This window comes from Felis catus, chromosome D3 (assembly GCF_018350175.1).
Source record: "Felis catus isolate Fca126 chromosome D3, F.catus_Fca126_mat1.0, whole genome shotgun sequence".
Classification (NCBI taxonomy): domain Eukaryota; kingdom Metazoa; phylum Chordata; class Mammalia; order Carnivora; family Felidae; genus Felis; species Felis catus.
In genome coordinates, this window is record NC_058379.1 from 87,197,047 (window position 1) to 87,269,135 (window position 72,089).

The 72,089-nt window shown below is 39.0% G+C and overlaps 1 long non-coding RNA gene across 1 annotated transcript; it reads right to left on the bottom strand.

The window, feature by feature from the left end:
• Positions 1–30,836: 30,836 nt before the first annotated feature.
• LOC111557246 lies at positions 30,837–46,767 on the bottom strand. The gene is made up of 4 exons (XR_002737101.2): positions 46,660–46,767; positions 46,299–46,410; positions 34,147–34,425; positions 30,837–33,206 (listed from the first exon to the last, which is right to left on the bottom strand). It is a non-coding gene; the product is annotated as an uncharacterized LOC111557246 (long non-coding RNA).
• Between the last annotated feature and the right edge of the window lie 25,322 nt (positions 46,768–72,089).

The window sequence follows — 72,089 nt, forward strand, 5'->3', positions numbered from 1 at the left end:
ATATTTTATAGTTTGCAAAGTACAAGTCTTTCACCTCCTTGGTAAAGTTTGTTTCTAGATATTATATTTGATATAATTGTAAATGGAGCTGTTTTCTTAATTTCTCTTTCTGCTCCTTATGAGTGCATAGACATGCAACAGATTTCTGTATATTGATTTTTGTATCCTGTGACCTTACTGAACTTACCAGTTCTAGTAGTTTTTGGTGGAGTTTTTAGGGTTTTTTTATTTATAGTATCATGGCATCTACAAATAGGGAAAATTTTACTTCTTCCCAACGAATTTGGATGCCTTTTACTCCTTTTTCTGATATAATTTCTGTGACTTGGAATTCTGGTACTGTGTTGAATAAAAGTGGTGAGAGTGGACATCTCTGTCTTGTTTTTGATCTTAGGGGAAAGCTCTCAGTGTTTCACCACTGAGTATGATGTTAGCTGTGAGTTTTTCATGTATGACCTTTATCTTGTTGAGGTATGTTCCCTCTAAACCTACTGTGTTGAGGGTTTTTATCATGAATGAGGTTGTATTTTGTCAAATGCTTTTCCTGCATCTGTTGAAGTGATCATGTGGTTTTTATGCTCTTATTGACGTGATGTGTCACACTGGTTGATTTGCAAATATTGAACCACTGATGCATGTCAGGAACACTTGATCGTGGTGAAGGATTTTTTTAAATGTATTACTCAATTTGCTAATATTTTTTTTGCAGATTTTTGCATCTATGTTCGTCAGAGATTTTGGCCTGCAGTTCTTTGTTTTTTTTTATTTTTTTGGGTAGTGTTCTTACCTTGTTTTGGTGTCAGGATAATGCTGGCCTCATAGAATCCATTTGGAAGCTTTCTGCCTTCTTCTGTATTTTGGAATAGTTTTAGAAGAATATTAAGTCTTCTTTAAATGTTTGGTAGAATTAACCTCTTTATTGGTTAACCTATTTATTGTTTTGATTGCTGATTCAATTTCAATGGTGGTAATTGACCTGTTCAAATTTTCTGTTTCTAGCCATTTATCCATTTTCTAGGTTGTCAAGTTTGTTTTTATATCATTTTTCATAATGTTCTCTTAGAATCCTTTCTATGGTGTTGGTTATTCTTTCATTTATGGCTTTGTTTGATTAGTCCTCTTTTTTTTAATGAGCGTGGCTAAAGGCTTACCAGTTTTGTTGATCTTCTCAAACAACCAGTCACTGGTATTGTTGATCTGTTCTATTGTTTTCTTAGTTTCTGTTTCATTTATTTCTGCTCTAATTGTTATTTCCTTCCTTTCATTGGTTTTGGGTTTTGTTCTTCTTTTTCTAACTCCGATAGGTATAAGATGAGGTTGTTTGATTCTTCTTCTAGAGGCAGGCCTGAATTGCTGTAAACTTCCCTTTTAGAACCACTTTTGCTGCACTGCATTGATTTTAGAGTGTTGTGTTTCATTTCTATTGGTCTCCAGGTATTCTTTGATTTTCTCTTTGATTTATTGGTTGACTCACTCACCCCTTAGTAGCATGTTATTTAACTTCATTTATTTGTTGTCTTTCCAGATTTTTTTCTTGTGGTCAGTTGCTAGTTTCATATTGTAGTCTGAAAGATGTATGGTATGACTTTGGTCTTTTTAAATTCAAGACTTATGGTGTGGCTTAATGTGTGTTCTATTCTGGGTAATATTTCAAGGACATAGAAAAGAATGTGTATTCTGTTGTTTTAGGATGGAGTGTTCTAAATATATCCGTTAGAGCCATCTGGTCCAATGTATCATTCAAAATCACTGTTTCCTTGTTGATTGTCTGTTTGGATGACCTATCCATTAATTTAAGTGGGGGCATTTAAGTCTGCTACTATTACCATATTACTATCAATTTCTTCCTTTATGTCTATTAATAGTTGCCTGAATTATTTGAGTTTTCCAATGTTGGGTGCATAAATATTTATAATTGTTACATCTTCTTGCTGGATTTTTCTCATATGATTATATAGTGTCCTGTTTTGTCTCTTGTTATATTTCTTGGTTTAAAGTCCATTTTGTCTGCCATAAGCATTGCTACCCTGGCTTTTTTTTTTTTTTCTTTCCACTTCCATTTGTGTGATAAATGTCTTTCCATCCTTTCACTGTATGTGTCTGTAGGTCTGAAATGAGTCTCCTATATGGAGTATATAAATGGGTCTTGTTATTTTGTTTGTTAGAGAAAGAGAGCATGTGAGTGAGGGAGAGGAAAGAGAGAGAGATAGAATCTTAAGCAGGATCCACACCCAACATGGCCTTGATCTCAGGATCATGAGATCATGACCTGAGCCAAAATCAAGAGTTGTATGCTTAACTAACTAAGCCACCTTAGGTGCCCCTGGGTCTTGTTTTTTTTAATCCATTCCATCATCCTTTGTCATTTGATTGGAGCATTTAGTCCATTTCTATTTATAGTAATTATTGATAAGTGTGTACTTATGCCATTTTGTTACATGTTTTATTTTATTTTTTTTTATTATAGTTCCTTTCTTCTCTTACTCTCTTCTTTCATGGTTTTGGCCTTTTTTAGTGTTATGTTTGGATTCCTTCCTCTTTATTTTTTAGATATATATTGTTGGTTTTTGATTTCTTGTTAGCATTAGGTTTGTATATAATATCTCATGCATGTAGCAGTCTCTATTAAGTTGATGGTTACTTAAGTTTGAACCCGTTCTTTACTTCTCTCCACTCATGTTTTAGATATATGGTGTCCTACTTTACATCCTTTCATTTTGTGAGTCCCGTGACCGATTTTCATAGATATGCTGTTTTTTCCCCCACTTCTTTTGTGCTTACTACTTTTTTTATTCCTGCTTATAGTCTTTCTGTTCCACTGAAAGATTCCCCTTTAACATTTCTTGTAGAGCTGGTTTAGTAGTGATGAATTCCTTTAATTTTTGTGTGGGAAAGTCTTTATTTGTCTTTCTATTCTGAATGATAACTTTGCTGGGTGAAGTGTTTTGGCTGCATTTTTTTTTTTTGTCTTTAAGCACTTTTATTTTTTATTTTATTTTTAAATCTAGAGGGATTTTCCCAATGTTATTTCTAAAATCTCCCTCTTTGTACTGCTGTCATTCATTTTTCTATGAAAAAGAGCACAGCATAATACTCATGTAAGGCATTCATTCCTAATAATCTAGTGGTATAAATTATCTTTAAATAGTTCTTTAGTGAAAACTTACACTGTTTTATGTGTTTGTGTTATAAAAATGCTAAATTATTTTTAAGGGACTGTCTCAGAACCTTCTGAGGCTCACTTATTTGCTCACTTTATAATGAAAATATATTATACCACTCTCTTCTGGCTTATAAAGTTTCTGCTGAAAAATCAGCTGATAGCTTTGTGAGGTTTCCCTTGTACACAACTTTTTTATTTATTTTTTATCTTGCTGCTTTTTAGAATTCTCTCTTTATCACTACTTTTTGCTGCTTTAATTATTGTTCTTGGTGTGGATCTTCTTTGGTTGATTTTGTTGGGGGCTCCTTCTGCCTCCTGGATTTGGATGTCTATTTCCTTCTTCACATTTGGGAAGTTTTCAGCTATTACTTCAAATAAATTGTTTGCCCCTTTTCTTTCTCTCCTTCTTTGGGATCCCTATAATGCAAATGTTACTCTGTTTGATGATGTCACTGAGTTTCCTAAGTCAGTTTTCATTTTGTATAACTTTTCCCCCCCTCACCTTTTTTGGGTGATTGCATTCCATTCCTCTGTCATCAAGGACCCTGATCTGTTCTTCTGCTTCCCTTAGCTTGCTATTCATTCCATTAGTGTGTTTTTAATGTCATTTATTGGGTTCTTCACCTCTGATCGGTTCTTTTTTTGTAATATCTTTGCTGAGGGTTTTACTGAGGTCCTCTAGTCTTTATTTCTAGTCCAGTGAGTATCTTTATGATTATTACTTTAAATTGTCTGTTAGACATATACATATCTCCATTTTGTTTAGATCTCTTGCGGTGATTTTGTCCTCTTTCATTTGGGACATATTCCTCTAGGTTCTCATTTTGTCTAATCTATATGTTTCTATGTGTTAAGTCCGCTACATCTACTGCTTTTGAAAGTAGTGGCTCTGTGAAGAAGAGTTCCTGTAGTGCCCTGCAGGACAGTGGTCCCTGTTAATTAGAATTTGGCCCTTCAGGGATGTCTCCCATGTGTGTTGTGTGGCCCTGGTTTGTGGCTGAGCTGTTTTTTATTTCAGTCCTCAGCAGTGGCTTTCTTTGCCTGTCGTGGGCCAGTCTGGGGTCACCTTGGGTTTTATTTGGGTCAGAACAGGCATTTGCCAGAGATGCAGCAGCATAGAACTGCATGGTGCTTTCCCTTTGTTGTCCCCCTACAAGTTTTTTGTTGGTGGGTGGAGCCTGCAGCCAGATTGGCTGTCTGCTCCCAGCCCACCGCTGGGGCTGCTATTGGACTGTTGCCTGATTACCTTTCCTTCTCCCTGGGACAAAAGTCCCTTCCGACTGGTGCTGGCCCCTGTTGGGGCTGCTTGCACACTGCTAGGCTTGTGGCACAGCTTCGGATGGGCTCTGTCCAAGCACGTGTTAGAGAGGGCAGATCTGCAGAACATGGCACTGGGGGGAGACGAGGTGTTAGTCAGGTTTGCACTATTCTTCTGTGGGAGAAGACCACAAAGTGAGGCCTGGCAGGACGGGGTGGCTTGGTAGAAGCGTGGGGTTAGAAATGTTTGTGCAGGTCTGCTGTGGAACCTGGAGTGGAGGCCTGGCTGGAGGGGGCATGTCTGCAGGGGAACGTGGGTGTGGAGTGCACTGTTAGCCAGTTAGGTGGTAAGTGTTGGCACGCACTGGTTCCTGCAGGTGGACAAGTGTTTAGTCGGGGGGCTGTGGGAGGGAAATAGCACCTGCCAACTCCTTTGTTCCTGGAAGAGTCTCCCAAAGATCCCTGAAGACTGGCATTTCTTACTGGAAGCCACATTAGGAGATATAAATGCGTAGAATATTTATGCAACATAATGGAAGCAAGTTAAGTGTGAAAAATTGTTTAAATCCAAATTACTATGTAGGAATTTATATGCCCTATATAAAACATTGAACTCTGGATCTTTTCATTACCCCAGTCATTTGGTGAGTTTGCAGGTTCCTTGAACCACAAGAATATTTTATTTTATATATGCTGTGGGGTATCAAAGAGCTGGAAAGGTTTATCACTAGAATTGCAGTGACATAAAATTTATCACATGGTACGTATAGCTGTTTGGCCACAGAACTAAGTGAAAATGTCACCCAACATTAATCAAATCTTAATCTCAGAGTAAAAAATTAAAGGTAACTAAGTTATTTCATTTGAAAGCATTTTATATTAATTGCTAACCTATATGTTATTTGATCAATTATTAGTATTTTATTTTTAAATCTAGAGGGATTTTCCCAATGTTATTTCTAAAATCTCCCTCTTTGTACTGCTGTCATTCATTTTTCTATGAAAAAGAGCACAGCATAATACTCATGTAAGGCATTCATTCTTAATGATCTAGTGGTATAAATTATCTTTAAATAGTTCTTTAGTGAAAACTTACACTGTTTTATGTGTTTGTGTTATAAAAATGCTAAATTATTTTTAACGGACTGTCTCAGAACCTTCTGAGGTTCACTTATTTGCTCACTTTATAATGAAAAGACAAAGTGATTATTAAGCTGTTATTTTTCCCTAATAAAACTTTGCAGAGATTTATTAACATGTTCCTCCAACTTTAATCTATATGTAGTCATCCCATCTGCAATAAATGTTGAGTTAGCACCCATTTGCACTACAATATAGCAGGTAGTGAATGGAAAAAAAAATGTAAAAACATTATATAGAAGCCGGGTGGGCAAACTATGGTTTGTGGGCCAAATCCAGTTTGCTAACTAGTTTTGTAAATAAAACTTTGTTGGAACTCATCCATGATCATTAATTTGTGTGATATATAAAATCTCCCATAAAAACTAGAATTATCTGCCCTTTACAGAAAAAGTTCACTGACCTCTAATAGAGCATGGATTTCAGTAGCAAAAATATAAAAGCCTAATAATATAGATCTCAATCACATGAGATTTATCAGACTAGGGAAACTACTTTTAATGTTTTGGATATTAAAATGGTCTTTTTAAAAATACCTCATAGGCTTATAAAAGGAATAAAAAGGCATGTAATGGAGAGCTTTGTCCTGAGAAATGTTTTAGTCATTTCTTATTAGTCCATCCACTGGCTGCTTCCTATTAATTCAGTGGCAGCTATCCAAGCCAGCCCTTTTCTGCCACGTGGGATGTCTCTAACATCTGGTGAATTCCGGGCAGGGTGATAATGAAAACAATCACCTGTGCTTAGTCTGCTCTCCAGGAGGAGCAGGTAATAGGGAGCTTGTGCTTGCACTTAAATTCATAACTGTGCATTGGATGGTTATGAGATCCAAAACCTTTACAGTTTCATTTTTACTTATAATTTACATTTCAATTACTTTCCCTTGGCCTTTTCCCAGCATTAAAAAAGTCTAAAACTCATTAATTCCCATTATGACGTTAAAACAACAACCCCATGGACTCTGTGTATCATTCTCTGCTGAGTTTCCCATTGAGGGGTTAACCAAGCAATGAAGTCCTGCCAGTTGGAGGATTCCATCTCCATTGGTTGTAGCTCTTACAGGAAGACATTCCAGTTCTAGACTCATTGTAACCTACGCAGACAAGGCAGCCACTAGTTAAGTGTGAGTTTAGTGGGACCCAGAGTCCCACATGCCTCCCAAATTGTTCTTCCATTTTTCCTGCAGTCCATGAAAGCCTTACAGTGTTCATTACATGGGGTGCAGCTAATACATCCCCAGTGAGCCTGAACTTGGTAATTGGCAGGGATAATACTTTTTTTTTTTTTTTTAACATGAATACCTTGGTTAAATCAATTACTCAGGAGCGCCTGGGTGGATCAGTCAGTTAAGTATCCAGCTTCAGCTCAGGTCATGATCTCACAGTTGGTGAGTTCGAGCCCCACATCGGGCTCTGCCCTGACTGTGTGGAGCCTGCTCGAGATTTTTCTCTCTCCCTCTCTCTCTGCCCCTCCCTCACTTCTCTCTCTCTCTCCAAATAAATTTAAAACAATCAGATTGACTAGCAGTGTCCTTAGATCAAAGATAAATCCTGATCGAAGAGATGAGACATTTGGGTTATGAGAATATGGGTAGATTCAGCCTGTGTTCGGCCTCACCTTGAGAAACCATGAAAACAGAATGACCTCCTAGGAAGTCAGACTTGGACAGGAGTACAGAGGCGTTGGCATCTACATAGGAGAGAGTATATGGGCAAAAGGGAGCCCTGATTCAGTATTTTGTATACAGGTTATCCATAACAAATGCTGAAGAGTGATTTCACCAGCAGCTCAAACGTTTGGAATTGGGCTGGCAGGAACAGAAGTGATAACAGTGGGTTCCCAAAGACCCAATTGTAAATTGTAATCGTGTTACAATTCTCTGAAGTTTTGAGCACCTGCATCTATGCATTTATGGGTTTGGGGTTGCTTCTGGCATTGGCTGTTCCTTCTGGTATGCCAGCATATTTGCTGGTATATTTAATTTTATAAAAATTATTTTTTTTTTAGTATTCAAATTCATTCACTGTGAGGTATCCCTCTCAAAGATTTATGGACCTTAATATCTAGTGTGAACGTTGGACCTTAGGTCAGATGTCTCTGTCCTTATCTGGGCATGGAGTCTAACAGCACCTAGCTCTGATTTGTGAAAGAACTGTGTTGGCTATGATGAACCACATTATTGAGGCCGAACTAAATGGCTCTGATGTTCAGCGATGGACATTTTCAGTTTACAAAATTCAAAAATCTAATTGAGATACCAGTTCAGTTATTTTTTTTCAACAGAGAATTAGCCATGCGAAATGCTGTTAATACTACTTACTGCTATTGCCACGAATATGCTTTGTTGCTTTCCTCATAAAAGTTTTCAGTTATTTCCATTTCACATATGAAAGTGAGTTTCTGATACTTTCTTGTTACTTGCTCACTAAAATTTTTTTTTCAAACTTAAATCTATTTTTTCCCTTGGGTTTTTTTTCTTTCTGTTTGAAACCTAGAATTCCTTTAAATTCAAGTTCTTCTATTTGAAAATCCTCGGTTCTGCTGCATTGCTGTAACCTTGGCTCCATTGTGGCCTTGTAGGAGATGAAAGGAAAGTCTTTTCCTATATGCAGCTTATATGTCCTGTTCACTATTTTCTTTTTTGTATTATGCAAGTCCTCTCTAGCTTTGAGAATGCAATGAAAAATTTCTACAACTGCAGACAAAAGTGACACTATGGTTAGTACTGGTAAACTAAGGGAAGACATTGAAGGGTGTATTTGAGATTTATTTACTGTATGGTTGAGCCAGGTTTTTTTTAAATATCTTTATTCTTTCTCAGTGAAGTGGTCTGAGGGATATTTGGAGTTGAAATGATTGTTTAATGCTTTGAATCTTCCCTACCATGGACTCCGTGAAATGAGGAGTAACCTGGGTGATGTGAAATTTATGACTGCAAAATAAAGTTATGGAACATCCAGAATTTTACTACATCAGTGTCAAGAAGTAACTAGCTTCACAGAATATCTGTTAAGTTACTTAGGAAACCACTGTTACTAGATTTTAAACTAGGTTGGGCGTTTCTTCTTACCTTCCATGTCCCCCCTTCAGGCTCGGACACATCAAGAAACTCTGTGTTAATGGGGAAAAAAAAAGTATGGATCCTTTTCCTTTACATGTCTTAGTTTTCAGGGCTGTGTGAAAAAGCATGCTCACCTTGACTAGTACTCCTGCTGTTACATCATTGATGGATGATGTGATTAGTTCTCTTGTAGTTCTGGTTCTAGCCATGACTACGGGTTATGACCATGATCCTCATGTCAGGGTCTGAAGAGAGCTAGATGATCAGGCAGAGAAGCACAATTCTGAAGGAGTTGGGAGAAGAGTTCATGCCACTCTCCAAAGCTGTCCTTCCTGAGTGTGGACGGTGGTGAACGTAGCTGCCTAGGTATGCAATGATGGCTCTTTTTGAGCCAAAATAGAAGCTTGAAGGAGGAGTAAGATAATGGAATGGGGTCTAAAATCTTTGGGAGCAAGCCACATTTAGTTTTATGTTACTCTTGACCTTGATTGCCATAGTAAAGTCTTAGGTAATGTTTCAGATTTGTTTCATTTCAAGATAATATGGAGTATCAAGGAAACGCCCTTGGGTCATAGTTTTAAAGGAAGTGAGTACATGGTGTCAGCAGCCGTAAAAACTAAGTTCTCTGGATGGTGGCAAAATTCAAGAGAAAAGTCATAGTTTTGAGCTCTGGCTTCATTCTTCCTGTGGGGGCTCATTTTGTTGTTGTTGTTGGCAATCTCAGTAAATCTGGTTCTATTTTATTACAGTTTTTTTTTTCCTTTTAAACTCTGAGCCTTGGATGTTTGTAAAGTGAGTGTACCCCATACAACCATAGAGGTATTCTTTCATTCAGCATATATTCAGGAAAAATTGTGTATGAGCAGCTGGGAATTCCAAATCAAAACCATGTGGTTTTTGCAGTGAGGAGGGATAGTTGATTGAAATTAGCCGAGATTCTTTACAGATTTCTCCATAGAGATGCAGTCGATTTCCCAATCTCTGGACACTCTATTAGCCTCGTGACTTGTTTTGACCAACAGAAGTTAGCAAAGATTATGTGAGAGTTTGGAACCGCGGCCTTCAGAGATCTTCAGTTTCCATTCCCCCTCTTGGAATCAGACTGCCATGTAAGGAAGGTGGCGCTTGCCTTTTGGAGACACAAGTCCGCGACCACAACCAACCTCAGTTGCCTGCACTGTAGATGAAGCCACCTCAACCCTCACAGCCTCAATTGAGTTGCTAGATGATGGAAGCATGTATACAGTGGAATATTATTCAGCCCTAAAAAATAAGGAAATCCTGATACTGGCAATAACATGGCTGAACCTGGAGGACATTAGGAGAAGTTAAGAGGCCAAACAGAGAAGGACAAATACTGCATAATCTCATTTACATGTGGAATCTAATATAGTCGGACTCACAGGATCAAAGAGCAGGATGGGGGTTGCCATGGGTGGGGAGGGTAGGGGAGATGATGGTCAAAGAGTATAGAGTTTTAGTTGTGCAAGATGAACAAGTTAAGGAGATCTAATATACAACAATGTGATAATCGTTAACAAGACTGTATTTTGTATACTTGACATTTGCTGAGAGAGGGTAGATGTTAAGCGTTTTCCTACATGCACACATACCATCTCAGGAGAGACCAGCAGAACTGCTCAGCTGAGCCCAGCGTAAAATGTGATATGTGTTATTTGTAAGTAAATACAATTTTTATTGTTTTCAGATGCTAAGTTTTGGGATGATTTGTTATGATAAATAATGGTATAGAAGGTTATGTCTTTTTAGAATGGACTTCTTAAAAGACTTACTAAAAAGAAAACTATGACTTAACACTATTATGTGCATTATAATAGAGCCACTTGTTTGAATGTCAGAATGCTAGTTGAAACAAGGTATTAGATGTCTTTCTCTTCACGGGGACTAGATATTTGTTCTTTGAGTCCAGTCTACTGAGTATATCTTACATTGCCTGGTTGCTGCATTCAGTCTGTTCGTAGATTCGTAGATTCTCACCCGTGTTCTTTTTGTGGGCTTTACCTTCTCTGTCCTCCCCTTAATTGTTGGCCCTTTGCACAACTGCTGGCTCACCTGTTCCAGTTTTGTTCTGGAAATTTCTAGAGTTGTCTGTGAGTGTAATCTATCAACTTTATGCTGAAAACCGTAAATTCTCTAGTCTATTTATCCAGTAATAAATGTTTCAAGTTAATTGCCTCAAAGTTATGGGAAGTTCAAGATGTCTGTGAAATAGGGGCTCCTGGGTGGCTCATTCGGTTGAGTGTCTGACTCTTGGTTTTGGCTCAGGTCCTGATCCTAGGATTGTGGGATCAAGCCCCATGTCAAACCTGACCCTCTCCCCAAACACACTCTCTTCCCAACCCTCTCAAATTACAAAGATGTCTGTAAAATAGTAATATTTTAGAGCTTACTCTGAGCCCATGCAGTGTAATTAACATGTGGGTCTTAATTCCTTTAATTCTGACATCATCAGATGCCAGTATTCCCTCCATGTAGAAAGGAGTTTTAAGGGTCAGGTAACATGCTCAACGTGGCATCGTCTCTAGGTAATGGAGTGTTCTTTTGAGCTTCTGCACTGGAGACCTCCCTTCTTCCTGCACTCCTTCAAGTCCAAAAATGGGCTAAACCAGTCATATTTATCAGTCACCAAGCACTTCTGTCACTTCCCTTCTAATTATGTCTTGTGTATTTTTCCACCTCCACCTTTCCACAGCCATCGTCCAATGCCAGGTCCTCATGTCTGGTGTTGTGGACTCTCCGTGGATGTCTTCCACTGTCTCTACTCCCCTTACTACTGGCAGAATAATATTACCAGTGCATGTCTGGTCACTTCTGCTTCCCATGGTGCTCTGTCATCTATAGGGTAAAATTGTCAGTGTCTTTTTTGGCATCTGGGCCAAGACTGGCAGTTTCTGCCTTAGTAGTGGAGCAATGAAGTTTTGATTCATTCCCTAATTGGATGTCCAGATTGATCTTCTCTCTCTCCTCTTCTCCCAGTCCAGTCTGACATACAGGATCATGATAGGTTACGAGCATGCGCTCTTTTGGTCTGCGTGTTTCTACTTATTTGAAATCCCCTGTCACTACCACTCCCACCCCCACCCCTCCACACACACAGACACACACCTACATGCTTGTCTGTCCAGAAATCTATTTAAGTGTCCAATCTCAGGGCAGAAGTTCCCTCTTCTCTGAGGTCTTCCTGGGGTCTCCAAGCAGATAGAGATGCTTCTCTGTTACCGCCGCTCTGTGTCTATGTACTTCCACTTATGTAATACTGTATCTGGTGATATTAACGCTTTTAAGTCTTTCTTTTCTGTTCTTTGTCTTGCAGACAGGGACAACTTACAGTGTATCATATTTTTGTCCACAACACAAATTACACTGCTGATCACAGAGTGGACACTTGCTAAGTATACACGGAATGAGGGAAGAATGAAAATGCCTTGCTACAATTATGTGGCAAGAAAGAGTCCCTGGATCCTTTGTGTCTTAGCTCATTGCCTACTCAGATGTTAATTCTCATTCCAACAATTTCTGTGGCTCCATAGGAGGTGTGTGCCTATGTGATGTGGGGACCCACAAGTGCATGGTGCAGCAAGTACTGGAATTCACTGAGGAAATAGCTGTAACATTATAATGAAACGTAAGCCTAACAGTTTTATGCAGGGCAAAAGGCAATTTGCAAGCTTTCGATGATACATTTCTAATGAAAGGACTGTGATCATTTCTACAAGATGATGAGACTTTCTCTCTAGGCCTTTTTACTTTGACCTGAGGGTTCAGTACATCTGATAAAAGGCAATAAAAGGGCAGACTTTGAAATAATCCCAACCAAGGGATGTTAGGAGATGAATAGCAGGCCATGTCCCGACCAGGAGGTTAATTGCTGAAACACAAAATATCCTGCGGGAATATGCTGCTTGGAGGTGTGATCTTTCAACCCTGGGGTGCTAAAATCCTGGTTCTTGTCATCAGATATTTTAATTACATGCTCTGTACAAGAATTTCTGTATCATGATGAATTTGAAATCCTCTAATTACCTAGGATTTAAAAAGCAAACAGAAAATGGAAACGTCAGAGGTCAATACAAATAAAAGCAAGAATCCGCAAAGCCTGCCTGAAGAGGAAGCAGGAATCAGAGGACGAGAGTTCGAAAAGAGCTAATTGGCAAAGTCCAGTCTTTAACTTAGGCAGCGATTAGAAATAATTATAATGAATAGAGCTTCATGATTGTGATGGATTAAAAATGCAACTTTTTATTTCAGCAAGTAATTTCAACACACTTGAAATGTTTACATTATAAAGAAATTATAAAGCTGAATCATGACATTTTTATCCCTAAACATGATTTTTGTACTGAAATAGTTGTATTTAAAAAAAATAGCCTTAATGTTTATTTGCAAGTTTTGCAATATGGCCCAGTACGTTCTTTTTTATGATATAAAACACTATAGATTTGAAACCTTTATGCTCCTCAGTTCTCTGGGTTACCGGGCAAGCTTGCTGTTTTCAGCCATTCCCACTTGACTTTCTTTCTGTCTTCCCAATATAGGTCTCTGCTTGGCCTCTGTCATGAATATGAATTAATTCTCATCCTACTTTAGAGGGTTGTTTAAAAAGGAAAATAGAACATTTCCAAATTTATATAATTTCCTAACTAGACTCCTTAAATTCAAATTCATGCTTGTTCTCTTGGAACCAGAGTTTTTATGAAAATCTTCACATAAAATGCTTCGAGATCTCTGCACCTGTCTTCCGCATAAACACCAGCGATCTGAGAATGCCGGCATGGTTCAGGCACCAGTGTCCTTTGCCTGCACGATCTCATTAGGCTTCTAACTGGTCTTTGAGCTTTCTTACTTTGCCCTGCCAATATCAATGCCTCACAGCAGCCAGAGTGATTCTCTGGTCGAAGCCTTCGCTGCTGTCCTGTCTCACCATGACCTTGTTTATTATCTCTCTGCTGTTACTCCAGCCACAGTGCGTCTTTGCTTCGCTAAAAATGCCCAGCTCCTTGGGCCTCAGGTCTTTTGCACTGACCATTCATCAACTTCGGAATAGCTTTTCACAAGCATCCTCCTGACTTCTTCCTTTACCTTCTTCTCTGCTTAAATATCCCCTTTTAAGTGAGGACCTCACTCTCCCACCCTGTATAAAATAATCACCCCTCCCATCTTGAAACTGGCTCTTTCTGTATCTGTACCTGCTTTAATTTTCTTCTGTGCATTCATTCTCCCCTAATAAACTACATATATATATATATATATTTTTGTTCCTTCCATGACAGCAGGAATACTTTGTTCCTAGTAAACAGTCAGGTGCTCAGTAAATAGTTGCTGAAATCTTTGAGTACATGAAAACTGTGAAAATTGGTTTCTCTTTTTTTCCCTTTGGCTTTGCTACTCCTAACATTTATTTTCACCGTTCAAGAACTAGGGTGCTTTTTTGGGTCTTTCTCAGTATAATGAAAATGCACAGCTTCTGGGGTCTGAAACAGGCATGATGTTCCCTCATCTGCCTTACATTCCTGGAAGAGCGTCAGGGGCCATAGCTGCCCCATTCCACATTCTGTCATCGGTGCTGATCAGAGCCTGGCACATTTTAGATTCTCAACATTCAGTAAATGGCTGAATTTTGCAGAAATATGGTGGAATAATTTATGATACATAGTTAGGCAAATTCAAAGAGTTACAGAATGGTATGCATGATATGATAAACATTTGTAGGATAAAATTAGAAACCAAAAAGCATCGTGTATATAGGAATACTTCATTTTGTTGTGTCTGGCTTTATTGTGTTTCTAAGATTGTGTACTTTTTATGAATTGAAGGTTTGTGGTAGCCCTACCTCTAGGGTCTGTCAGCACCATTTTTCCAAAAGCATTTGCTCACTTTGTGTCTCTGTGTCCTATTTGGGTAATTCTTGAAATATTTCAGACTTTCTCACTATGATGTTGTGGTCGTTGGTGATCAGTGATTATGACTTGCTAAAAAGCCCAGACGACGGCTAGCATTTTTTAGCAGTAAAGTATTGTTTAAGGTAGGTACGTTGTTCTTTTAGTCATAATGCTATTGCACACTTAATAGACTACAGTGCAGTATAAACATAACTTTTATATGCACTGGGAAACTGCATAATTACTAGACTCACTGTATTGCAATATTTGTTTTATTGTGGTGGTCTAGAATGAAATCTGCAGTATCTCTGAGGCATGCTTGTATTTACATTTCTTTAATATGTTTGTGTAGGTAAAGTAAGGGTGTATTACTCAGTAGTTACTAGTTCCCAGTGTTTAAAAAAAGAAAGCAAATTAAAGAGGGCAATGGGGAGACCATTAGTTATATTTTAGACTCTCCTGAATTTAAATGGCTGGAAAAAATCTCTAGATGTAATTGTAACAGAGAGCTTGAAATACTGGTACTGGTTTATTTTTATCCCATTGCTTTATACAGAGTGTTTAAAAGACACAATAGAATTATAATATCAGTAGTGTAATCAATAACCAGCAATACCAAACGGTAATCAATATTCCTATCTACAAGAAGCCAGTAACAATAAAGTGGAAAATAAAAACATTTTGTTAGGTTTAAGTATCAAGTGTGGTTTTCCTGTCGGTATAAAATGAGAAGCTTGCTCAGTTTCTTGGTTATTTGGGCTTTGAAGACTTTCCAGTCTGAGCTCAAGTGATTTGTTTCTGGGGTGGGGTGGGCAGGTATTTTCCTTGCTCTATTAGAGATAAGTAATTATGCATTCTTATGTATTCCCACTTAATATCTGTATAACACCATTAAATATGTTCTGTATACAGATGATGCTCCGCAATTATAACAGGAACATATGGTGTTCCTGCCTGTTACTGCGGGAGTTTAACTCCTTGAGGTCAAGGGCCTTGTCATTTTATTTCTGTATGCCCAAATTCTAATATAATGCTTGGCAGCAGTAAATGGTTCGTATCTATTAAATTATAGTATGCATTATGTGGTCTGTGTTGCCGTGGAGGTGAATCATTGAGTAACACTGAGCACGCTCAGTTTTTACTTAGGTGACTGGAGAAAACTTAGAACCTTCTACATATTCTAACTGCAGCAGGAAAGTAGGGCTAAGGAACAAATTTAGAGGTTGTTCTTCATGCTGGAACCAGCTCTCCTTGCAGTCCTGCTAACTGCCTGTTCTAGGTGCTTCTCTCTGGCACTGTGGCCCATTTTCTGTGTTCATCCCACTTCACCAAATTTAGTGCCAAAATTTCTCAACAAGGCAGAAAAATGATCAGTGGGAATGTCATCCTCATGAATTTTCTTCGTAAGAATTCTGAGGTTATAAAAAGATTTTCTTCCCTACTTCACAAACTTCAGGTACAAACAAGGAAATGATTTTGTGGGTATGTGAGAGAGGCTTTATGTCGCCCCTAGTCTGGGTCGCATACTTCCTGGATGTCCAGAACTGACTGTGAGCTCTTAAATCCCCTGTAGCAAAATTGCATAACAGAGTTATAGATAGAATGTTTTCATAAGATATAAAAATAAAACCACTATTTAAGCATATACCAACATCGTAGAGAACATTCATGATTCATGTATTCAACCAGTCAGTGGTAATTGACTACTTATTACATCCCAGGTACTGTTTGAGTCTCAGATAAAACATTAAATGAGACAGACCTAGTCTCACGATGTTTAAATTCTGGAGTGGGAAAGTAAAAGAGAAATAGGCAGGGTTCCCATGGGGTAAGTTTAATCAAAGAAGACTAAATCAAGATTAGAGATAGAGAGTGGTGGCAGAAGATATTATTGACCGTAACATAAGAGCAAAAGACCGTTCAGATTTGGAGGTATTGTTTTGGTGGGGCAAGGAATGAGGTTATTTGGAGAAGCTGTGGGAAGCCTCCTCTGGTTCAAGAGTCTAGAGAGTTGATATATTTATAAATCATGTGTGCCACTTACTTGACAAACATAATTGTAGTATACTTTTAGGTGTTAATGTGTTATGCCGACATTCCCCAGGGATCAGGACACAATATTTGACTTTGATAATTAGGAAAAGTTAGAAATCTGTTATTTTAGGTCACAAAGAACCATACTCATCCTTGTAATCCTATCACTTTTTGCTACATTTATTTTGATGCTATGTTATTAGGCCCATGCATAGTTAGAATTGTTATTTCTTCTTGGAAAATTGATTTCTCTTTCCTTCTGTAATTTTTGTTCGGGTGTTGAAATTCTAACCCCCAGGACCTCAGAAAGTTACTATATTATCCAAGTGGGCTTTTTAAGAGATGAGTAATTTCAAGGGAAGCCATCAGGGTGGACTTCAATAGGATTTGACTAGTGTCCTCAGACAAAGAAGAAATTTGGACACGCAGAGGACAGACCATATGAGGACACAACAGGAAGGTGGCCTTCTGCAAGCCAGGGAGAGGAGCCTCAGGAAAAAGTAAAATTGCCAACACCTTGATCTTTGACTTCCAGCCTTTAGAAGTTAAATGCTAACTAACACTTTAGAAGTGTTAAAAAAATTCCTCTTGTTTGAGCCACCCAGTCTGGTATTTTGTTATGGCAGCTTGAGCAGACATACATAGTCCTAGCAAACTAATACAATAATGTCCTCTTTCTTCCTGATTTTATATATTTATGTCTATACACATACAGATGGGGTGTATGTGTGTGTATACATACATATATATATATATGTATGTATACACACACATGTACATATATATCCACATATATGTGCTTTGTTCTTCCTGATTATATATATATACATACATATATATATATATATATATATATATACACATATATATATATGGTGTGTGTGTATATATTTATATGGTGTGTGTGTATATATATGTATAGTGTGTGTGTGTATATATATATATGTACTGTGTATATGCATATATGTGGTGTGTGTGTATATATGTATTTTTGTTTGTTTTGAAGTCTACCTGGCTCATACTAATGTGAGTACTCCAGCTTTCTTTTCATTGTTAGCATGGATATCTTTCTTCATACCTTAATTTCTAACCTGTTGGAGTCTTTTTATAAAGTAAGTTTCTTATAGATAACATATAGTTGGGTCTTGGTGGTATTTTTTTTTTTTTTTTTTTTTTTTTTTTTTTTTTTGCGAGGGGGGTTCCTTTTTGAATCTCTGTCTTTTAATTGGTATATTTAGGCCATTCACATTTAAAGTGGTCATTGAGGGGCACCTGCCTGTGTGGCTCAGTTTGTTGAATGTCCAACTCTTGATTTCACCAGCTCAGGCTATGATCTCATGGTTTGTGAATTCAAGCCCCACATCAGATTGAGATTCTCTGTCTCTGGCCTTCCCCTACTGGAGCTCCCTTCCCCTCTCTGTCTCAAAAGTAAACACTAAAAAAGTAAAGTGGTTATTGAAATAGTTGATTTAATGTCTGTTTGTAATACTGCTTATACATTTGTTCTTTGTCTCTCTCTTAGTCCTCATATTCTGCCTTATCTGTTTTTAATGAAGCACATATGTGATCCCTTTTATTTCCTCTTTTACTGTATTAATTATACCTATCTTGTAAAATTTAGTGATTGCCTTAGAGTTGACAACATAGATTTTAAACTACTATAAATCAGTATTTAAACATACTGCTTCACATGTAGTACAAGAATCTTAGTGTATTTCTGATTCTTCTTTCCTGTTCCTTGGTAACGTTTCTGATCTTTCTTCAGCTGTGTCCAGCCCCCTGATAAGCCTATCAAAGGCATTCTTCAATTTTATTATAGTGCTTTGATTTCAAGAATTTTCTTTTGAGTCTTTTATATAATTTCCATTACTATGCTTGTGTTACCATCTGTTCTTGCTTGTTCTTTCTTTTTCCATGAGCATCTTTTTACATATTAATTATGTTTATCCCTGACAGATAATTCCAAGACAATTGTCATATCTGAATCTGGTTCTGATGATTGTTTTGTCTCTTCAGACTGTGTATTTTCTAGTCTTTTGGCATGGCTTGTAATTCTTTTAATGAAAGCTGGACATCTTGTATTGGGTAATGTCAGCTTAGATAAATTGTTCTTTAGTGTGAGGATTTATTTGAATCTGTCTAGAAGTTGGTCTGTTTCATGTTTCTGTGGTATGGATGACAGAACCTTCAAATTCTTTTAGTGTTTTTGTTTGTTTCCCTAACTGCTCCTCTTCAGAGAGTCCCTGTGATGAGCTCTTCAGCTGTAATCCACTTTTACCGTATGGAACCCTGTTGGTATGTGGTAAGGTGTATGAGGAGCACAAGTGTTCTAAATTCTTCAATCATCAGGCTTTTAGAAGGCCTTTGTTTTGGGTTCTATAGTCCTAAGAAATGTTTCTAGCATGGTTGAGTTCTTTCCCACTTTGCCCCCTACTCCTTTCCCCAGCTGCAGGATTTCTAACCTATTTTCTTGAAGAACTGACCTCTGTTGACTTTGTCTTCCCCCACCTTCTCCCTTAGGTTAGACAAGAAGGGTAGAGAGGGCTGGATTGGGAGACTGAGCCAGCTTCCCCTAACTAGATAAGGCTCTGGAAGAGTCCTTTCTGCTGAAGAGTAAACCTTTGTTGCAAAGAAGGTTCTCGTGTATTTAACAATGATAACTGCTTCCATCCTATCAGAGCCTTTCTTGAATCCTCATCATGAGAACCTGGAGGTAAAGCCCATGCAAGTATGGGAGCTCCCCCAAATGTGGACCACAGGAATTTTTTACCTTCATGCTGGTACATGTTCAGCCTTTAGTAATTAGTCAAAAACATCATTTAAGTGTTCCTACTGGTATTTGGTTCCAGTGGCTTCAAGTATGAGTAAATAGATTTCAGCAATGTATCTCTGAATATGCCTTTCTCTTCAGATTTTAGAGAGACCTATCACACTGCAACTTTCTTAATAGGGTTCAAAAACAGTCGATGATTACCAGTTGTCCAACTGTTTTCTTGTAAGGACAGATATGAGTTCCTTGGAAATGACCTTTTGGATCTGAAGCCATAAATTCAAACATATCTTTTTCCTGTCTAACAAATATCATGTAATTTCTTATCCATAAGATTGTAAAATTAGGGGGAAAACTTCATAACAATGGGTTGATCACTTTAAGATTTTCCAATAAGGCAACATTTGAGCCCAGATCTGAAAGCAAGTCAAGGAGGAAACCACGTGGACATTTTGGGGGACATATGATGAGAAGGAGAATAGATACAACACTGGATAGATTTTGAATGTAGATTACAGAGAATATTTTTTGATGGATTAGAAATGAGTCTCGAATGATTCCAACTGTTTTCTTCTGTGATCCTACACATCTTGCCCTCATCCTGCTGCTATATGTGGTCAATTACTCTGAGAGGTAATATTCAGGAAAGAGAGGGTAGATTCTAAAAAAAGAAATTTGCAAGGGAGATGCCTCTCCTAGATCAGAGTTAGCATAGCATACTGATGCAAGGACTGTTGAAGTAGACTGCCTGGATTCAAATGCTAGCTCTGATAATTAGTAATCGCATGATACTGGGCAAATTTCTTAACCTCATGGAGCCTCGGATTTTTGTTTGTTTCTTTTTAAATGGTAACGCAAGTCCTATATACCTCACAGAATTGTTGCAGAAATTACATGCATTACCTTAGTGTAGTGTTGTTTCCGTAGTGACTAAAACCATTAAGACTTGTCCTATTATTAGAGATGGTAGAAAAACTATTGTTTGTTGCTTACATGCCAGATACTTCACAAATATCATTTCCTTAAGAGATGTCATTAGGTGGTGGTGGTCTTGTTTTGTTTTGTTTTGTTTTTACTGGGGGAAGTGTGAGCCCCAGGTAATATAAAGGGACAGGATTCTTGTCACTGTTCTCTGCCCTCACCACTTCAGGCGCAGGGCTGTAAGGCACTTGACAGTATTACCCATTGTCAGTTTGCTGCTGCTCGCTTGTACCCATGAACGCGGCCCCCTTATAGCAGTGACTTCTATACCCACATGCAATGTTCCTGCTTTCTTGATGGGATCTAATACTGTAACTTGTGCCAGAACAAACCAGAAACTGATCCCCAAAGTGGGATTCGGGAACTGAGTTGTTCACATATTTGAAGCATGTGTGATTCCTTTTTCCTGGAAGCAAATGGGCCAGGGTACTACAAAGCCTAGGTGACCTCTTTTCTCAAATTCTCACTGCTGGCATAAAGGGATGAACAGATGCAGCTTGTGGGCCAGGTGTTCAGAGAGCCACTGACCTTGGCCTTTGGTCACGGTGGTGGCAATATTGGCCGGAAAGATTATAGAGTTACTTGACTTCTAATAGCACCAGAGGACACACACTGGGCAAAAGAAGAAATGAAAGCTTTAAGGCTATGAAGGAGAAAGCACATAGATGATTGGAAAGTCATGGTGGCAGTTGTGAAGAACTTTCTAATCTGCGGTATATGTTAAGGAACATGTGTCCAAGAATTAAAGCAGAGCCCTTGTAGAAGAGTGGCAGAATTGGAGTCTGTTAAATGGTCAAACCCGACACTAGTGGGGAGAAGGGGGATGCTAACATATGCCAAGAACACAAAGGCCGAGGGCTTTGTTCTCCAAAGCTCTGAATCTCCCCTGGTGACAGAACCAGACCCTCCACACCCTGCCTGGGGAACCAGCTTTCACATAAAATCTACTCCTCATGACTAGACCTGGGGGCCGATTCCTCACAAGGGGCACCAGTATCTCTGCATCCTATTCCATTAACTTTCATAGCCTGTGTGGGTCCATAATTAGAATCGTATGCCAGTGTAGGAATCACAGACAGTTAGGACGAGGCCTGCTCCAAGAGGAGAATACTTGTACAACCAGAAAAGTTACCAGTCTTCTGTGTTGCCATGATAACTCTGCATGGTCTAGTGTAAAGATGCTTAGAAACTGACAGAAACCCACACTGGTTCTCTTCCCCCAGAGTATGACCTATTATGATAGAAAGGGACAAGAACAAGTTCTTGGACATGTTCCATCAAGATAATAAGCCGCAAGTCATACCATGTCCCCGAGGAAAAGGAAGAGATTAGTGTCATTGTCAAAGGCTGCAAAGATGCAAGGTTGTGCTTCATACCACATCCCAGTTTTAAATCACTGGTTCAGTCACAGCAAAAGCCAGATGGATCAGGGAGAACGACAGGAAATTATTGCAAATTTAATCAGATGATGTTATCAATTGTAGCCGGGTTTCTGGATGTGCTATTTGTATTCTAGCGAATCGACACAGTCTCTGGTGCCTGGTGTTCAGATCTGGCTCTAGCAAATACTTTTATATTTTCAGGAAAGAAAGCAGAAGCAGTTTGTTTCTGAAAGGGACAGTAGTACATCTTAAGAGCCTCGGAGCTGGGTCAACCCTTCTGTTCCCAGTTATAATAAAGTCCAGAGGTAACTTGATTTTTTTCGAATCCCACAGAGCATTACACTTTTTCTGCATACGACTATTAAGCTACTTTGACCCAGTAGATCATGAAGTAGTGAGCACCAGGCATGACTCAAAAAGATCTAAACGTGCTGGGAGGTGCAAGATAAACCTTGAGAAGTTTCTGAGTCTTGCCTCATGGTGGACTTCCAGGTCTCTGCTCATTTTGGACAAATCAGTATCTCTCTCGAAGAGAGAAATTCACACACATTTACCAGATAACCCAGGAGGCTGAGCTGGAAAGGGGTCCGCAGACCGTAGTGTTAGCCTTCCTGACACTTGAGTTAGGTGACACAATACACCAAATGTTGTTGCATGTGATTATGACCAAGAAGAAATAGTGAATATCTAATGATCCCAATTTTGTCGATAGGAGGATGATAGTTACAGGTCCCTAGAGTTTTGAAGTAAGGCCGTCCCCTCCTTTCTACCTGAAAAGTGTCTCTCGACTTGCTACTGAGCACTGGTAGAAATTGAGCAGCTGACCAAGGGTACGAAGTGACTATGCCATTTATGTTAATCCAGGTCGTCTGAGAAGCAGATGCCAACAGAAAATTAGAAACGGAGAGAATTTATTGGGGAAAACGCTTGTGAAGGATGGAAGAAGTAACCAGAGAGGACTTTCAGACTACAATAACAGTGTGATAAATCTGAAAATAAGACAAGGAGGGCAGGAGGACTGGATAAAGCACAGCCCCTGACTGCAATGCAGTTTTGAGAAGGTATCAATTAGGCTAATGGGAGGTCTAGGGCAGGATTTATCATTACAGGAGTCCGGCATTGGACAGAGGTGGCTCAACTCTAGTACTCCCACTGTACCTACTCATTGAGTGGTAGCAGCCAAGAAAGCATGGCTTTGGTGAAAACACTAGCAGATTCCAAGGGCATGTCTGTGAAAGGCTATGAGCTAACTGCATGCTCTACGTTAGCATTTCTTTTGGAGAGACACCTGAGGAAACACTTTCTTGGCTGCCATACCACCCAAACTTCTTTTCATGATGAGGCTATCTGATCTATCAAAACTTGCCCATCTCCTTATAAACTGGAAATGGTATATATGAGACTGGCTTCTAGCAGGTCTGGAAGACCCAAGTATACCTAAAGGGCGTGTGGCTCAGACGTTCATGACACTTGGTTTTACTTCACTACTTCTCAATGTACAGAGGTAAAACTTCGAGGAAGTTCCTGTAATTTGATTATGGTCAACTAAAGTATTTGCATGGTAAATTGGTACCAGATAATATTGGGATGCTATTGAATTACAATCTCAGATTAGCCTCGTAAGACATTGACGAAGAGAGTCCCCATGGGTAGAACTTTGGGTCATACATTGGTCCACTTTGTGTGAAATGAGGAAAGACTGGAGGCAAATATTTACATCGATCCATGAGCAGTGGTTAATTGTTTGGCTGTCTGGGCAGAGACTTGGAAAAATGAGACTTAAAAAGCTAGTGACAAAGACCTCTACGAAAAAGGTATATATCTTGAAAGGGGAACAAAGTTTAAAATAATTTGCATCCCACAAATACATCTACCAGAAGATACTGACGAAAACAGCAAAAAGTTTGTTCTTGTTAGGTAGACAGGATGACCCATCGGTGCATGCCAATAAGCTTCTTTCCCTGATCATTCAGGTGTTTTTTTCAATGGGCCCTTGCACAAAATGGTCATGTTGTCAGGGATGATGACTTTCTATGAGCTGAACAATGCCAAATTTCCCTTGATCAAAGCTAATCTGGCAGCTGCTTACTGCTGAGTTTCCCATCTGCCAAAGGGGCAGCTAAACTGACATGCTCTGGGAAGGACCAGTAGTATAGATTGCAGGTTCATTACTGTGATCCCCTCTGTGGTAGGCAGCTTCCCAAATGGCTCTTAATGATCTTTGCCTGTTGGAATTCATGCTTTGTACAATTTTCTCTTGTCCAGAGTGGGTTGGATATGGTGAATTCCTTTTAACTAATGGGTTTGCATGGTGAATTTGCATGACAGGTTGGCATGGCAAAATGATGAAAATAGGCAACAAAAAGACCAACTTCTATTGCTTCTCTCTTCCCTTTCTTCTCTGCCTTGTATCTTTCCCTGGAAGAAAAAAAAATGTATGTTGTGAGTAGCTATAGGGAGAGCTTATGTGACAAGGAACTGACATCTCCCTATCAACAGCTGCAAGTATGAGCTTGGATGTGAATCCTCCCTTAGTTAAGCCTTGAGATGAATGTGACCCCAAATGACATCTTGAGGGCATCCTTGTGAGGGATTCTGAGTCAGAGGCATCATAATTAACTGACACATCCTTAGCCTAAGGAACTGTAAGGTAATATCTATAATTTAAGGTGAGTTGTTGATATGATTTGGTACACGGCAATGGATAACACAGACTTTGTACTGGGAGTAGGGTGCTGCCTTTACAAATCCTACGTATGTAGGAGTGGCTTCTGAATTGGCCAAGGGCAGAGAGTGGAAGGATGGCAAAGAGAGTGTTAATGAAAATCTTAGTTGCTTTGAGCTTTTGTGTGGAGCTCCTGAGACATGCCAATCTGTACCCTGGTGATCTCTTTCATGGATCCTCCCCCTCTGAATCTTGACCACTGCCCTGGATAACACGTTAATTGCAGCCTGGTGAAAAATGTGAAAGGTACCCAGATAAATCACCCCAGATATCTGACCTCCTGGTGCTGTGAGATAAATGTTTGTTCAAGCTGCTTAATGTTGGGATAATTTGTGTATGCGCGCGTGCGTGCGCACACACACACACACACACATATCAATAGATACCTACGTACTTTCTCAGTTATGGAGGAGAGTTTCTTGTTATTCTGAGGACAGATTTTTAATCTCGGTGGAGGTTTGCTCTTTTTCTGTTCTCAGCATTTCTATTAGCCTCGCCGTGTGTGGACAGAGAATGCCTTTCCTGTTACCGTGGTACCCTGTAAATCTTGCCTCCACTAAGGTTATATTTTGTCTTCATGGGCTTCAATCCCCTGAATTCATTGGACTTACCATGTCCTCATTTACCCATAAGCAGCAGGTTTAACAGAATGTGACTCAGCTATAGCATGAGCTTGGAGACAAAACTGTGTCGTTGGGGTACTGGTTCTGTTGAGCACTGCCTGTGCTTAAAAACCACTACTGACATTTGGGTTTTTTTTCCCTCCGTAATCAGAACGCACAAATATGGAGGAAAATAGTGAAAATGGAAGTAGATCTTGTCATTATGAAATCCGGAAGAAGTTCTTCTCTTTGTCCTAGCAACTTGGGACTCTAGTTTGAAAGTTCTGTTGCTGAAAGGACAAGTAATTTTACCCAAGAACATAGCCGTGGTTCTTCTGAATTGAAAGTTGAAATTGCTCACTGCCCGTGTGTGTCCTCCTGTGGTTGACTTAATAGGCAAAGAAGTCACTCTACTGCCTGGGATGACTGATATTATCAGGAGGACGTTGGATTTCTGCTGTAGACAAGGGGAAAAAAGAAAAGGAGCTCTGGATCCTAGATGAGATTCAGTGTGGCAGTTCTTAATACTCCCTTGGCTAAGCATCCAGGTCAGGCAATAGATTTATAAATTTATGGGATATATTGTTTTTTAATTTAAATCTGGAAACATGGTCCATTAAGGGTAATTCAAATGATTTAGGCACTCCATGCTGGATTAGAAGGAAGTACAACCGATCTTCCCTCGGAATGCATTGTTGTTCTCAGTGTTATTTAAGGACAATCCTATGTGCTTTAGAGGTGCTGAAATCAGAGCCCTGATAAGCCCTCTTGAGGTTAGAAGAATCTATCAGAGGTGACCAAAACTCCTTGCTTCACAATTAGTTGCCACTTGAGTGCAGTTTCATGGAAACCTAGAAATACTGTGTGCTCACAGTTGTTCCGGCAAAGTGGTAAGGACTGGGGCTTCATCTCTTACTGTATGTGGCCATCCCAAAGCTGCATTTGTTAGCAAAGGAAAGGGAAGACGATGGTTTTATGTTTCCCCAAGAACCCACCATGCTTCAGCCTATAAGCCAAGGTGGGTGGTGCCAGCCTGCCTTTGTGGTGGCAGAGTAGAACAGGTGTCAGTGTTTGGTGTTCCACATTACCCCAAGCCCCTGTGCTCACTCATCCATCCTGATTTTTTTCTTGCAAGGCAAGCAAGCTTTTCGGACCCATCCCTTCTCTTTTGGTGATTTTATCATGCCAGTTCCATTTCTTCTTAGCCATTGGTCCTTGATTGATGCTACCGGGTCTATTCTGAAAGGTTTAACTGACCTTGAATCTCAGAAATAAATGATTGAAAACTTTCCTTCCCAGAAGACCTGAGATTCCTTATTCAAATAGACTTGCTCACCCCTCAGTGATCTTGCTCATTGCATGCCAGAATCCCTTAAAAAAGACAAAGTACTTTTAAGTCATGGGTCCCACCTCTTCAGACACTGTGCTTTATTTGTGTTGATGATATTGATTTTTAAAAGTAAAAGTATTGGCATTTTTAAACTATGTATTTTTGATGATATAATGAGGTTTTATACTTTAGATTCTTTGATGCAGTGTTTGTGAAAGGCATATGGGAAATCTAACAAATTCTATATCCCAATCCTTGAAGCAGTAGGTACAGAGCGGTAAAGACTTAAAATGATGCCCATTAGTATGAAATAGATTACAACCCACTTCTCTAATATTGATCAAACATATTTAATATACCATTAGCATTTGCAGAATGATTCACTAATGTATTAAAATGCCATCGATGAAGGGTGTTAATTAGGTGTTGAAAATGTAAGCAGATTGTTCTGTCAAAACCAAACAGTGATTTCACCGATATCATAAGCTCTTAATTGTAGTGGCAGTCCTCCTTATGGATTCCTTAAGAGATAAATAATTAGTTCATTAGGTGACTTCTTACTCATATTCGCCAGCAATACCATTATTTTACATGGATTTTTTATAAGGGCCCGGGAATAAACTTACACTAAGATAAAGTATATTTCTGGCATCAAACTCTTGAGTCTGTGAGGTGAAGTGATATGCATGGCTGGTCTGGACTCTTGGGTACCTGCTTTGAAAAGTTGAAAGTGAAAGCATAGAGCTTAGAGAACTCCTGTTGCTTCCATTTAAAGATCTTCCTGTGAAATACCTTTAAGTGTTGGTATTAGCTAATGATAAAAAGTAATAAATACAAAAGTGTTTTGATTTTAGAATCTGCTTAGTTGCTGTGACACAAAATTAATTTGTTATATGTTCTCTGACCCTGATGAAAGGAGCATTCTTTAAAAAAAACAAATGACAGGGGCGCCTGGGTGGCTCAGTAGGTTGAGCGTCCGACTTCAGCTCAGGTCATGATCTCACAGCTCGTGAGTTTGAGCCCCACGTCGGGCTCTCTGCTGACAGCTCAGAGCCTGGAGCCTGCCTTGGATTCTGTGTCTCCCTCTCTCTCTGCCCCTAACCCACTCACATTCTGTCTCTGTCAAAAATAAATAAACATTAAAAAAAATTTTAAAAAAATGGCAAAAAACACCTGACTCGGAAGTCTAAGTACTATTAGAAAGTGGATATTTATCTCCGGTGTGTAGTGCAGGGAATAAGATCAGAGAATGCTATGATGCTATGAGTAATTATTTGCTAGTTACATTACCAGCAGATTGAATCTCCAATGTGCTGAATGGTTTGAGTAGGATTGTAGTTTCGCTTCCTTTTAATTTTCATGAGTACCTCTCCTCTTACTGGTCTATTTTAATTTTGGTAATGTCAACCCTGGATTGTAGTCTTTCAGTTTCGCTGGTTAGCTACCACACCAGCTATTAATTAAACACTTTATTCTTGATGAATATTTTCCACCTTCGCCTTATTGAGAGACTGTGACTTCTAGTAGTATGGATTATTAATATTATAAACTATTAAATTATGCATGCATATTTAAAAATGCTTTGTCATTTTTGTCTTTGTTTTATTTTTAAAATCTTAATTATTTCATAAATTCTGTGAGAAACTTCTGATAAGGTTTGTCAAATTTATTTTCAGGTCATCATATGTATTTCAAACCCTGTATTTTCAAATATTCTAGATGTAGATGATAAAGTCAGACATCATTTTAATGATACCTATGAGGGAAAAACTGATGTGGGGGAAAGTGAGATTGATCCAAATGTAGTTTTGCAAGAAAAAATCGTAAGCCTTTGGGAGTCAGTAAAGGTACTCATTCAGAGTTTTAAACCTGTTCTGTTATTATGAAGTACGTCTTTACCTTTTTCAAGGAGGGATTGTGAGAAAATTTATTTGAATTAGTACAATTTGCAAGAAAAAATAATTTTTTTGAGGCAGATTCTGTAACAATCCTCTGGGGTGATTTGTCCTTAGGGGAGAAGCTGAGTAAGTCTTTAATGTGGATAGGACGATTTATGTTCCTCTGCACTTGAATTGCCAACTGCTGACCATCACAAACCAGCTCTAACAAATGACACACAGAGATCCCCTTAGGTTATGCGCTTTCCTGGTTTTTTTCATGAATTGCCATTTATTGCTGTGACTTGCCATTTCCTATAGCTGCTACTTAGGAAGAAATAAGCAATGACCCAATCACGTATGAATTCACAGTCAGTTGCTACTTTCTTCTGGATTTGAAAACAGACCAAAGTTGTATTAATGAGAAATAGGAAGCAATATACAATGCCTGCTTTCATTAGAATGGGTGAATACAAAGAAAAAAAATATGCTTTGAGTTTATGTTATTAAATCTTTCTAAAAGCTTATTTGTATTAATGTTTGAGAGACAGAGTGAGCCTGGGAGGGGGAGAGAGGGAGAGAGAGAATCCCAAGAAGGCTCTGTGCTGTCTGTACAAAGCCCGACATGGGGCTTGATCCCATGAATTGTGAGATCATGACCTAAGCCAAGATCAAGAGCTGGTCACTTAACTGACTGAGCCATCATTTCTAAAGGACACACCTTTTTCTTTAATTTTATTTAAACTCTCCTTAGTTAACATACAGTGCAATATCAGTTTCAGGAGTAGAATTCAGTGATGCATCACTTACAACACCCAGTGCTCATCACAAATGCCCTCTTTAATACCCATCACCCATCTAGCCCATCCCCCCTTGCCCACGTCCCTCCGTCAACCCTCAGTTTGTTCTCTGTCATTAAGAGTCTCTTGTGGTTTGTTTCCTTCTCTCCTCTTCCCCCTCCACCTTCCCCTATGTTCATCTATTGTGTTTCTTATTTTCCACATACAAGTGAAATCGTACGGTATTTGTATTTCTCTAGCTGACTTCTCTTAGCATAATACATTCTAGCTCCATCTATGTCCTTGCAAATGGCAAGATTTCATTCTTTCTGATGGAGTAATAGTCCATTATATGTATATATGGACTATTATATATGTATGTATGTATGTATACACACACACATACACATCACATCTTTACTCAGTCAATGGACATCAGCTTGGCTATTTTTGGTAATGCTGCTATAAACAAGAGTTTTCACTATTAACATGTCACAAAATAAGCAAAACTCTAAAATTTAAGAATAAATACAAATTTTTTTGCATGTTTATGAATGATACCCTCTCATAAGCACAATATTTAAGTAGCTTGCTAATTATGTCTCTTGTTATTCAGAGGCATTGATATTATATAGCAGTGTAAACCTACATGTACTTGAGAAATTATACAAATAACTGTGTAATAAAACATTCATGATTTATGTAGAAAGTTATGGAGATGCATAAACCATCAATTACATTGTCCATCACATATCTCTTGAAGCTAAGTACTTACAATCATTCCCTCTGCTTCACATACTCATTGGACATAATGCTTTATAAATCAGTTAACTATGAAACTGTTTTATTCAATGAAAGGTAAACATGAATTATTTTAGAAAACAAAGATTTGAATAGATCCAACTGAATTAAAAACCTTTGAAATTTACATTAGATTTAGGTGAGAGAGATCTTTATTTTTTATTTAGCAACTGCTTATCTCAAATCACAGAAATTGTGATTTAGTAGCCAGCTATATGCAATCACAGTTCTTGGTCTATAGATAGTGTTAAATGGTAGATGATTTTGGATGGTAAGTAATTTTGCTGTGATATAAGGCAATAGGTGTATGAATCTTAGAAGATCTTACTAGTGGTAATGATTTGGTATTGCAAAGCATCTTTCCAGTGAGACATTTTCGGCCAAACATATAGATATATTTTCAAAGTGTATAATCAGTAGGGTAATATTCTATTCCCATAATACTTAAAAATATGTTTTTTCAGATTATGGGACCTAAGCTTCTTATATAGAATATTATTCTTTTTACATAAACATTATTTTAAAAGCACACGTTTCTAAGACATGTAAATCTATCTTTATTTTTCCCTTTAGACATAACTTTCAAAATTATACTGCTGCACCTAAAGTGTAAAGGTTACGCTTATCCTAGGGTTCTTACATTCAGAAAACTCATAAAGTTTTAAGAGCACTAGATATTGGCAGGATCACATTACCATAGCAACCCATATCCACGGCCAACCTCTCTGAATATTTAACTTAAAAGACTTAATGATTAGGCCAGCGCGATGAGTTGCAAAAATAAAGCAAAAAAATATTTTTACATAATTCTGGAAGTTAAGGAGTGGTTGAAATACATTTTTTTGTTCTTATTTAGAGAAATCAAAATCTTGAAGTTCAATTAAAGTACATTCTTTGTAACAAACGCTTAAAATGTACTACTTTGCATTAAGCTATGTATTGGGGGTTGGGGAAAGAAACTAAGACTCTATAAAAGCACCCAATTCTGTTAGAGAACCAGCTACTGTAATCTGAGACAGAATGTGATAGCTGTCAGCTCTTTGTGCTGTGGAATCTGATGTGTTTTGAGGCCAGAGAAAAAGCTCCACAGAGAAGGTGACAGGCAATTCTTAGGGAAAGAACAATACAAACACAAGCATATATTTGGAACGAATAAGCACCGGGTTTATTGGGCCTGAGGGTGAGGAATGGAGCAGGTGGGAACAGGATATAACACTCAAACCATGGAGTAATACTCAGTGCAGCATTTGTTGAATGATGGCACAGTAACTTGTCTAAATCTCAATTTTTGGTTCAGGATAGCTGGCATTAGAAATTTAGAATTAGGTGGTTTTGATAAATAGCTTGGTTGTGACCACGGACTAATGAAGTAATTGGGGGTAGATTACAGTAAACGAGAGATCTTAGATGTCGGCATATCTTCCCTGGCTCCCTAAAGCACAGTTATGGCAGATTCCATGCATGGAGAGTGAGGCTTCTTCCAAGTGTAAGAAGTTGTCCTTCGCATTCTCAGAGAGTATACCTTTCCTTTGTCCCTACACCTGTTCATGTGAGTCTGTCAATATGGCTGCCCACACACCAGATGTAAGCGACTGAAACAAACTCCGCCTATTTCTGGGAGTCTGCTTGTGAGTTTAGGTTAGGGGAATTAAAATTCCAAGGAGTGTTCTTCAGCAGGCCCAGGGTTCCAGCCCATCTGTGTGTGTACCCACACACAGCACCGAGAAAACTGTCCACGGTGATTTTTAAATTCTTTGACAAAGTATACTTTCTTGGTGAGATAAGAAGGAATATTAGTTGATAACCAAGGTGGTGAGGAAACTCCTTTAGCTTAGGGCTCAGGTAGTAGAGGTGTCTGAGGCCTGCTGAGTGACAAAGGACTTCCAACTCCTCCAAAGTGAGATGGTTTGCTTCATCCTTACATAGTGTAGCCTGGCTTCCATTGACAGAAATGAGTACAACGTAAAGAACTAGAATGAGTAAAAAATAGGAAAATGTTCTGAAAATGCCTTTTTTTCTGGTCTGTAGTTCTAGGAGATCTACCTAATTTCTGCCTTGATCTTCTGACGCTGATTTACTAAAGCCATTGAGTCTCAGAAGGAGTTATTTGGCGAGTCATGGGAGGAAGGCAAGGTGGTACGGATGGTTATGTTTGTGGAATGCGTCTGTAATTCTCTGCTGAGGACTGATACATAATCCCCTCTACCATACTAATTAGAGATTGATTTTCTAATCATGTATTTATTTTTTTTAATGTTTGTTTATTTTTGAGAGAGAGAGAGACAGAGCATGAGTAGGGGAGGAGCAGAGAGAGAGGGAGACACAGAATCGGAAGCAGGCTCCAGGCTTTGAGCCGTCAGCACAGAGCCCGACGCAGGGCTCGAACCCACGAACCGCAAGATCATGACCCAAGCCGAAGTTGGATGCCCAACTGACTAAGCCACCCAGGCACCCCCTAATCATGTATTTAGTTTAATCAATACTTTAATCAAAGTGTTAAGATCAGATTCTTTTTTTTTTTCCTTTAAATGAAGAAATCTTCTATAGAGACCACAAGCTCATGAGAAATTGGTAAAATAAAACTAGACAACAAAGATAAGTAAGGGTTTTTTTCTCCTCAACTCAGGTGCTCACTACCGATTGGGGGCAGGAGGGTCACTAGGTCCAGTGGCTTTTTCTTGACAGGCTATGTCAAGGGTAGCTGGTCTCAGCAGAGATGGGCACTTGACCAAATTCCTCAGCCTTTTGTGGAAGTTCAGCCAGCAAACCCTCTCTGGGACCAGCTAGTTACCGTCCTGCCGTAATACAAGTGATGAGTCCTTCCTTAGCTGGGCTTCCCAGACACAGGTAACATTCTTATACTTTATACACATATTACTGGATTCCAACTTTGTATTTTAAACGGAGGACTGGCACATCATTTCTGATAGCTGTGTTATGACCAAGTTGCGTAGTTGGCTCTATGTTTAGAGCCTATGGGCTTCAACTACTCAGTGGTCTTGAGAGCAAAGAAAAGATTTCATTACAAAGCAGTATTAGGTGAGGCCTATTTGGATAGGCCAGGTCTCCAGAGGAGTTCCTAGAGGCCCCTTGCAGGAGCCCACCCTTTTGGAGTTTGTGCAGGAGGTGAGAGTGCGGATCTAGGTCTTCCAGGCAAGTCTCCCGAGACCAGGTGGCTGAACAACACAAGCATAATTTCTCAGAGTTGCAGAGGCTGGAAGCCAGCGTGGTTGAGTTCTCTTGTGGGAGCTCTCTTCCTGGCCCGTAGATGACCTGGGATATCTTGCTTGCTCTCATCTTATGAGGATACGGTGCTATTGGATTAGGGCCCAGCCCTATGTTTTCATTTAACCTCAGTCACCTCCTAAAAATCCAGTTTTCAGCCTGGAGCCTTGGGCTTGAACCTAGGAATTTTGGAAGATACAGCTGAGTGAGTGGCAATGAAGAAAATGTGCTTCAATGTACTATCCTCACGTAGAGATTTTGGAAAGATGAGTGTGTTTTTTATAGTACCCATTGTCATCATAACTGTAATTTACGTTGAAATAATACAACAAATCTGATAAGAATGCTACATTTTAGGGCTGTTATAAATAGTATTTCTATGCACATGTATGAAAAATACTCCTAAAAATTTATTTCCGTTTTATATCAGCAGAAAGTGGCTACATTAAAAAAAAAGTTTTTAAAGTAACCACAAGATGCAGGCTTAAGTACAACTAAACAAGATGACGGGGGACTGGCATCCTGCATGAACATGGATCTCACAGGTGATTCCCTTCAGACATTGTCCCTGGTCTTTCCGTAAAGTTTTCATAATGTTAGTACTACCCGGTTGCAAATATAAGAAGTGTAGAAAGTGAAGGTGCGTAAATGTGGTTTATCCTGGATTTTTAGCCAATAACATTTTTTTACTGCATAGAGAGGAGAAAGCTCTTCAGCATCTTATGTGCAAGAGTGCCAATAATTCTCGTGTACTCTGGGTGACATGTTTTAGACTACTGTTTCCAAATTGAGTGATGGAGGGTAAGTTCTGGATAAAGCTTGGAGGTGATTTTTGAAGGCACTCTTTCTCTTTTTCAGTCTGTTCTTCATCACCCAAGGTTTTTTTTTTAATGTTTATTTTTGAGAGGGTGAGAGAGCATGAGTCGGGGAGGGGCAGACAGAATCCAAAGCAGGCTCCAGGCTCTGGGCTGTCAGCACAGAGCCCGACACAGGGTTTGAACCTCATGAACTGTGAGATCATGACCTGAGCTGAAGTCTGACACTTAACTGACTGAGCCACCCAGGTGCCCCCATCACCTAAAGTTTTAACAAATCCCAAAACGTATTACAGATTCTTACCTGTGCCTACCAAGAAGAGGTCAGGAATCTGGTATAATCAAAAGATGACTCAGGCAAGACACTACCCTCACACTATTTTTATCCAAACAGAAAATGGCAAGATGTCATGGCTAATATCTTGTTTCCTTTTCTTGATGTTGATTTAGGAGAGTGAAATAAGTTGTAAATCAGGAGACTAACATAGACTGTCAATCTTTCTTTCTGAGTCACATTGTGTTAGCCACCATTTATATCCATCATAAAGGGTCCCGATGCTAAAAACAGATTAAATTTCGAATTCTGCAAAGAAAAACATAAATTTAGAATGTAGAGTCATAATTTTAAAATGGTCAATGTAATTCTGAATGGAGAAGAAAGTTGCTTATCAAAATGGTAGAATACAGATATTACTGATGAATCTGTGTCGGCATTTATTGGAAACAAAAGAATGGCAAATAGCTATAGATAAGTTATGTGAATAATAAAGTGCAGACAAACTGAAAATCTGTTATTTCTCTAGCCTTTCCGGTATCCAAAAGACAAAAAGTAAAAACCAACCACGTTTCCTTTAGTGGGCATTCAATAAATTCCTTTAGAATGGCTGCAGTAACCTTGCTTATTTGGTCTTTCTTTTGAGGGTCTTAGGTCATGATTTCGCCAGTTCACAACTGTTTAGAAGCTAATGATTTTCCAGGTAGGATGGCTATTTGTTGCTATTTGCTTCTTCCTCTTCTGCCTGAAGTGTGTTTTTTTGTTGTTGTTTGTTTGCTTGTTTTTTAACCAGTTCTGTGGTAAAGGAAGTAGATGCCAGTATCTGGTAAACCTTCCATATAACAATGCTTAGTAAGTTTGCTGTCGCGTTAAGACAGCCTCTCCTTGGTACCTCGGTGGAGAAGAGAGTTTACACTACTGACAAAAAGAATATTTTTAAACTACATATTTTTAAAAAAAGAACATTTTTTTTTTAATCTTGCGGACCTGTGTTGTCTAACGTAGTAGCCAATAGTCGTGAGTGGCTATTTCTGTTAAAAAAGAATTTCCTTCCTCAGCCTCACTAACCACATGCTGGGGGCTGAGGAGCCGTTTTACCACAGGACGTTTTTGTCATCATGGGAAGATTTTTTGGAGTACTCTACAGATTTAAAAAAAAAACAAACCTACATTCACAAAGGTGTAAATCTCTCTGAATTGTGAATTTCTCTGGTATAAAACTTCATTATACATGAAGCTTTATGTGCACAGGCGATGAAAACCGACAAGCAAACATAAAACATCACCGTGAGTTACGCAGGTTTGCCATTTGGTAAAAACTTCTGTTAGGTCGTTTTACCATTGTTACCCTTCGATGCCCGTTTAGACTGGCCAAGCGTTCAGACCCCAAAAGTAGTGAAGATAATAGGGGGTTACGATGCGGTGACAAAGCGCCAAACGTCAGTGCACCTGCAACAGCTGACTCCGTACGGGTGCCACTGTCGCTCAGAACACAGGGACGCTCTTGTTCGTGAAGAAACGGCGAGGAGCTCCCACACCAGTATCCTTACACTGGATAGTGATACAAGATCACTCCCTTCCTTCACCACCCGAGGCTGGGAAAGCTGGGATTCTGCAGCCTTGTGGCGGACAGGTAGATGCGCTCACTAAACCGTTCTCAAGCGAGTAGAACTCCTCTTGGCCCCGCTCACACCATGCGGCCTCGGAACTGGAGATCCGCTCTGTTCGTTGTGATGGCAATGGTGATGATCCAGTTGTGGGCCAGCCCAGGAGAGCTGTGTCCCGGCTTTGTCCAAATTGATAGGAAACCCTGCAGTACGTGAAGACAGTTGCAGAGAGCCCTATAACAACGGTTTCTTGAGATCCAGGGTGTCAGAGCCTGTAGCGATCTAGAGTTTTCTTTCACGTACATTCCTACCTTTTCTGCAGGTGCCAGCCTGCTTCTCAGGTGCCTGGGGGAGGGCTGAGCTCCCCTTCAAGCACAGGGTCTGGCTCAGGTTCAGGAGCATCTTCCCTTACCAGCCACTGGCCTTCTTGCTGGATTCTTTTTTCATGTTAGTCCCTTTCTCTAAATTCTTCCTCAGGATTCCCCAGGATAATACTGAAATTAAAATTGTCTTTACCCTTCCACACCAAGAAAGGCTGTTGATATCTGTGTTCCAGTCATAAACAGGATTCATTTGGGTCTCTGCCCCTCACCTTCAAACATACAGGAAGTTTTGGGAGAGCCAAATGACCACTGTGCCAGAAGTCACCTGTGTCCAATATCTGTTTCAGTGAAGACTATCACCACTTTTTTTTTTGTAAACCATAATATATAACTTGTGCAAGGAAGGGGGAGGTAGGACCTGATGTAGTCCTACTCAAGTTTCTCTCCTCCTAGACCATGTGATTTTTCTTGGATTTCCAGTTTTGGAAAAACTGTTTATGTGAAAATAGCACCCTTTACATCTCAATCTTTCATAATTAGCCATCTTTTGTTAACTGTTCCACTAGACAACTGATCAATCTGAAAATAAGTGATTAAAATTGCATTTTGATTTCCTGGTTTGAATTAGGCATCAGAAATACTTTCAAATTAGACAATTTCTTTTTACAGTGGGAGATATACACTTGAACCTGCCCACTGGACTTAGGACATGTGCTAAATGGAAAACTAAAGATAGATCATACAAATTCAAGACTTCTAAAAATATTTGTCATTACAGTATCAGATAAAAAATTTCACAGAAACATTCTGAACAGTTCTAAATATTTTGAATGTCTCAGACATTTCCATGTGAGCCAGGAAACAGATACATTTATTCTCTTTACCTTTTGCTTAAATGTACAGCTGATGCAGAAAAAGGAAACATCGTATATTTTTATTTTTATCTCACATCTAAATTAGATGTAAATTTGTGACAGGCTAAAATGCTTGCAGTATTTTTCAGTTACCATAGCCACCTGAATTATGAACTTGCTTTTGGGAAGCTCTATCTTGCCCTCAGGGGCAGTTTTATTAGATCATTAGAAACAGACAAGTTCCATTTAAATGATCAAGTTTTTCTAAAAATAAATGTGAAGTTGGCAAAATTATCATTGTTATTTATCCTCTAATTTCTCAAGAAAAAAGATCTGAGGAAGTTAGGAAAATGAGAAAAAGATGATGAAAAAGATTTAAAAAAATCTCACAACCCTATATTTAGCAATATATCTCATTGGGGACAATTTCCCTCTTTTTGGTTAACAAAGGTACAAAAACACATGCTATAAAAATATTCCTTACAGTTCCATTGTTGCACTGTATCTACTTTTTTCACTATAGATTTAATTTTAATCAACATGCCAATGTATTTCCTAATAGGTTGTTTTAGAACACTTTACATTTTATAGAAATATTGAAAAGATAGTACAGAGGCATCCCATGTGCCCCACACCTCGTTTCCCTGTTATTGTCTTGAATTACTATGGAACATTTATTTTGATAAACTAATATTTATTAACTAAAATTCATATTTTATTCTCATTGCCTTAGTTTTCACCTACTGCTTTTTTTCTATCACAGAATCCCCTTTGGGACACCACATGGCATTTAAAGTTGTCTTCTGCGATCTCTCTCGGCTATGCCATTTTTATTTTTTTGGACTTATTTTTGGTTGGTTGAAAGTTTTAAGAAATACTGCTCAGGTATGCACCACTGTCAGATGAATTTACTGTATGTTTTTTTCTCCGAAGACTGGGGGTATGTGTTTGGGGCAGAATACAGAAGTAAAGCGCCATTTTCATCACATTGTATCAAGGACGCAAACTATCAACAGGAGTCACGGTTACTGATGTTCATCTTGATCGTCTGGCCATCGGAGCCTTTCTGGTTTCTCCATTTTATTTCCATACTGTGCGCGCGCGCGCGCTCTCTCTCTCTCTCTCTCTCTTAGATTTTATTTTTAAGTAATCTTTACACCCAACTTGGGGCTTGAACTCACAACCCTGAGGTCAAGAGTCACCTGCTCCATGGGCTGGGCCAGCCAAGTGCCACCATACTGTACTCTTTGGAAGGAGATCACCGTGTACAGCCCACTCTTACTGACTGGGAGTTATACTCCCCCTCCTTGAAGGTGAAGTATGTACAGAAATTCTTTGGAATTTTTCTGCATGGGATATTTGTCCTCTCCCTTGCTTTTTAGTGTATTTAAAAATTATATCACTGTGGAGTCATGACTGTTTACTTTATACTTTGGGCTACAACCCAACGCCGCTCTTTTGTTACTCAGGGTGTTCCAACTAGCTATTGGGAAATCTTTCAGTTGGTCTCTGCACTCCGACAAATCCTTATGCATGTGCATGTGTTACTTTTAAGAACTTCCTACTTTCTGGCATTGCAAAATGTCTCAGGTTCATCTTGCATATTTCCTGCCCCAGCCCTACAGTGAGGCATTTCTTCAAGGGACGCTCATTCCTTGTACTGGAGAGTTAGAAACCAAGATCTGGGCAGTCAGTGTGATTGTCTCGTTTTGCTTCTGCCGTTGCTTCTAGACCCACCAGCTGACAGAGCTAGTCAATACATGTGTAGTAACCTGTGTAACGTACACATACCTACGAATATTTCTGTATGTAATCACCTGTATCTATATTAAGCTGAGGTGAAGTCTGTCTGCAACTCTAACTCATTGCCACATGGAACATTCTAGGTCCCTCCCTGCTTGCTTGTAATTTTCCACTGCAACAGTGAAACACCTGGCTTTCATGCCACCATGTGCTACTTACCTGCATTTGCTCAATTGCAGTATAATGATTGAGTATAACCTGGAGAGCTGTATCGTAATTGTTAACCCGTACCCCCAGTGCCTGTGCCTATACATTTTTACAAAATGACAGTTTTGCATCTTACTCAAAGATCAGCCCTAAAGTTGAGTTAATGTCCCAGCAAATGATTCCCAGAGATGCCTGAGTAGTTCTTATTCTCATCCTTCAGTTCTGAGTTTAGGAGTGTGTTTGGACAAAACCATGTCGACCTGGAGCCGCTGAGGTCATTGAAAGAGAGGTTTGTTTGGTCTGAATGAATTTGGCCACGCTGTAAGCCAGAAATCATACTGTGCTCCTGTGGTGCCTCTCACCTATGTAAGACCGTGTCCACAGATAACACAGGTTTGGGCTCATGCTGGACCACTCTGTGTGCACGTAAAGACTAAAGGTTAGAATTAAAGTTATGGATTAACATCCTCGGTTTAGATACTGTCATCCATTCCCATGAGCCCAGCCGGTGACATTTGGGGACCAGGAAGTTTGTGTTGCCCTAAAAGAATATTGCTCTTCTCTCTGCTAGGTATCTTTACAGGGCCTGTCCATTTTTTTTTATCATTTAGATAAATAAATTTAGCTTATGGAAGTGCTCCTGTCTGATTTTCTGTTCCTACTGACACGTGTCGATACTGGTATCTGTATATGTCTTTATGTGGCTGTAAGGTGGGCGTAATACCCTAAAAACGTGAAATCATGGTATTCTATTGTATGGAAGTATTACAATTCACTTAACATTTTGTCTATATTTGGGCACTAATTTTTTTTTCCAATTGGGGAGAAAAATTGGCCTCTCCTGTTAGCCTAATAAATTCCATGTAGTAGTTTTCACCTCAATAGCATCAGTAGGCCAGATGTTAAAGGGGGCATTGCCATAATAAAGGCTTCTAGGAGAGAAACCTGAATCACATGAAATCACTGGATATCCACTGGCCCTCCTCCTTTGTTCACTTGTTCTTAGTCTTGGTGAGCCCTTGTTCCCGCTCCCAGGATTTGGGCCATGGTCTGATGTCAGTGACAATGTCTTATGTTTATGAAGTGCGTGCCTTCCTGGGACATTGCATGATGCTTTCTGTATGGCAGATACTGTTAAATGGAGTGTTGGAGGTAATCAGAGCAATGTTTTGTTGCTGCTGCTGTTTGATAACCTGTAAAAGGCCCATACCAGACCTTTCTTGTTTGAGAGGATTTCCATGCTTTCACGCGGCTCACTCCCTGTTCTCACATTGTCAGTGTTAAACAGCCCTGGTATTTCTATGTTACCTCATGGTTTTATGAGTGTCAGCAATTAAACTTCCCTAGGGTGCGGTCTCTGTCTTACTGTCCTTCCTCTTGTCATATCTGTAACACTGTAGCATAGGGATTTATTTATTTTTTTTATTGCAGTGTAATTAACGTACAGGGTTATTTTAGTGCCAAGTACACAATACAGTGATTTGACAATTCTGTACATTAATCACTGCTCTATTTAAACTGGCAAGTCAATAGAACTTATAGATTGACTATTAAGCTGAAATTCCAAGTTTTACTAAGTCAAAATAATAAGTTTTTGTGTTGAACAGGTATAAAATATATCTAATGTGAGAAAAAAAAATCAGAGTATATTCAAGTTGTTTTTTGCTTATTATCCTGGCCATCTATTTTTAAGCCTTTGAGGAAAAAGTCTTTAATAGTTGCGATAGAGTAAGAGGGATTATTTTGTTTAAGAATAAACAAAGCAGAACTATTTTTTTTAATGAAGGGAAAAACCATATGGTTTGACACAAAGTTTTTTGATTCTACAAAGTACTAGGAAAATATATCGGAAGCCTTCAGCTACAGCAGGCAACGATTTCCAAGTGCCATTTTCTTTCATATATTTGACAGACGGTCTCAAGAGAGAGTTCTTCAAATGGTACACAGGGTTGTTAAAAGTATGGCCAACATTCTGCTTGCTTTAAATTTATTCTTTCACAGACTGAAAGCAGACATTATTATATATTTCACGAGGTAAGGAAAGAATTTATTTTTAATGAGTGATTTATTGCCATCTTGCCTTCATCATTTGTAAATAGGATTAAAACTAATTAAATGCAAGACTGGTTTTAGGGGCCTAGCCAAATGGCAGCATTGGCGTTCTGGTTTTGCCAAGGGATACAAAGAGTTTTTAAGAGGACCAGCAAAGTACGTGGTACGTTTGAAGCCAAGTTTATGATTGAGATTCTTTCATAAAAGGGTATTTGGTTGAAAGAAGCAAAATTCAATCTAGCTAATTCAAATAAAGTGGAGTTAATGAAGGGATACACAGAAAGCAGAGGGAAGCATTCTGAGACCCTGAATTGGGAACAAAGTGGTATCAGGCATTTTTATCTGCTCCCAGTAACATTTTCTCTTTCAGTTCAAATTTGTCTGGTTGCAAGAAGCAGAAATCTCTTCAAGTAAGTGTAAAAAGAAGGGCTTAAAAAAAGTTGGTTTTTGTTTGTTTTTTTAAAGCTGTATGCACTCCTTAGGTTATCTTGTTGGTCTCATGATTTTAAATACCTCTGCTAATGACTTCTTAATTACACACTTTATTGATGAGTCTTTCTGTGATCATTCTTCATAAAACTGTAGTCAAGTCCAATTACTGGCTCTTTGTATTCTCCTTGCCCACTTGCCTCCATGTTAACATGTATTCATGTGTTTACAGTTTGCAGCTTCTCCCTCTTTACATGTCTATAGAGCACAGATTTTGTTTTCTTCATTGCTCGATTCCTAGTATATAGAGTAGTGTACAACATAATGTTGGAGCTCAATATTTATTTTTAAAATGAATAAATAAATGGAAGTCATAAAAAGTTGTATCATGATGCGTTAAATTAAAGCAGGAGGACAGGAGGCTCACGTGACTCTAATGCCCAGGCGATGTATGTAACCAAACCAGGATCTAAGCCTCTAAATACCTCAAGGTTATGGAATTGAAACCTGAGGACAAACACAAATAGCCAACTAGTACTTAAGCTATAGCCAGTCAAATAATTTATTTTCTTTGCTTCTACTTTTTCTGTATATGTCTTTTCTCTGGCTCCTGTCTGCTTTGGTGCTGCACTCTTTGATTCGAATTTTGCTCAAATGAACTCTTAAAAGATAAACTGAGACGTATTAAACATTTTAATGGTAGCAAAGTTCAGAAATTGACCTGGCTTGCGCTGGAAATGGAAAAGTATGAAAAAACCTGATTTGCCTTCATTTCCTCCCCTGGATTGCATGGTATTTTCACACTGCCACCTTCTTAGCCACTTTATTCTGCTGAAGCATGGGCTACTCATGGAAGCTCCAGCCCTGAATTTACCTTTTTTTTTTTTTTTTTAGGGCTTTATTCTTTTTAAATTAATTTCTGCACCTAACATGGGACTTGAACTCACAATCCCAAGATCAAGAGTCACACACTCCACTTTATTTAAAAAAAAAAAAATTTTAACATTCATTTATTTTTCAGACAGAGAGAGAGCATGAACAGGGGAGGAGCAGAGAGAGAGGGAGAAACAGAATCAGAAGTAGGCTCTAGGCTCCGAGCCATCAGCCCAGAGCCCGACGCGGAGCTCAAACTCACAGACCGCGAGATCGCGACCTGAGCTGAAGTCGGACGCTTAACCGACTGAGCCATCCAGGCGTCCCTCTACTTTTTTATTTTAGATTAAGCTCCTTACCCCATACCGTCTAACTGTAGACTTCTGGGTTTTCCAACCCAGCTAATCTGGAAACAAAGTGGTAAATCCTTCTTAGACATTGGATTAGCTGCTGCTTATCCAGAATCCAAACCTTAGCTAATCCGTCCTATCCAGAGCCCCAAGATACACATCTGACAGTCTTTGTTCTTGTCTTTGGCAGATGCAATTTTTGGACAATGGCTACAGAAAGCAACTTGGGCTGAGCTGTTTTTCTCAACTGTTTCGAAATTATTGACCTTCTCTGCCTTTCTGTTGCCCAAGGAATTTCATCAGTCACTCATTTAAAAATATTTTATCATGTACTGTGTACATTATTCTACACACTGATGCTATAACAGAAAGCAAGAATGATGTTTCTACCTCCATGATCTCTTTACGGGGAATATTCCATAGTACTTTATTCTCTTTGCACCTCTCACAATGCTTCCCGTGCCTGGATTTTTTTTTTTTTTTTTACACATTTTCACACCACTTAATTTATTTTGTATTTTGTCGCTGGAAGGGATAAAGTTGGTAGCCATCTGACCAATTTTCTGAGCTGATTCAAGTCTTTTTTAGTGTGTGGGAGCAAAACCTCAGCAAGGTGAAATAGGCTGCTCCCGTAAGAAGTGTAATAAATTCCATTTGAGCCCTGACTGCCTAGTGTTTAATCAAAGACTCTTCCATAACGTGTAAATTGGGTGTAAAGTATGCTCAAGCCCTTAGACATGAATGACCACACATCATGCTTTTATAAGATGCACAATAGTTATTCAAATTTAAAGGAATCTCCTGTTGATGGTCTGTTTACTTGTTCTATTTTTGTGTTGCTTATGGCCCCAGGTATGTAATGATAGCTCATTATTCTGAAATCACTTTTCATTTTACTTAAATTTCCCATTCATCCCTTGCTGCTATGAATTAATACCGGAGGGTTATGAACTACAGTTGCTAGAAGTAAGGTGTTTTCCTCAGTACTCACACTTCGTTAATCGTTTTCTGAATAAAACCTTGGTTTTTGTGAATGTTAATTTTAGATGTTTGGGGTGGAGGTGTGTGTGTGTGTGTGTGTGTGTGTGTGTGTGTGTGTGTGTGTGTGTGTTGTGCACCAGCTCCAAAGTGGGTACTCAGGTGAAATTGTGATGACAGAAAAAGTGAAGACAGAAAAGTTAGAGCTGAATTCCTAGAAAATTTGTCCAGGTTAAGAATTTCTAGAGCTTTACGGAACAAGCATTGATTAGAATCGGCACCAAATCAGAAGTGGTGAGGAGCACTCCAGCTACAGGAGTTGGGGAAGAAGTTTTCATAGAAGGTAGAAGCTGTGTACAGAAAATATTGATCAGCTACAGCTTAAAGCCTAGCTGGCTATTGGTATTGGTTGTTCTTAGCATCTGTCTTTCATAATCTTAAGGCATTTATAGGCTTAGATTTTGGTTTGCTTATGTAGGCTGCGATGGTATTAGGGCCACATCAGTCTAATGGCCTCCTTGCTTAATTAACAATTCCCCTTTTTGGGTTATCTTCTCATATATGAGAAATTGGCAAAAAAAATTGGTATCAGTGTCACTCTGTCACCATCAGAGTTAAATGGATCTTGACTCCTTGTGAAACCACCCTAGGTGATGAAGTCAGATCAATGGAAGAATTGCTTCAGCTACTTATCTTTTTGTTCATCTTGTTTTTGTTTCTACAAGTGCACTGAGCCCATCTGATGAGCTGCTGATGGCTGCAGACATGCCCTTATGGCTTTGCAGAGAACATAGTGCACCGGGACTGTAATAACTACTAGGAGAATAACAAAAAACTGAAGTATATACTCCTTAGCCAGGGGACCCTTACATCTAACCAGTTGGTATCAAATAGATCATGTACCTGAAGGGGCATCAATTTGTTTCATCAAGTGATGTGTTTGTTAATTTCTTATATTTCCTATATCAGAAGTGTTGATCCAGGTATAGTAGGAGGTGTTTTCTGTGACACACGACTCCTTGTTGAGTGAATAAGTAATCTAAAGCAACTCTATTGTCTAAAACCACCTTAGCAAGAAACTCTAGGGACTTACATTTCGCATCTGTAGCCCTAATGGTAGGTTCAGCAATACCTGCCAGAGTTCAGGAGCATTGTCTTTTTGTGCATTAACAGAAAAAAGCAAGTGGCAAAAGGAATAGAGGTTCTATTTTAGAGATGAAGATCTTGACCTGTGGTCTTGATCTTGGGAGAGCTGTCTACTTTAAGGTGCTGTCTTCTTCAGGGAGGAATCTCCTTAGTCCATTGACATTTTAGATCTTCAGCTTGTGTGCAGTTCCAAGAGTCTGGAGGAGCCCATTTTAATTGTTGAATGTGGACCCAAGGGTTTAAGTCCTTGACATTTACCTACTGTGTCGGTAGTAAAGAGAACCTGGCATGGCCCTTTTCGAAGAGAGTCAAGGGCAGGTTTTGTTCTTAGTGATTGCAAATCAGGAGTGTTGGAGAAAATTGGAAATGTTTGGAGTTTGGAGAGTTATGGCTGGATATCTGAGGAAACTAGAATTCATGATCCAGTTTGGTTTTGCAGATAAAAAACAAAACTGGAAATGATGACAGGACTAGAATCTGTTATTCACAAGCTTATGTTAGAATTTTCTACTGACACATAATTTTTTCTTGTACTATCGCCTTCATTTCTATTGAAGATAATCACAGACTAATTTGCAGAATAAATCTAGTCTCATTAAAGTTGGCCTGATTGTTTATGTAAGTGAAACATGAATACTGATTGACCATATAAGGCTCTTTCGAAATCTGCTTTGCTGAAACTTATCATAAGGAATCTCTGAAGCAAATCATAAGAGACTCTTAAGGATAGAGAGCAAACTGAGGGTTGATGGAAGGGAGGTGGGCGGGGAATGGGCTTAAATGGCCAATGGGTGTTAGGGAGGGCACTTGTTATGATGAGCACTAGGTGTTATATGTAAGTGATGAATCACTTAATTCTACTCCTGAAACCAATATTATACTATATGTTAACTAACTAGAATTTAAATAAAATTTTGGAAGAAAAAAAATGAAAAGGAATCTCAGGTTAGACTTTTATAAGTCTTTCAAGGTTAAGAAGCCAAGACAATAACTCACCATTGGGCTTTGCCTGCAATGCCTATAGATTTGGGTAAACTCCTCTCTCTTTGAGGTTCCCAAGTCTGCCAAGAATGACCTTCCCTACTCACCTATTAAGGCTGCTGAGAACCCTGTAAGCAAGGCACCAGGCTGCTTTTTTCCAAAGGGTGTTTACTGGCTCTGTAAAATCCACCTTAGTTGGCTTAGTTTCTTAAAACTGTCTGAATCTATGTATATTCTCAAATATGGTATTCCAGCCAAAGCCTTGGTAATAAAACCAATGTTTTCAATTCTGCCCTGATAGAAGGAAAACAGATTCTTATTGAACTTAAGCGAATTACTATTATTGTCAGGATAGTAAGAACAGTTATTTACAGGAATTCAATAAACTTCTGAATTCCGGGGGGATCAAGTAGAAAAATTAGGTGTTTCCATTCTGTTCACAGAGGTGTACTTTACAAAATTACTGAAAGTCATAAAGAGCTTAAGAGAAAAGATTTCCTTACATCTAGAAAATTAAAACATGAAGGAACCAGCAGTGTTTCTAAGAAAAAATGTAATCATCTTCATTAGCTCATTCAATTCCATACTATTCTTGTTCTACTTGAGTCCAGTATTTCCATTAGTTCTGGAAATTCTTACCAAGTTGTTTCATGATCTTATTAGAAACCTGTACTCCAGAGTACCTGTCAAAGTCCTCTCATGACTCTCTGAAGATGAAGCATCTTTGTGAAAGCATCAGAGTAAAACCTGCCTGTAAATGATAAAAAAGACTTTTAAAAAGTGGTCACCGTTAAAGATCAGATGAGAGTTCATTTGATAAGTAAATAGTTCTGTGGCTGTTTACAGCCACAGATTATTAAGGTTAAGTATTTTAATTACGGTTAATAATTGGACATGATAGTACTGACAGATGTCTAGAAACTTTTAACAGTTTTTGGAATACCTATATTGAGAACATATATCCATATATATGTAATTTAAGTTTCTTAACACTTCTTACCTGACAATGCTTCCCAGTAATTGAACATACCAAATCGCCCTAATTAGTTTAATGTCACTTGTTTACAAGGTGAGAGACAAATCCTTTGAGATTTTTCAGGGATCCTCTTTGAGGTGAAAAATTCCACTTAGAATTTTCCATTAGAAAAATTCCATTTAGAATTCCATTTAGAATTCCATTTAGTCAATTCCATTTAGAATTTGACTTTGAGAAGTCAAAATGTCAAAAGGTTTGAACATTTGACTAAATAGAATCTCAGATCATTATGGAAGAGTAATTATTTAAAGGGAAGAATATTTTAAAGGCAAATGCACGAGATTAAATAGTTGTAAACAAAACTTAGCTCCTTTAATATTGAGAAAACTGGCTTTTCTTAAGTAATGAAGACCAGATAATGCGAAGCAGAGTAAATTATTTAGATAAGACACTAAATCCTCGCTTTCTAGACAGATTACTCAAAAGGTCAAAACCAAATACCTATTACAAAATTGCTTATCAAGAGCAGACGAATAGTAAAAAACAAACAAAAAAAACAACTATAGATGGTGGCATGGATATGGAGAAACGGGAACCCTTTTGCACTGTTGGTGGGAACGCAAACTGGTACAGCCGCTCTGGAAAACAGTGTGGAGGTTCCTCAAAAAATTAAAAATAGATCTACCCTACGATCCAGCAATAGCACTGCTAGGAATTTACCCAAGGGATACAGGAGTGCTGATACATAGGGGCACTTGTACCCCAATGTTCATAGTAGCACTTTCAACAATAGCCAAATTATGGAAAGCGCCTAAATGTCCATCAACTGATGAATGGATAAAGAAGTTGTGGTTTATATACACAATGGGATACTACTTGGCAATGAGAAAGAATGAAATATGGTCTTTTGTAGCAACGTGGATGGAACTGGAGAGTGTTATGCTAAGTGGAATAAGTCATACAGAGAAAGACAGATACCATATGTTTTCACTCTTATGTGGATCCTGAGAAACTGAACAGAAGACCATGGGGGAGGGGAAGAAAAAAAAAAAAGGAGCGAGCCAAACCATAAGAGACTCTTAAAAACTTATAATATACTGAGGGTAGATGGGGGGAGGGGGGCTGGGAGGGAGGAGAGGGTGGGTGATGGGCATTGAGGAGGGCATCTGTTGGGATGAGCCCTGGGTATTGTATGGAAACCAATTTGACAATAAATTTCATATTTAAAAAAAAATTGCTTATCAAGAGCAGACCAAAAGTAAAAAACAAAAACAAAAAGAAACCAAGACAACAAAAACCCCAAAAACTCTAACAGAAAACAAAATTTTAATTTTGCGCCAATGTGGTTTTAAAACTCTTTTAAAACCTTGAATGAATCCCTTCCATTTTTGCTTACCTTTATCACACATAAAAATTTGTGTTCAAGATGTCCATAAATGTCTACAGTGTTTTTTGTAATATAGAACAGGTTTTGTCCTATGTTTTTTCTCTTTTTCCAGTCATTCTACCTTTATGCTTTTCTTAAACAGTTGTTTCCTTTGACCCTTATTATTTCTAAGTAGTTTTAATTGCATATATTGATTAGAATTCTTAACCCCTAGTTTTCACTAGGAATAAAGTCTTCAAAGAAGTAAGCAGTTGTGGATTCTTGTTACACTAGCATTCAGTGAATTGGCAAATTTATAAATACGTTTAATAATTTCTGGAAATATATTCTTCCTCGTAGTATTTCGATGTAGCATAACACATGTTTAATATTAGGCCCAAATATCTTTACTTCTTCTTAAAAGAAAGCCCAAAGTAGATAAATCTATGTTCTGTAATTAATGTTTCAATATTCCTTCTTATTTAGAAATGACCGAGGTATTCAATAAAATACCCATCACTTAACATAAGTTCAAGGTTTCCAGTTACCAAGAAGATTTTGGAAACGATTTTTACATAGACATACCAAAAAGCATAATACTGTTGAAAGTTGATTTATAAACCTTCACCTTACATCTGTTGGATGTATTCTTAATAGTTACGTTTAGATTACTCATGAAAATTTCATGAGACATTAAATAGCCAACCATCATATCAGTCTCCTTACAGAAGATTCTGTAACAAAGATAACATAAACGTATTTAACAGTTAGTAAACCTAGGTAAAATAAAAGTATTACATTTAGTGCTAATAACTCTAAATACATGCCTGCTTTAATTAAACCAACAAACTTAAATGAGATTTTATTTACTAAAGATTATTATAGATCCCATGGACTTGAAAAACATTTGGGTTAGTTTTCATATTTCTGAGAGCATGCTTAATTTATACAGGGTTTGTTTGCCTCTAAAACAAAGTTCTTTATGAATTAACATCGTCAGAGTCATCTGGATGTGGAAAAATATCACACATATGTGACGTACATGCCCAGACATACTTAAACATCCAGGCGGACACATCTTACAACTTTTGTTTTAAAAAGAAAATTAGCTATGAAATAACTTTAATAATAGAAAACTCAGTAGTTTGTAAAAGAGCAGTTGAGGGGCGCCTGGGTGGCGCAGTCGGTTAAGCGTCCGACTTCAGCCAGGTCACGATCTCGCGGTCCATGAGTTCGAGCCCCGCGTCAGGCTCTGGGCCGATGGCTCAGAGCCTGGAGCCTGTTTCCGATTCTGTGTCTCCCTCTCTCTCTGCCCCTCCCCCGTTCATGCTCTGTCTCTCTCTGTCCCAAAAATAAATAAACGTTGAAAAAAAAAATTAAAAAAAAAAGCAGTTGAATCCAAATTGTGTTTTTGGCAGGGAGAGTAAGTTTAGTTTACCTACTCAGATGGCTAAAGATTTACTGGTATTTGTGGGAAAGACTTTTTAGGATTTTTTCTTCACCTAATTTCCAAATACTAGCTTCTCTCTCTGTCTTGTCTTGTTCCTATAAGAATTACCTCCCTGAAGCTTGCATTTCAAGAGATGGTTCTCGTTCCTGAATGAGACCAGGCAGGACATTACATGTCAGGGGCACAGAGAAAGGATGTTTCTTCAAGAAGGTATTTTGTTTTCTCACTCCAGATCTTTCTAATATTGCAAGCCTTTTGAGGTGAATAGGGGAGGTTCGGAGATTGGTAAAAAGGATTAAGTGGGCTTGAAATGTTTGTAGCGCCACATTTCTGTTCTTGTAAAGACTACATTTGCCAGATACACACAATTACCGTTTAATTCCTCAAGGAATTGGGGTGCAACCTATGGTAACTGGACCCTGACATAGGCATCCAACTACACTGTCCTCCATCTGCTACCTTATGTCAGGGAGAAGATCTTCAGTGAAAGTGGAAGTCAAAGATCCCTGTGTTCTAGATTTAGAGCTCTTTTTCTTTGGATTGTTGTAGTAAGTCTTTCTGCAATGGCTTCAGAAAGTCTTTATTTACTTCAGAGTTCTTAGTTTCATTTTAGCTTTAGGCAGAAGGCTTAAAACAATTCCTACGAGCCTGTCTACAGCAGCTTTCAATTCGGCCAACTTTGGCCTTACAGCTCTTGCCAGGTGGACTGGAGAGACTCCTCTGCTCTGAGGCTTCTGCCCAGCCCACCCCCAGGTTGTTCCTCGAGGCTCTTGCTTGGTCTCCTTACAAGAAAGAATTCAAGGACAGACCAGACACGACGGTTGAGTGGTACAAGTAGAAAAGTTCATTAAAGTGAGTGTTCTCAAGATCTGGGAGCAGGCAGGCTCAAGGGAGAGCTGCTTCCAGAGTTTGGGTTTCTGTCTTTCCTTGACAGTTGTTACCTACGGAGTGGAATACTTATTGCTGGGGGAGGGGGTTTCTTGGGAGCAGGGTTTCGAGCATTTCCCTTCTTCTTCTTCTTCTTCTTTTTTTTTTTTTTTTTAAACATTTTTTTAATGTGTTTATTTTCGAGAGAAAGAGACAGCACACGAGGGGGAGGGGCAGAGAGAGAGGGAGACAGAATCCGAAGCGGGCTCTGGGCCATCAGCACAGAGCCCAATGCTGCGGGGCTTGCACTCATGAGCCACAAAATCATGACCTGAGCCGAAGTCAGAGGCTTAACTGACTGAGCCACCCAGGCACCCCTTGAGTAAGTATTTGAATTCAAAATTTGTCCCTGATTTAGCCTAAGTGATCAGTCATGCTACTTAAGCCCGGGAAAGAAATTTCAGGTCAATAATGGCTCATTCTCCACAGTTGTCAGGGATGATAGAATTGCCCTGTTACAGAGGGTGCTTGGGTGGCTCAGTTGGTTAAGCACCCAACTTTGGCTCAGATCATGATCTCACGGTTCATGAGTTCGAGCCTCCCCATCAGGCTCTGACCTGTGAGTGCAGAACCTGCTTCAGATCCTCTGTCTCCCTCTCACTGCCCCTCCCCCACTCACGCTTGCTCTCTGAAAAATAAACATTAAATAAATTGCCCTTGACCTCATTATTGCAAGCAAAGCAAAAAGGATGAATTCTGTATAATCACTAATACATCTTACTGCACTTTGATTATTGCTCTGTCAAGGTAAAGGGTTAATACAAAACCTTAAGAAGCAATTTCCTTGGGGCACCTTGGTGGCTCAGTAGGTTAAACATCTAACTCTTGATTTTGGCTCAAGCCGTGATCTCATGGTTGGTGAGATTGAGCCCCATATTGGGCTCTGTGCTGACAGCATGGAGCCTGCTTGGGGTTCTCTGTCTCCCTCTCTCTCTCTGCCCCTTGCTTGCTCTTCACATACTCTCTCTGTCTCAAAATAAATAAACTTAAGGTAGATTTTTGATTTTTTAAGGTAGACTGAGATGGTTAACATAGCTTATTCAGCTGTTTTGTTGTTGTTTTGACCTGCAGAGTTGGAGCCATAGTTGAAGTTAAAATTGTAAATTGATTTTACTAAAGATTGAGAATCTGCTTAGGATATTTTTTTCACTGCTTTAGGATATTTTTTTACTTTAGGTAAAAGTTGGTAATAGCTTAGCCCTTTGTAGTAAGTATGAAGTTCTCTTACAAAGGTATCTTGAAAATAAAATTGACAGGATTTTTTCTTGTATCAGATAAGCACATGCAGGGCATAGTGCTTTTGTGTATGGTCCAAAGGTTCTGGCTCATGCCAAAAAATATTTTTTTCCTAGGTGGAGATGTCACTATGAGAATTAGGCAACCTTTGGATGATGACAAGAGATCATTATTTTGGTTTGGAATATGGTTAGAGTTGCTTTAGTGACATGACAAATTATGAGACCAAAGTTTCTGGAAAGCTCAGTATCAAAGGGTATGGAATTACATTTCTCCAATAGAGCTGGTAGTAAATAGAGTTGGTGATTTAATCTACTTGGATACAATTAAATTGTCATGTATGTAGACAAATATCTTGGTTTGGCCTTAGAGGAAAAAAAATACTGATTTTGTCTTTTTCTGTAAATCACTAAGAGTGGATGTTCCTGGAATGAGTACAGTAGAGTGGGGTGTGGGGGGAGAAAGCCTGAGAAATCCCAGAATTTTATGGCCAAGTAGAGGATGCTGAGATGAACAATGGACAGAACAATTGTGGACAGAGAGTTGGGCAAAACTAGGATGGTTAATCACCAAAGGCAAGGGAAGGGGGTGTTTCAGTGAGAGGTTGGGGATAATGTCAAGAACCAATACTCGGAATATCACTGAGTATGAAAAACATAAAGTCTAATGCAGGATTATAAGATTATGTGACATATACGTCATAATATGTACCAATAGGCAGCATTTCCTTTTCTGCAGATATAGTTTTCTGTTATGCTGGATGTGTGTTACTTCGGTGTGTTTATTTGATGGATAGGTATTAGAGACAGATAATTTAAGTGAAATTTAAATCAAGTCAAATACAAATAGAAATCAAGTCAAAATGGTGTTCAAGTAATTTGGAGAACATTCATGATGCTTACTGGTAGGTGCAGTGTAAAAGGCCAAGAACCCACTAGAAAAAAAATAACTTGTAAGTTGTTTTTATGGTGATGAAAGGTAGTGGAACTTCAATAGCTTTGACAATAATATTGGAGTAAAGAAGAATAAATATCATTTTTCAATACCGATGAATGAGACACTTCATGATTACTTAGATTAAAATACCATCATGTGCTTACATGAAATTCTCCTATGGAGCCTCTTGTGGTTAGGCCAGCATCACAACATTATCCTGACCTCCTTTTTTTTTTTTTTTTAGCACAGGAGCTAAGAGTATCCATTCAAGTTGTGATAGGAGCTCTCATTTGGTTTGAAATTTCAGGGTCCTATGGTCTGAGAGGGTTAAATCTACTGTGACAGAACTTAGTCCAGTCTAATTCTTGGAGTTTTTACATGGTTAGAAAGAAAATACTTGTGCCAATCTCAGTGGTTCTGTATTAAGACACTCCACTTCCTATTAGTGATTCATCAGTCACCCACTGTGAAGATGCCAGAAATTGATTTTATATGAATAGAGATTTCACTGATTTTTGGATTCCCCATTTACATTTCAATAGCTGAAAACTATACATTTAAATTAAATCCTAATGTTTATCAACTTGGACTTCTGTCATTGAATCCATAACCCGTAAGACCAATGAAGATCAGGCTTTTACAAGAGAATATATATAACCAAGGATTACTACTTTGTGAGGAAGTGGAATCCAGGACATTTATGCAGAGTTCTCCATTGTGTCCTGCATAGTACACTACATTAAGTAGGAGTCATTCATATAGTACATATTATACACGTATATAGCCCTTATCATATTTGGTCTAGACTATGGTAATAGAAGATCGATACATTATAAAAGTTTTCCTATAGATGGGAGTAAAGTATCTGGAAGTAGGGTTGCTTTTCAGTAATTTTTAGGAATGTGCCATAGGAGCAACTAGCAACCCAAAGGATATCCCTTTGACTAAGTAGCCCTTGATGTTGAAGTCCTCCCCTGTCTGTCCCATTCATCAAGCTAACTTTTCCAAGAAAGCATTCTGGCTTCATCTCCTACCTACCAAATTTTATCCAAACGTCATTCTTCCTGTGCTGACTCTGAACAATACTGTCCAACGCTGATGATAAGATTCTAGGGAAAAAATACCTCTTTTGCCACAACCTTAAACTTCCAATGCCGTACCCTTCTTAGCTGCTAATAATCAGGAGAAAGTTTATACCATGTATTTGGAACAAAAAATGAGGAACTTGGGATGATTTAAATGGAAAACTTTCATTCTGCAAAAACTATAAAACTGATCTAACACAAATTACTCACTGGAGTGGGTGAGGAAGGCACAATAGAACAAAAGTCCCTTTACTAGACTCTGGTGTGCCTTTCTTGGATAAACATTAGCAATTAGATACCTGATCAATATTAACCATTCGGCTCTGTGAGAAGAAGTGTGCCCTGGGATATTTATAGTCTTTAAACTCAGTTCATATTTGACCTTCACTTGTAATATACTATCATTTTGCTTGACAGTGAGTGGTATAACTTTGATTTAATTAGAGGTGGTAGGGATTCTAGCATAAAGATGCAGCATTGAAAAATATATCCTGCAAGTACCTCAGATACATAAGTTCAGATCAGATAATTGACCATTTAAGGCATATTCGAAAGTGAGAGAGCTCTTATCACAACTTGAATGGATACTCTTAGCTCCTGTGCTAAAACAAAAAAGTAGGTCAGGATAATGTGATGGTGGGCTAACCACAAGAGAGGCTCCATTTGAAACTTTCCATGGAAAATAGGACCCTAAGACGTTGGATTGGAATATTTGGTAAGCAAACCCCAAAATACCCTCCACTCCAAAACACCTTTGAGTTCCTCCAGATGGCAGGGGTAGATCTTCCCTAGACATTGTGTCATGGCCCCACTTGAAGCATTGTCTGGCAAGGTGATGCTTGTTTTCCTCCAGGCCCATTCTCCTCTCTCCTCTGTCCTCTCTCCTCTCTCCTATCTCCTCATTTCCTCCAGCTCTCAGTGTGTAGCCCACAAGGAGAAGTTCGAGCCTTACACAGTAAAGGAATTCGTATCTGGCTGACATTTACTGACAGGAACTGGAATATTAGGAGGAGTAGGCCGTGAGGGAATTAGGCTCAGGGAGGAAAAGGAGAAATAGAAGACTGACTAGACATGTCAGTTCGCTATCACCACTGTGACAGATAACACAAACACAGAGCCTTAAAATGACATAAACTTTTCACCTTACTGTTCTGTAGGCCAGAAGTCTAAGATAGTTCAGCAGCACAGTGCTCGTTCTGGAGGCTCTGGAGAAGAATTCATTTACTTGCCTGTTCGGCTTCTAGAGGCTTCCCGCTTGCCTGGGCTTGCAGTCCCTTACTAGTGTCACAACAACCCCTTCTAATCTGCATTTGACCCTCCTGTCTCTGTCTTACAGGAGCCTGTGGTAACATGGGGCCCACCTGGATTATTTCCCCATCACAAACTTGGAAAATTGACCATCGGGGCAGTGATTTCTTTCCCACGTGGGGTAATGTGTTCACGAGTTTCAGGGATTAGGCAAGGACATCTGGGGAGCGTCATTCGTCTGCTTACCACAACAGGAGGGAACTAAAATGAGGAAACTGGTCAATGACTTAGGAGTCAGTGTTTTTCAGGGACACTTGGGACTCATCCCAGTGGTGTTCTGGGATATACCCTGAGATCTAGACATAACTGTGCCCATAGTAAACCAAGTAAAGATGCCAGAGTGAGGGGGCTCAGGCTGTTAGATATATTACAATAAATATATTAAGAGCAGCCAGAGAAACCATCGCTTGACTGTGCTCTACAGGGGCAGTGAGTGTGCATCACAGCTGAGGAACTCAGAAGTGAGAGAACGTCGTGTCCACAGGGAGACCTCACCTTATCCCTCAAGGTTGCTCACTGAAAACCCGACCCTGAGAAACGGCTCCGGTCCAGAGCGGTCAGGAGCTTGCCTTCTCAGCACAGCCCGCAAGGGAAGCAGGATCGCTCAGGCCCAATGGCAGATTGCGGCTCTCAACACGGTGGTGGCCCTGATCACAGACGCTATGTAAGATGGAGTATTTTTAACAGACCATATCGACCCCGCCGCCGGCCCTTGGTGTGTGGCCTTTGATCTGACAGCTGCTTTCTTTTTTAAAACTATCATCGGGGAGGATTAAGAACAGTTTGCCTCTAAATAGCAAGAACAGCAGCAGGCATTCATGTCTTGCTGCAGGGCCGCGTGTCTTCTCCCGCTGTCATTCCTAGTAGTAAGAGGGACCTCAGTAATCTGGACGTGCTGAAGAGTGGCCTGTCGGTTCACCCTATCGTTAACATTGTGCTAATAATTAGACCTGGTGACCAGGATGTTGCAAGTATCCTCAATGTTCTGTCAAAACTCACGTGTACCAGAAGTGGGAGAGAAACTCCGTGGCCACTTGCACGCCAGTAAAATCTACAGTAAAAATAACAGGTCTCGGCCTTGCTGGGACACTTGCCTCCGAGCGAAAGGGAGAGTTGCCACCCTCTGCAATGCCTACCCCTGAGAGTAACTGATTGGTTGATGTCTGTGGACTTTGAAGGCCACACGTATCCCCTCTGCAAGTATTTCTGCGAGTGGGACTTTCCCAGCTGTTGGCCTGTCTGCCACCCCTTCCTCTGTTCCCGGCCCTGTTCTCCTTCCACCCGGTAGCAACTCCTCTTCCTCATTTCCTAAGCCCCAATCTTTCCTCCATCTCACAGTAGTTGCGAGGGGTCTATACTCGTTTTCCTTAGCGCACGTTGGTCTGAAGCACTAGGAGGCACGCTTTCATGCCTACTTACCAAATGTGGAGTTGGCCTTGGAGCACTTAGCATGCACAAAAGAGGGGATATTGGAATGACCTTGTTTATTTTGCTAACTGGGCTAGATATTTTGCTGACTGCTTCGTCATGAGCTTGAAGACACAGTTGAGTACTTTTCTGTATTGGGACTGGCTCCGCTATCATTTGGCTTTTTAAGTTTTCGATGTTTGGTGTCTTTATTTGTTTTTACTCCTAGTTAAACCATAGGATGGAAACGCTTTTGGTCTTAACACTTATAAATGATGAATAACTAAGTGTTTTGCTGACATGATTAAGAAATTAAAACAGGGGTGCCTGGGTGGCGCAGTCGGTTAAGCGTCCGACTTCAGCCAGGTCACGATCTCGCGGTCCGTGAGTTCGAGCCCCGCGTCGGGCTCTGGGCTGATGGCTCAGAGTCTGGAGCCTGTTTCCGATTCTGTGTCTCCCTCTCTCTCTGCCCCTCCCCCGTTCATGCTCTGTCTCTCTCTGTCCCAAAAATAAATAAACGTTGGAAAAAAAAAAGAAATTAAAACAGAAGAGACTCATAAATATGGAGAACAAAGTGAGGGTTGCTGGAGGGGGTTGTGGGAGGGGGGATGGGCTAAATGGGGAAGGAGCATTAAGGAATCTAGTCCTGAAATCATTGTTCCACCCTATGCTAACTAATTTGGATGTAAATTAAAAAAAATAAAATGAAAAGAAATTAAAAATATTAGTCTTAAAAGTATCCTGAAAGATGACATTATGAAATTCTTAAATTGAACTTTAAAAAACAGGACAGGGCTGGGCACCTAGGTGGCTCAGTTGGTTAAGTGTCCGACTCTAGGTTTGGGCTCATGATGTCACGGTTTGTGAATTTGAGCCCTGCATCGGGCTTAGCACTGCCGCTGTGGAGTCTGCTTGGGATCCTCTCTCCCTCACCCTCTCTCTCTGCTCCTCCTCTGCTCTCTCTCTCAAAATAAACAAACGAACTTAAACAAACCAGGACAGTCCTGACCACACAGGGAATGAATGAACAGGTAACATTTAAGCATTACGAAGCATAATTGGGCACATCCTTTGATACTTTTGATGCTCTACCGCTTACGAGCAGATACTTTTTTAAAATCTAAAAATAAGTGCTCTTTTGGGCAAAGTGGTTTTCAGTCTTTTGTTTGAAGTTCAGAGTTAACCTACTTATGTACAACAATAGATTTCACTACACTAGTTTATCTACTTACAGCTTGCTTTGGGTTACATGCTGAAAGATAAGTTCATGTGTGATGCGTTGCCTGTGTGATGCTAATAGTTTTGTTTTTTGTTTTTTGTTTTTTTTTTTGCTAAATATATTTCCATTTTTACTGGAATAAATGATGTCTTCAAGTTTTAGCGGAGGCTAGAGTAAGAGATAGCACTCAGCAAGATGTTCTGAGAAAGATTGTGTGATCTGAGAGGTCTGATACTGAGATAGGCCACGGAAATCTCCAGCACTGTGTGAGTCACAGCACACAGCTCTGAGATTCTGAAGCAAAGTCCTATCTCCCGTGAATCAGAATAACTGAAAACATCTCCTACTGCTCTGCTGGTCACCGGTAAAGCCAGGGACCATGGCAATAGTCCCAGAAGAGAAGAGAATGAAGTATGTTCTGTATGGAGAAATAAGTCTGATAAAACTTGCAGAGAATGTGAGGGATCTCTCCGGATAATAGCAAGAAATCTACTTTGGCTAAAGAGAAACACTCACGTTGACAAATAGCGAAAAATGGTTAAAAGTTTGAATCCTTTGGTAGAAGATACTTGATGACTAAATGAGATACTGGGACTTGATTCAGCAGCCAGGAGAGAGTCACTAAATGTTTTCAGTATTGGGAGGGTGGTTAGAATCCAGCCCTCGTGTGCTCACTGAATCTACTATCATGACAAATATTAATCCCTCAGGTCACCCAGAGGGATGGTTTTCATTAAATTCTATATAGATTTTAGGAAAAAATGACTTCACTATTAAAAACTTCAAAATAAGAAGGTAGCTCTTCCTCCAGAATTCAATGACTTAATTATGCTTTCTCAGGTCAGATATTTGTTTCATATAATTAAATATGCAGCAAAATAGGAAACAAATCACATTTAACTTATAGACCGTCAGTAGGATATATTATCAGGGAAGCAAAATTCTAACTGATGAATTTTATTTTCAGTCTTTATTATCTTGCTGAGTTCAAAATTCCTTATTTCAAGATCACTGTCACCACCCTTGTTTCCAGGGCGATACTCAAGGCCGTTGTTTGAAACCGAGACTGAACTTGATGTACATTTTTTTCCCCTTTCTTTGAGGTTGAATTCTTAGTGTTACCAAGAATAAAACAAGACAGGAGCTAAAGTATCTGTTTCATTGCTCTGGGTAGATTAAAACCTCTCTTTTACCCAGTACATGTGATATAGAGAACGTTATAGAATTGAGGTTCCTTCTAGCCTGAGTAGGACACAGAATGACCCAAAAAACGAGTGACTATGCCTTCTGGGTAGTTCACAGAACTGGTAGTCACATGTAATGAACCATTTGTGAAGTGCATCTCCATGGTGCAGTCTCACCTCGAAGCCCTACTGACAATGGAGTCTAGTCTTCCAATTCTCAATACCTGTGGGAATGTTAGAGAAGAGGTATGATGAGTACAAATAGACACTTTTTGGCAGATGAAAACAGCTAAGGTTGTTGAAATTTCACTTTGAAAGGCATTCTTTCTCAAAATGACAAAATAAAACAGCATGTACTTTTTTTTTATTCTTAATGTTTAATATGAAATTAAAGGGTCATACAATTAGGATTTAATATGTGGGGCTTGGTGAGAACCACAAAGGTACTGGGTTTGGACACCAACAAGGGCTCATCTCAGCCCTGTTAATTCTTAGCTCTGACTTTCCTTCTAACGTTTTTCCTGTGATTGATATTAGCTGGAAATGTGGGTAGGCTAATTTGTCCTTTATAGTATTCAAGAACAGAAGGAAAAATCTGGAACAGACAAAGGCTTGAGGATTTTTAACATGTTTAAAGTTTGAGAAGTCAATGATTTTCCTTACTAGAAAAAAACTCAACTTAGATCGTTATTGATAGGTTGGATTTCATGGTAAATATAGTGATATATCTGTGTTTTTATTTCTATTAGATTTACTCAAAAACCCATGTATGTCTTGCCACACTTATGGATTGGAGTTAATAATTCATACTGAGTGAAGAAAGACTGTGTTTTGTAGTGAATATGTACCTGTTCTCCTCTTGGGAGCAGTTAAAATGTAAGCTGGAGCAAATTCTATCTCTATTGTCAAATTGCTTCATTTGACAATGAATAAAATAAATAAAAATGAAAGTCCTGACAATGACCTGCACATAGGAAGGTAATTCAAATCAATATGCCAGAACATTCTAATTAGTGGCTTTTATCTCTGCATACTGATTAATAGTACCCCCTCGTCTTCTAAAGTATCCTGTTCAAACAATAAGTAATGGTCCCCCTGTTTATGAGGCATTGCATAATCTGGTCCCTGTAGTCTCTCAGATCTCAGCTTCTAGTTCTCAACCTGGCTTATTCTTCAGAAGCACAGGCTTTCTTGTTACTCCTCACACATAGCAGGTAAAGCCCACCTCAGGGCCTTTGCATTTGCAATGCTCTTTGTCCAGAATGTTTTCCCGTATATCAGTGTGGCTCCCTCTGTCGCTTCATTCGGGTCTTTACTCAGTCAAGCATTTGCTGTGCATCATACAGTCACGCTGTTCAAGAGAGAAAACCCATGCCCTGTTTTTAAGAAGAACAATAAAATATTAGCGGAGTATAAAGATTTGTTAGCTAGGTAACTGGAGATGGTATGTTGGGAACACTAAGCCAGTGCAGAGGTAGCAGCTGCAGGAAAGGGCTTCTGTCCTTTGGGTTGGAGAATGAAGGGAAAAGACGGAGACTGTTAAAGTGTAGAGCATAGAAGATAAGCCTTGCAGAGCCTGGTCCAGATTATTAAGGGGAGGGTGCTGCTTAACCAAGTGGTGTCTTTGAGCTTTCAGGAAGGGATCCGTTGAGCTAGGGTTAGAGCATCTCTGAGGAGGGGCCAGCAGCCAGCCAGTGCAAGTACTGCTGTGGGACATGGAAAATTACAAGATGGGTGCTGCAAATGTCGGGGGGAAAAACCGGCAGTAAGTGATTCAATTGGAATGTTCTGCAGTAAATCATGGCTGGAAGGACTCTGATAGGAACCGGAAGCAAGCAGGATGTGAGCAAGAAGGAGAATGTCCATTCTTCCTCCTCCTCTCTTAATTTTCTTCGAAGGAAACTTGGAGGGCCCTGTAAGGAGCCTGCTAGATAAGCAGGGGTGTGGTTTACAAAGTTTTAACGTTAGCATTTACCAAGTAAATGTGGAAGGGTGAGTTTGAAACTCAGAGACGAAGGTTGAATACTTAACACAGCCATCCTTTCTTAAAATTTCAGTACCTTTCAATATTTCCTATTTCCTCTCCTGCTTTATTTTTCTTGTTAGTGCTTCTCATTTAAGTACCATATAGTTTTATTTTCAGTGTTTATTGTCCATCTGCACTATTAACAACCTAGAAAAATTCCTGGCACAGAGCAGGTCGTCTATTCTGAATATTTATATTAATAATAAGAAGCAACACCCATAACAGTAAACAAGCTATTATTCCATGTATTTAACATAAGTACTATAGACTCAAGATAGTATTTATGTGCTCCTCTATGATCACCCCTATAAGGAAATCGGTGTATAAATACATTAATCAGCTTGCCCTAGGCCACACAAGTGGGAGAGTTGGGGTTTGAATCAAGGCAGCGGACTCTTGTGAAGCCTGCAGTCTTCCCTACCATGGTAAATTGAAAGTGCAAACAAAAATACTAAATGTACTCTTCTAATTATCCGCACTTCACCAAGTCTAACTATAATATCCAAAAGCATTACCATATGTCAACTATGCACAAGCTTAATAATTCAGAAGAAATAATGTTACTGGATGTATCTTTACAATTACGGCCTTAAAATGAAGGGTAAATATAATTGGCAATAGACTGCCCTTTGAAAGATGTCGCCGACTTTAATAGAAGGAAATTTCTTAGGGCTTAAATAGGCTTGCCAGAGTCCAAAATCTTTGGAACAAAGCCCTTGCTTAGTTCAGTGAAAACAAGAATTCAGCTCACAACAGTGGTGCCTTCATTAATGTAATGTCAAAGTGTTTGCATTATGAGTCCAGTCTGCTCAGTATGGTGCACAGAAAACTTCTTCCGACCCAAACCTCTGTTTCTCTTGTGATTAATATTTTATTAAGCATTAATAAATACAAAAAAGAGTGCCTAGAAGGAATACAATAACATTCATCTCCATAGTCACAGAGGGAGATAATCTTTCTTGATATACAGCATATCCACACTACTGTAATATTTATCTTAGTTTTTCCCTCAAATTTTAAAACTGTCTTAGAACAAAGAGTTTACTTAAAAAGACAGTACATCTTATTAACCAAATGGAGAAAATAATTCCATTTCAAATGAGCCGAAATGCTTTTTAAAATCTGTTAAACTGTTTCTTCCTCCGTTGGATGAGGACTTGGTCTGTCCCCATGGCTATGTCTATACTCGTGTGAAATAAAGCAGGGCCACAAGTCACTGTGGAGGGGCTGAGACTTCCAGCCGGCTGTGCGCGGCTTCTCACATGTGCCTTGGGACACATAACTGTCTATCCTTCCAGCCTCTTTGTTTACGTTTCCACATCTTTGTGGAATTTTCCCAGGCTGTGGAAGTGTGTGTAATTGTATTGTTCACAAATCACAGAATTGCCAATTATTCTGGCTGTTTTGGTAATAGCCCTGGTTCATCGAGAACAGAGCCTGTGGCTTAGTGTGCCTGTCTCTCACGGACACTCTGACAGGTCTGTGAGCTAAGTATTCTGATGATTAAGGATAATAAGGTACAGGTCTACGAAGTTGAACTAGAGGACTGAGACCACCCAGATGGTTGGTGGAGTATGTGAAGAGGAGATAGCTGACTCCATGACTCTGGTCTTAACCTCCGTTTAATCCACAAGCCAGAGGGCACAGAGCTCGAGTGGCAGAGAGAGTGGAATCGAAGGGGTCTCCGTTAAAATTCCATGTCGTTGGGGCGCCTGGGTGGCTCAGTTGGTTGAGCGTCTGACTCTTTGTTTCAGGTCACGATCTCACAGTCATGCTCGGTACTGAGCGTAGAGCCTGCTTAAGATTCTCTCCCTCTCCCTCTGCCCCTCCCCTGCTTGCGTGCATGCTCGCTCTCTCAAAAAAAATTCTATGTTAATGACATTTGTGCACTTTCTGCAATATTTAGCATCACTAATGTGAACACTTTCCTTTGTGGATTGGGATTATTCTCTATCATAGATCAAGGATAAGCAAACGATAGGGCCGAGGAGGTGGATGGAATCCTGTTTACGGCCACCTCTGTGCTGCTTCTGTGGGGTGTCCCTTAGAGTCAAGCCTGCACTCACTTGTCTCGCGTCCTCTGCTGGCACCTCCAAAATGCAGGGCGAGTCTTACCACTCATGTTCAAGAAGTTGCCACCCCAATACATTCACACACCGTGGCATTAATAGTAGGACTCCTAATGACTGATGTAACCTGTAGCAGTACGCCTGTGTGGCTGTGACATCCAGGAGATCAGTGTTCCATGGGAGAACCTTTTCTTCACTTTGCATATTCATTTTTTAAAAAATATAATTATTTGTCAGGGTGCCTGGGTGGCTCAGTCGGTTGAGCGTCCGACTTCAGCTCAGGTCATGATCTCATGGTTTGTGAGTTCCAGCTCCGTGTCAGGCTCTGTGTTGACAGCTCAGAGTCTGGAGCCTGCTTTGGATTCTGTGTCTTATTATCTCTCTGCCCCTCCCCAACTTGTAGTCTGTGTCTCTGTCTCTCAAAAATATATAAATAAAAAAAAAATAAAAAATATAATTTCTTGTCAAGTTAACATACAGTGTGCTCTTGGTTTCAGGAGTAGATTCCTGTAATTCATCACTTACATACAACGCCCAGTGCTCATCCCAAGAAGTGCCCTCCTCAATGCCCATCACCCATTTTCCCCTCTCCCCCACCACATCCCCCATCACTTTGCACATTCTAAGCAACAAAACCCAGGCTGAAACAATTAGCATGTAGTCATGGATCTAGTGCGAGGGAGAAAGAGAAGGGGAAAAAAGCATGTTTTAAAACTTAAGTTGTAAAAACAAAATGATTTACTCTATAGCATTGAATGTATCGAAATGAGTACTCTTCTAAAACTTTAGTTGCTATGGGCTTAAATGCTATCGGTCATCGCTTTCTGTCTGTACTTCTAGTTTCTTGTCACCCGAGGTTGGGGCTGACACTCCTCAGTGAGCAGAGTCTCTGTTTTAGTTTAAATCAGAGGACTGCTACTTTCAGAGTCATCCCAGGTCTGTGGATCCTCTTGGGTTTGTCCCGTGACCGTCTGCGTTGAGATGGAATGATTTTTCACTTGAGTCCAGTCATTATTGAGTTACCCATCTTTGAATTTGGAACAGCTCAAAGCTCACTTTACACTTGACTGTGCTTGTCTCGGAAATGCTGAAAATGGGCTGGAGGCTTGTTTTATTCCTTATATAGAAAATGATGTGCCTGTTCCTTTACCTTCAGTGAGCTCAGTTTTTCTGTCATGTGTGTGGGTGCACACATGTCTTTTACTGACTCGAAAGCTCCCTTCCCTGGACCTAAAGTAATAGTTTCTCTTTATTAGGATGATTCATATCAAATCTGCACTGAGAAGAGACTCCCCGCTGTACAAAGTCATAACTCATTCTGCAGATTCCATTGCAATCCTTTGAAATCAGTATCCAGGAGACAACATTTAATGGTCTAATTTATTTTTATTATTTAATTTTTTTTTATTTTAGGAGTGCTTCCATGTTCCCAAAATTTCTATAAAATTATTTCTTTCCCAAGATAAAGTACATTTTAATAAATTTTATTCTGGTTGGGATATTACAAGAAAAAGACATTTAAGTGGTGCCTGGGTGGCTCAGTCGGTTAAGTGTCTGACTTTGGCTCAGGTCATGATCTCCTGGTTCGTGGGTTTGAGCCCCACATCAGGCTCTGTGATGATAGCTCAGAGCCTGGAGCCTACTTCGGATTTAGAGTCTCCCTCTCTCTCTCCTCTTCCCCTGTTCACGCTCTGTCTCTCTCTCTATCTCAAAAACAAATAAACATTGAAAAAAATTTAAAAAGAAAAAGACATTTAATAAAAATATTTGGGGAGGGGGGGCACCTGGGTGACTCAGTTGGTTAAGTGTCTGACTCTTGGTTTTGGCTCAGGTCATGATCTCATTGTTTTGTGAATTCAAGCCCCTCATGGGACTCTGTGCTGGGAGCATGGAGCCTGCTTGGGATTCTCTGTCTTCTCGTGCTCTCTGCCCTTCCCCCACTCTCACTGTTTCTCTCCCTCAAAATAAACTTTAAAAAGTCTATACATATTCAGTTATTTCATTCAGTTTGTTATTGGCACATACGTGTGTGTGTGTGTGTATAATAATTGTAAATGCTTTGAATTCATTTTTCGTAGATGGAAGATTTTATGTTCAAGAATGAAACTGAGGTCATTTGTGAAGACCATCTCTGGGAAGGTGTTGGCTCTCGGCCTCTGGACTCTATCCCGAACAAGTAGGGGGTAAGAAAGATAAGATTTATGATTTATTTCATATCCAATATGCTTGTTCTTTAAGAAAAGGATTTGTGGGGGACTTTTGTGCAGCCGTCATAATGGCTAACTTTTAATGAAAATGAATTTCCTTTGGAGTATCTTAAGTCTTCCTGTGTTGGTATTGAAAGGATAGTAGGTAAGTGTTAGGCATGGTTTCTGGTCTTTGTGTATGACTGCCTTGCATGGCTATCGAGACTAGCAGTGAATCTTGTTCATGGCAAGTGTTGACCTTGAAATTGGGAGGATTTAGACTCCACAAAATGTTGTGTATGTTTCCGTTACCAGTGTGAATTTTTAAGTAGTGATGTGAAATAGTCTTGAGAATACGTGCTTAAATTTTCATAGGAAGAAGAATCTTGGTTCTCAAGGAAGGTCAGCATCAGATACGTTTGTATATCAGATTAGCATTGTTTTGGGGGTGGCTCAGTCAGTTAAGCATTCACCTCTTGATTTTGGCTCAGGTCATGATCTCGTTTTATGATGAGCTGTGAGTTGGGCTTTGTGCTGATAATGTGGAGCTGGCTTGGGATTCTCTGTCTCTCTCTCAAAAGCAAAACAAAGCAAAATAAAACTTAAAAAAATATTAGAATTGTTTATGGCAAGTAGTAAACAATTTTTTTTAATTTTATATTTAAGTAATTTCTGTACCCCATGTGGGACTTGAACTCAGTTCAAGAGTCATGCGGTCCTTCATCTGAGCCAGCAAGGCACCCCAATTCAGTAGACATTTAAAAGGGAAACCGAAGAGTGTGCATTTCTAACGTGGTTCATTAAAATTTCTAACATAATGTATTTTATTAGAGCCTCAAATACAATCCGTTCCAAAAACAAATTTGGCAATCTCCTTGGTATGTTTGTCTCACAGGAGGCTGGATTTGTAAGCCTTTTGTATACATTACAGGACAGGTTTCTGTTCCGTGTTACATAAAAATCCGAAGCTAAAGGGGGGGATTTATCCATAATTGATGCCCCCTATATCAGAACATTTTGTGAAAATTTGAGAAATTTAATGAGTTTGAATATTTAAATTAATACTTGAGTGAATTTCAATCAGTTCTTTAAAATTCTGCTTTGTATGTTTTGTATTTATTGAGACCAGCATTGCACCTCTATTACGTGTAATACAGGAGCAGCCAGATATTGGGAGGAAAAACCCACATCAGATTTAAAATATTTCCTCATGAATTTGGTGTTTTGGGGGAGATAAAATGTCATACTTTCAAACATGATACATCTTGTTTATTTCCATAATCGTTGGAATAATTTAAACATGCAAATACATATTTGGACAACTCAATAGGGAAAAAAATAAATGTCTGTCAAGACTGTTAATATTGTGTAACCCTTGTAAACATTTCAGCAAGTCTTTCAACTGTGTTGGGAATAATTGTGCCCATGTAAGTTTTTGATCAAGGGTTTCAGTAAAAATGTTTGTCATGATGAAATGCAGCCTATTCTCCAGTAGATTATTGGCTCTTTTGTGTTGCCATGGCTGATTCTCCACCACCTTTCCGATGCTGTTTGGATAGACGGTTTCTTCAGTGAACTGGGAAGTATAAATTGGAAATATATTGAGCAAATTGTTCAAGGTGTCTTGTTCCAAAGAAGGAATAATTCTTCTGTTAATATTTTATAGCTTCATGCTAATGAGGAGATTCTTTAGCAAGAGAGCAATTTAGGCCACAAAGTAGAAGTAACTTTGTAACTAGGAGAAGAAATGAACACTGAAGTCTTTGCGGGAATGTTGTGGGCTTTTTCAGTGTTTTCAGCCTCTGCTAATAAGGCATCCCGCTTAGTTATCAATCTACTTGGCCATCACTAGCTCAAGGCTTGATTTTAAAACCTGAAAATCTTCCTTAGTTAAAGGAGAGCTGGGATGAGCCAGAGGTACATTAAAGGAAACAGTACAAATGAGCTCTGTTAGCGATGATCAAAAGCAAAATGTGAAGAAATTTTAGCAGGAAGAGGAGGGCTATCCCTTTCTAACTGGGGCTAATGAGTTTTTTTCCCCCTTTGGATTCGACTAAGGATCTCACCTCAAAGCCCCTGGGTGGGAGGTTCTCGTTCTTGTTTTGGTTTGAAATTTTATCCTCAAAATGAAGTTTCTAAAATATATTAACAACGTGGAAAGAATAGTGAATTGGAAATCGGCGAGCCCGATTGGAAATCGGGCTGTGCCCCTAACCGGCTGTGTGACTTTGAGAAGTTACCTGACATTACCTGCATCAATGGTGTCATCCCTAGAATGAGAACATGGCAACCAGGTTTCCATCTTATAACATGATTTCATATTTCTTTGGAATCATATTGCCCTTGGAGCTGTGTTAAAACCTCGTCTTTTCTGTCTGGAGGGTTCATTTACTTATGCTTCCCTGGTTTAGCAACATGATATGGGATCACTGTGCAGTAAATATTTTGTTTTATCAGGTAGTAACTCTTCAGCAGGCCTTCCTAATCTTATGAGCCATGTAACAGATACACCTGTCACTGATAAGATGTCCTATGAAATGCAAATGTTACTGTTTTTCCACAGACTTCCATGTCTAATCATGACCTTGAGAACTAATGTGATACCATTTTCACATGCTGGAATTTGACCTTGAAAAAACAAAATATTTGTTACATTTATCCAAGCTGCTTTTTTTTGGTATCATTTTTTAATTTACACCCTAGTTAATTAACATATAATATAATTGGTTTCAGGAGTAAATTTAGTGATTCATCACTTAGTAACACCCCGTGCTCATCAGAAGTTCCAAGCTGCTTTTGAGTATTTTGCCCCAACTCATCTTGAAAGATCTTCTAGTAATTGTGTTGCACAAGAATTCATGCAAACGTAACTTTTGATTAAAAGATGCTAATATTGCCAATTTATGGGATGTAAAGATATAAGAACTGCTAGAATAATATATGAAATGAAATCTTATTAGTATGTTGTCATTAAATTGAATTTGTTTAAACTCGGGAATTCTTTGTATATGGGTATTTTAGAATACTGGCAAATTCTATAAAAGTAAGTTTCAAACTGAGGTACATATAGCTCTGAGGATAGATTGAGGGTACATGACCAAGGGCAGTTTTATGAAATTGGATTTTCAGAACAACTTAATAGTTATGTCAAACATACATGCACTGTAGTATAATTTCATATGAATATTAAGTCTTTTATTCTAATATACCCAAGGACAGAAGGTAATTACTGTTGTTTTATTCTGTTATTATTCCCTAAGATTAGGTGCAGTGTATGTTAAAATAGAAGACAAAGGTGTGAGACACCTAGTGAGTGTGTTAACTTACTAGTATTTACCATTGCTTATTATTTAACACACAATACAGATTATGGAGAACATTTTGTAGAGCACATAGCTATTTCTGTGAGATTGGAGACATTTTAATGGCAATGGATGACTTTAGATAAGAAAAATAATCTTCAAGGGATTTGCTCAGTTTATTATGTGAATAGCAGAACTTTGAATTTCTGTAAAAGCTAATTATCTCTTGCTTTCCTCCCTCTTTGTGGGTATCATCCTGAATGAAAGACATACACTAGACAATCAGAAGTTTTGATGTTGCTTTGACTTGGTCCTTCAGTGCAGAAATAGTCTTAAGAGTGAATAGTATCCAGTCCCTGCCTTGGTGGGGGGTAACTTGCTAGTATGTGTTCTATGGATCAGCTTAGGTAACAAGATGACAACATTGGTCCTTGGAGCCAGTGGCATATATTAAAGTATGTCTAAAAGAGGGAGCCGGGCATTTGTCGAAGCAAGTTGCTGTGTGCAGCCCACATGTAAGGGCTTGTAAATAATGAAGCTACCTACCTCATGTTTGTTTTCAAAATCTGACTTATTTTAAGACATTCTTTTTATCTTTGATTTTTGAGCCAATTGATTGTGTGATTCTTTGCAGTTTTGCTCGTCTTGTTTTTTGGATTTATAGAGATTAGTGGGTCTGTAGGTTTATGGTTTATCATATTTGGGAAGGTTTTAGCCATTATTTCCTCCAGCATGTTTTTGTCTCCCTCTTTTACTGCTTCCTTTGTGGGAGTGGGGGGAGTCTGGTCGCTTATACAGTGGACTGTTGGAAGTTGTACCACTGACCAATGATGCTTTTTTCATTTAAAAAAATTATTTCCTGTTTCACTTGGATAGTTCATATTGCTATATCTTCAAGTTCAACTGTCTTTTCCTTTACATATCTAATTTACCATCAATCCCATCCAATGTGCTTATCATCTCACATATCAGTTTTTAGCTCTCAAATTCCATTTAAGGTCTTTTTAGATCTTTCATGTTTGTACTTAATTTGTTAACCATGTGAAATGCAGTTACTATTTTAATGACCTTACTTGCTAATTCTAATGTCTGTGTCATTCTCAGTCTGTTCTGAGTGATTGATATCTAACCTCACCCCCAGCATGGGTCATTTCTTGCTTCTTTGCATGTCTGGTTATTTTGACTGGATACCAAACATTGTGAATTTTGTATTGTTGGATGCTGGAAGCTTGGTGTTTGCATAAATACCTTGAGGTTTGTTCTGGACACTGTTAAGTTTCTTGGAAACAGTTTGAGTTGTTGGGGGTTTGGTTTTTAAGATGTGTTAGGTGGGAGTTGTGATTAGACTAGGACTGATTATTCCCCAGACTTGAAGCAAAAATGTTCTTGGTTCTGAACCCAGTACCCTGTGAATTTTCAATTTTCAACATGGTTGGTGGGGACAGGTGTTATTCCAGGCTCAGTGTGAGCACTAAGCATTGCAGCCCCTGTCTTCTCATTTGGTTCTTTTTCCAATGCCTCCTGAATTTTCCTTCCCTGTGTGCACTCATCGTTAGTTTGCTGAATAATTGCAGAAATTCTCAGTAGATACTCAGCCTTCTTCTTGTTTCAGCTCTTGACTCGCCTGTCCTGTAGTCTTTAGCCACCAAGGCCTCTCTGGACTTGCAGTTCTGCTGCCTCAACTTTTCCAAAACGCTGATGAGAAACATTTGAAGCAGAGCTAAGTGGCTCGGTCGTTAGGTCCAGGTATGAGAACAGATCTGTCTAGTAGTCACGAGCTGACCCCAGACCAGGAAGCCATAAACAGCTATTGCTGAAATATCATACGGTTGTAATCTTGTGTTTTTGTTGTTGTTGTTTTGATAGCATTGTGGCTGTTAATTAATGATCGCCTGTGCAAGAGAAAAAACAGATATTTAATTGAGGTGAAATATTATGGCCAAAGTGATGGTTGAAACACAGTCCAGTCCCACTATACCTTTGGGCAAATTTGAGATGATCTAAAGTGTTGGGGTTTGAGATAAAAGGGTAGGTATAACTATTATGAATATAAGTATTGATCTACCTTTATCATTTGAGAATATATTGACTTTTTAAAAATCAGTCATGATAAATTACAGTAATTTGCAGTTTTAATTAATATGGAATCGTGCTGTGAAATAGTCAAGATATTGTTGGTATAGCTAAGTAATCAGCGTTTCTATGGGGTAATAATCTCAGTAACTCTGGAACTGCTACTCTTTACATTGTTAAATCCAGTTTATGACTTTTCTATCACAGAACAATAGGGAATGCATTGCCTTTGCACTTGTGATAGGACCATGGGATTATGACAGTTAAGGAATCTGATTATCAAAATGATTTAGTTACTTGCTCCAGGTTCATGTACAGCTTGGTGATAAAGTCATTATGACTAAGTTTTTGTTTGTTTTAAAATATTTAGCTTATTGTACTTTCCCAGTCTTTACCATTTTATCATTTCTTGTCTGTCCCTTTGGCTATAGCATTTAGGAGCAGTACCTTTATTAAACAATGTTCTTTAGCTTTGGGGAATGATTTATTTTTCACATATATTTCAGAAACTCTTTAAAGTTTTCTTTACTTGCATAGAATTCTATTACCTTGCTCCCACATCCAACTAAATCAAAAATCTTTTTCCTCATGTGTTAATTTAATTGCCAAGAATATCAGTAATATTTTGTTTGTTTTCAGAATCGGTTACAAATTTGACTATTGCAATCACAGTAACTCGCAATTAAAAGGGTTTTAAAAGACTAGTATATGCTGTGTGTTTAACAAAACAAATAAAAACAGTTTAAAAACCAAAATTAGTACATGATGCTCTAAAAAGTTGAATAGATCTTTAATGAATATTTCTTCTTACCCTCCAATATTCAATTACATTTCATAGTAGAAAGACCTTAAAACGCTAACATGGAAAAGCAATCTATAAATCTTATTTTTAAAAGTGAGGGATAATATAAAATAATTACTATTTTTAAGATAAGCAGATGAGCTAGCCAGAAAGTAAGAGAAATTCCTCCAGGCCAACAATGAAGATGAGGTGGAAAGGCAGAATGGTGTGAGGTCTCTCTGGCATCAGCTCTCCGGGGGCACAACCAAGCTCAACATCACAAAGGCCTTCTTTAGTTATCATATAGGGTGGAACAAGAGACAAGGTTTTGAACCTTTGTAAAGTATGAAGGTTTTACTGCAATTCTCTCATATAGCCAATTTTATTGAAGGGCCACAATTTTAGTGAAGAAATGGAATTGAAAATAATTCTGGTCACTGTCAAAGAGACCATATGAAATCTTGTCTGTCTTCACTTGACTGCTGAACAGGATAAAAATCACACCTAAGAATTGGTAACAACAGGCCTGCTTTCAATTTAATGTTCAAATATGCAGTCTCTGTGTTTTGCAGGAAACTTGAAGCTAAAAAATTAATGAGTGATGCTGGGTTTAAAATAACCTCGGACACCTGGCAAAACAAAAATAAAATACTGTGGAGAAACACATAGTATGATGCTTTCACAGTCTGAATCAAACCGCATGAGAAAAAAAGGTTCCAGGAGTAGAGGTCAGCAAAAGAACAAACAGCAGAAACAACCCCCGATTTGCAGTCCTTGAATTAGCTCCTGTGGATTTCAATTAGTATGTTTACATTATCAAAGAAATAAAAGTAGAAACAAGCAGGATATATACCATATCAAATAAATATACCAGAATATACCAGATCAGGAAAAAAAAA